Raw genomic sequence first — 72,089 nt, forward strand, 5'->3', positions numbered from 1 at the left:
GTGCAAAAAATCCTAATGCGTAGCGCGCCTGAGCCCTACGCGTAGCGCGCCTTTCCACCTGCTTTTGGGGCACTTCCCGGCATCCAAATTGAGCTCAGGTTGGCTTGTTGGAAAGCCCTGGATGTCTACTTTCCAACCCAAGTGGAATTTTCCAATTTGATGTCCATTTGCTCCTCCAAAAGTGCATTCTCCCAAGGCTGCTACCTGTGTGTCCAAAAAGGGGCAGTGAGGTCAGTTTTTGCATGTTTTTTGACCTTTTGGGGACCCCTTGATGAAATGCCTTGGCAGTGGCTGAGCAGGTGTATTTCATCATGACAAATCCAAAAATGCAAACCTTTCATGATTTGGACCTCCCAATTTTAAGGGTAGCGCGCGGTGCGCTACGCGTTGAGCCCAAAAACCTGTTTTTTACATAAAAATTTCAAAATTGACAAAATTTTCCCCAAATTTCTTGAAATTTGGGCTGGGTGCCCCCAATCAAGTACTATGCTCAGTCAAAGAGGCTTCGACCAAAATTTGGAGTGGATCGCGCCTTTTCCGCCGTTTTAGTGCCTTGCTCAATCGCCTCTTAAGGATCTTAATTTTCGCTTTGCAAACATGCATGCGGGCCCAGTAATGATTCTTCATGTGACGAAGCAAATCTTTGTCTCTATTGGTTCTCGCCAACAACCCCTCCAAGTGTCGGTTGACCTTCTCAAGCACAAATTGCCGCGCAACAGGTGTCAAATCACCCGGTCTTCTACGGGCCAACCTACGGTCTTCACGAATTCGTTGCAGCTCTATAAGTGTATGCTCGTCCTCTAACTGTTTATTGCGCTGCTCTAGATACCTGATATATGAAGCTGTCTCATCATGACTAGTAACAAAACCTGATGGCTCACCTGAAGGCCTCTCCTCATGCTTGGGCTTCTTTCCCTTATCCTGTACCTGCGGTGCTGCTGTCGAAAGCGAGGCCCCTTCCACACGAGGTGGAGATAACACTCGTTGTGTTGATGAAGTCAACGAGACCCCTTCCACCCCGAGTGGAGATAGTACTCGTCGTGTAGATGCAAATAAGGCCCTGTGTCCTCGCTGATATGTCACACATGCTGGGGCGCTGACATGCTCTATCTCAGGAATATCAAAATGATGTGAAGGCCCTCCCTCGTCATGAACAATCTCAGGAGGTGGCTGTGGCGCTGTGAAAAGGTCACCAGAAATAAAATCCTCCCAAGTAATGCCCTACTGTGCCAACTGATGCATCACTATGATTTTGATCAATGCATAATGATAGATGCTTTTATGCTGATGTGTTGGACTCTTCCTTTGTACTAAAGGCACCATCCTCTCTATGTTGTGACACATGAAAAATGGAATGTTCATCATACGTACCCTTGTAAAATGCATCAAAAAACGGACATGGTACGCGTAGAGACGTGAGAATCTGCCCTCGCAACTGAAATATCGAATGATGAGTTTCATCAATGGTGCATACTCATCCCTTAGGAATCTGAAAGGAAAAACTGCAGTCAAGTGTCTTACACATCCGGGCTTAATATATGGCTCATAGTGAAATCTGTCTAACTGCTGGCGTTTACTCCATTCCTCCCCTACATTTGGTATCCTAGTGGCCTGAGCAATAGTCTCGGGTGACAAGGTGAAATTCACTCCGGCAAGGTTTACATGACCATCCTGCAAATGTAGAACAAATAAACGGACTAGTTCCCGATGATGTTGGATTTGTGAGATCCGCTCACAGTATTCAAAACATGATAGATACCGAAAACAGTCCATTGCAAGTGGACGAGCTTGCAATTGAGCCAAAGAAGTAGGCTCCTCCCTGACATGCCGACCACCTTTGCCACCTTTGTGATACCTCCTTGGCACACTTACCTCCGGTGTAGAATCACTATCATAATCCTGCTCATAAGCTGACTCGGTCTCTAACATGTTATATATGCTGATATACAACTGTGTGCAAAATTTGACTGTAGACTTTTTCTTTTTCTCAAAATGTTGTGATTTGATGCTTGAGAAGAGGCGTTTTAGTGATCTCTGGCCAAGTTCTGGGCATAAACTTCAATGCGTAGCGCGCTTCACCCAATGCGCCGCGCGCTCCTGATGCGTAGCACCCTTGCAAAATTACACTGAAAATTGCGGCCTGATGCGTAGCGCGCCACCGATGCGTAGCGCGCCCAACCTGATGCGTAGCGCGCCCTGGAAACGGCCCGATTTGCCCACAAATTCACAAAATCGCCTTTGAACGATGCTCTTCACTCTTGGAATGTGGAATGGGTTGCAAATGAGGAAAAATATCTTCATATAGACTCCTTGTTGATTTTTGCTTGATCCAAAACCCCTTTTCTTATGTTTGGTTGTTGACACTTTTTGAAAATTAATAGGCTTTGACCTTTTTGGTTTCCCCTTTAAAATTGGTTGAAGTAATGATTTTCTCTGATAATTTTTGCAGGGATAGCTCTGATATACTCTGGCAAAGGAGACCAAGGCTGCACTTGAACGTTTGAAGAACTAAAAATTTTGACAATTTTTTACAAAAATGAGATGGCGACTTATCTTCAAAACAGAGTTTTGAAGAGAAGTCCTAATTCAGCTGTACAATGATGAAAATTATTGAAGTGAAGATCTATCAAAGACATCCCTCTGGCCTGCTGGTCTTCTAAGACTTTTCAAGACAAAATTGACTCAACCCTAGACCTAAGACCTAAAAATTTAAAACATGATTGTAAATGACCTTTGAAGACTTATTTTAATAAACAGGCTTGAATCAGCAGGGCCAAGCATGAGGGGAATGAATGACACAACCCACTCCATCAGAATTATGGCATGCCTAACGAAATGCAATTGATCAAAACTGATGGGACACCTAATCATGAAATGCAAAAGAGCTTTGATCTCTGATGGAGGGATAACTAGACCGACTCTAACAAGATCGTGGTTGGAGTTAGATCGTGGTTGTTGATTCATTGATGAGAGATTATAAGAGTAAATTGATGGGGCCTTTCGAGATCATTCAATCAAGCAGATTTGCAGTGATAGCAAAGGTGTGGTGATAGCATTGGAGACACTAGCAGTGATTGAGATTGCTTTGTTGGATAAGGATTCTTCACAATGATTTCTAGATTCTCAGTGATAGAAGGAGATTGATTTATCTACAGAGGTTGAGTTTCTCCAGCCATTGTGAATTGATTTAGAGAGGACGAGTTGTCGGGGCAAGTGTGAATTTGTCAGTGTTCGATTTGCATAAGAAACACCGAGTTTGCCAGTTATGTTCGAAATTCCAATGGAGGCTAAGTTATTTTCCCAAAGTGTGAGTTGCCAGAGAGGCAAACTTATTTTCCAGAGAGCACCAATTTGATCGATTCAAGGTCACTAAGAGAGGACGAATTACTTTGAAGGGGACGAATTACTTCCAAGAGGTCGAGTCAAATTGCAGAAGTGAAGAAATTAACTTGTCAGAGAATTTCTGTTTTACGACAAACAATTTATGTAAATTTCAATTCAGAGTTGCTGAAGAATAATAAAACCCGCATCTACAGAGCTAGTTTTCCCCACACTCGGGTTTTTCTAGGGACTATTTTTTTCCAAAAATATCGGTATCAAATTTTTATTTGTTTTATTTTCTTAGTTCATGTAATTAATTTTTTGTGAAATCGAAGCTGTGTTTTTATTCAGTATTTTCCCTAAGTAATTTACAGAAGACAAATAATCTGAGAAAGATAGAAGAATACTAACCAATAAATACAATAGAATTTTCATTGGCAACTGATGGGTATCATATGACATGCACACAGGTAGTTCCATAATTGAGCATCACACTTGGTAAGTATACATTTATTGATGATTTTTATGTGATAGAATCGGCAGATACTAATATGGAGCAAGCAGTGCAATAGTTATACACGCTAGGAAGGTTCATGATGGAAATGGAATTCCAAGACCCAAAGGGCAACAAGGTAGTACTAATATGCATGACCAATGGTGGTCCCCAAGTTGTAACAACCCAGTAATGGAGGTCGTACCCAAGCAAGGCCAAGTCACTTGCATGACAGCGTGAAGAAGTGCAAGTAACAATTTGCAATCTAATGAGGTTAGATATGAAAAGAATATTGAGCATGACATGTTTTTGAGAGATTGGATAGCCCACCTCTTAGTAGAGTACTCCAAGAATAAGTTTGCTTGTGAATTTATTGGACATGCTCACTCATGATGTCAGGTACAAGGTGAAAAACGAGATCATCTTCTATGGAGATAAGATATACTTTGTCTCTGAATCTACACTCAGTAAAAGGCTCATTAAAATGTCGCATGGAAAACTAGCTGAAGACATGTTGGAGTTCCACCTTTAGATCAGAAATCTCATATATATGGAACGGGACCCCAAAGGAAATTTGATCGCAGTGGCGAACTCTCTTGAAGTTAAGGGCAGCCTTATAAACAGAGGAAAGGCAAGAAGGCATATTGATTGTAAGACGCACCATCAAAAGCATGAAAACAGGGATGTGGCAATGGAAATAAACAAGGAAAATGCATAGTTCTATTTGCACAAGTTCTCTACTTCACATAAAATCCATTGATTACAGGATTAGTCAGCAGAGGCCGTTGATTTTTCTGGAGAACCTCATGTCCCTGAATTCAATGCCAAAATATGTTATAAAGGTGATGTTGCAATTTGTTGTGTTGCAAATTATATTGGGACAACCAAAGCTATGTAAGAAGAAAAAATATTCTCTAAGAGGGTGAAACCATGTGAAAACAATGTCTTGAAAATTGAGAACAAGTCAACTATAAATAAAGTGACGATAATAGAAAAATAGGGGCAATTTGTGGAGGTTGTTATGAGCTTATTATCATTTTTTTGTTTGGAAGGTGCCAATATATCACGAGAAGTAAAATTTATTTTTGTAGTAACCCACAACTGTGTTTTTTTCACCTATGATCCAATAAGAGGAAGCAACAACTATTACAAGATGATATCGCCCACCAGCACTATGGTCATCAAATTGCATGACCAAAAAGGGGGATTTGGTATGCTCGATATGATAGATGTGTGAAACTAGACATATCATTGCTTGAGGGCAAGCAATATCAAGATGGGGGGACTTTAACGTCCCCGATGGATTGATTGCCCCAAAGGACAAAGTACCCTATCAATCCCTATAGGATGTAGTATTTGATAAAAGGGAAAACCCCAAATTACCCAATGTTTGGGCAACATGTCTTAGGGCAACTTGAGAAAAAAGCTCTGAGTTTGGGGTTGCCACGAACCCCTCTCAATTAATTATGAAGGATAAACACCCTCAATTAAATCTATAAATAAAAGAGTTAGAATCATTTGGATCATCACGAATTGGATTGATTTGTCTCTGTTTTTATTTGACCCTGAGGCTCTAAGGGTTTTAAGACACCTTTTTGTGAAAAATTCATCTATCACAACAACTGGAAATTATTTTCCTAATTGTTAATTTATTTAACAATTTATTTGCAGTTTGTTGCAACAAATACCAAATAATTCATACTATGATTTTCACAAACAAATACTGCAGAAGAAAAAAAACATTGGCATCTGAGAAAATCTAGCGCACACATAAATTTTACAAAGTTATTTTTGGGCAACTGTCCCTAGAAAAACACAAGTTGGGAAATCGGTCAAGTAGTTGAGGGTTTTATTATTATGCAGCAGTGAAATTCTGAGTACAATCTATGTATGACCAACTGGCAATCCAAACAGCGAGAAAATTTGGCCAAAATTATCTAAGGGAATTACCCTTTCTTCCATAAGCAACCCTGGCACAACTTTCCTACAGAAACTTGTCCTCCTAGAGCCCTTAAATTGGCCTCTGCGCAGTTCTTGCATAGGCCCTGTGACATCTAGCTCAGAACTACCTCTGATGAATTTGTTCTCCCTGTTTATCTTGAGGAAATCACTTCTCTAACACTCTAGAACCTCTGCCCAGCCTCTGAAACTGAAAATGATTTTTCCTCTAGCTAAATCGAGTTGCTCTTCTAAAGAAATTGTGCAGTCCTTTGCATTGTCCCACTGGGAACAACTCAGCCTGTTGCTGCAACCTCTTCGGATCTGGAAAACTTCTCACTGTCTCTACCCCTCACTATTTCTACTTCGATCTCTGGCTCTCCAGCAACCACTGTTGAAGTGTGTTCTCCAAGTGCCCATTGACTTCTTATAATCCTTTGTTGGGATTCCAATGGTCAAGATTAAATCTGAATCAAGGGCTAGGATCATTTTGAAGTCGATCTGTGTGAATTTTTAGACTATTTTCACCTTGACTTAATTATTTCTGATTAATTAACCATTTTTCCTAAGTTTAGACTTGGAAAACATTAAAAAAATTAGGTTAATAATCTAATTAAGTCATCTCTAGGTGGAAATTTCTAGAAACGGTTTCTGGGTTTTGGAGATCTCATGCATTCTAGCCTTTCCACCAAATTTCGTGGCTAGAACACATCCAATGCTACGAAAACTAGCACTCCCTCATAGTGGGGATTGTGTTCTAGTGTTGCACACCCTGTTACAACACTCTGTCTCTATATCATCCTCTGTCACGTAGCTAATGTCTGGCTACTACTGCCCACCAACCATTGCGCAACTCTGAAGTTGTATCTATGTTGTTGTTGGCACTACCATACTCCTGTCATCCCTGCATCTACACTGCAACTCCCTCTCATTTATTGCTATTGCAACTGAGAAGCATCCAAAATATTTAATCATTTCTATTCAGTATAATGCATTTGTCTCCCGAGTCCTGACTGCTACTAGCTACTGAACTGTCTATTGAAGTATTTGTGTTCCTACTAACTCTATGCTAATCCACCTGCTTTGTTGTCAACACTACTCTACGCTCCTTAGCATCTGAATGCTACTAGTCTATAACTATCACTCTGGTACTGACTGCATCAACTGCCACGAACCCATCCTGCTAGTGAATATCGTGGGCCCCCATAGCCAAGTAACGATCAATGAGGTGGACTCCTCAAGGACCCTGCCCACTCTCACCCCAACACCAAATCACCCCACCTCACTCCTAGAGGTATATCTGCGAACATAGCAAACTCTTCCTCTAGCCTAGAGGAAAGCTTGTTTATTTCCACGAATGTTGCCTATTGGTCCTGCTTCTGCTTGTCCTTTTTCCTAAGAGGACATTGAGTATTGTAGTGGTCAAACTCACCACACTTGAAGCACTTGACCTTTGACAGGTCCTTTTTCTTCTTTTGTTCCCCTGCCCCTGCCTGGGACCCTAAGATACGAGGGCCACATTTTCCTCCTCCTTCACACCCTTCAATCCATTATTACTATTGCCACTAATGGAGCTCTTTAGAAGAACTCACCTCAACTCCTCATGTTGCAAGTCAGGCCATATCTTGTCCCATTCTGATAGCTTGTCTCTACCCGAGATACTTTGGATAAAGACTTGCAAATCCTTCGAAACACTGTTAAGTGTCAACCGCAATAGTTTTTGGTTGAGGCATTGCCCCAACAACTGCAAGCTAATCCCAGACCTCTTGAATCCTGGTGAGGAAGGGATATATGCCTTCCCCTTTATGCATACTGATGCATCTCAGCGTTTCTTCCATAAACATCTTATGTTGCTCGGAAGAACCCTAATATAGTTGGGCGAGAGCATCCCACATATGTTTGGCAATATCCTTGCCATATATATGCAACACTATATGGTCTCAAACTCCATCCAGGATCAATCACTTTGCCTTCGCCATTTCCCTCTAGTATTCCTTCAGTTGTTCCGCATCCTGGGGAATTGTCACAATGTTGTCTATGTAGAGCTTCAGGCCATATTCTGTTGAAGAATCTAGGGCAATTAGGTATAGTAGGATTCTTCTTGACTTGATAACAATTTGTGGAGTCTTTTTACTTTTTCTTGTTAGCTTAATCTTCTTCTTATTATTATTAAACCATGTGTGTGTACTCCATCAAACTGCTACCAAAACATAAGAACAAGAACACAAGATGTTTCCTCTTTGTCGGGGCCAAAACCTCTCTTCTCTTGAGAGGAAACCCTTTAGTAAATTTCTCTTATTAAAGCTTCGTATTGATCAATGCCAAACCCTAGACCCTTGACTAGAATATCTTCCAAGCACAAGTCAAGTCCTCCCTCTTTCTTGCACTTTATTGCCCTAGCACTTTGTCCTCCTTCCAGCACTTCGTTCTTCTTTCAACTGTTGATAGACCTTGTTGCACTTGCTCTAGAAGAGACACTTTTGATAAGTCCCTTTTCTTGTGATGATCCCTTGCTTCTACTTGACCAAATGAGCTCCTTCTTCAAGGTATGGGTGCAAACTTAATATGAATGTCCTGCAGCCCTAGATTCCTGCATGTGTGGTGATTTACTTGATATGGTAAGCTCTTTTCCTCCTTCGCTTGAGTGTCCTTCTCCTTTGCTTGATTGGGAGGCCTTATAGGCCTAGTTTACTAGCCCAATTAGAGAGATATGCCAACTGTGGGTTTCTGTTGTTATGACCGCAGGCAGCGTTAATTTTCCCAGCGCGTGTGATTGTAGGTTGCCCTAGAAACAGTTCTTTAAGGTTTGGTGTTCTTCCTTCCTTTGTTGGTGCAATAGAGGCTCCCTTTCTCATCTCTTTTTCACCCTTTACATGCTCATTTACTTCGTTGATTTCAGAGGTAAGTGCGTTATAGTGGAGTGGACAACCTCTATATATAGAGGATTGTCCCTCCCTTTAGGCCGACTAGAAGGCCGACTTGAGGACTGTTTGGAGGCCGACTTGCTGTCTTACTTTGGATGGCTTCTTTGGTGGTGTCACATGCTTGAAGGAGCCTCTTTGATGGTGCCTTTGCATAGGAGGGGACTTGACTTTTCTTGGAGGTATTCCCTTGACCCTTAATACATGGTGTAACATGCCCTTAAGGCCTTCAATATTTCTTTTTGACTATTTGACTCACCTATAGCACTTAACATGTGCTAGACCTATTTCAATGAGCAAGAAACTCATTGACATATATTATAAAAATAATATTTCTTTTCTTGAATAAGTACAAATATCAAAAGTACATTTATGAAGACCGAACCTAGTTACATTTCCTTCAACACTCCCTCTTAACTAGGGTGGTATTCATACAACATTACAAGGTGTTTGGCTATGTTTCAATCTTGAAGAATTCACATGGAGAAACCAGATTTGCAATCCATCTGTTCTATCATCATATCAATCAACATTGTCATAAAGCAAGGTCTTGACTAACAGCTCCATCTCTTCATGAGATCATGAGCTACAATGTTGGCGAGACCAATGATTTATAGACACCTTCATCATTGTCTCTCAAGATACATACCCACACAGTGTTCTCTAAGTATGACCTTCTAAGAATATTCTTATCTTGGGTTTCCAGCCCTCAAAGAATATTTGTCCTCTTGCCTACTCTTGTCTTAGATGCCCTACACATCCTCAAAGAGTATCAGATGCCAGATGATTACCTAATCCTCCCATTCTTTCTTCCAAGTGAAGACAAGAATGTTGTGTCTCTCTTGTGTCTACATTTCCATTCATGGCCTTCATCTAGACTTATGGTTGTTAGTCCTAGTCTAATGCATGACCCATGAAATGGAAAAACACAATTGTCACTCCTTTGTAATCAGGGGTGATCCAAAAAATCCCTCTTGATCAAGGACCGGTCAGAGCTCCCTCTTAACTAAGGACTCCTTCATTTATCAGCAACTTCTTCTTTGTGGGTCCTTCAGCTGCTTGATCTCCTTCCTTTCTTTGATGTCATGAAGTCTTTGTTCGAACTTCTTCTAGGTAGGGCACCATCCATTGATCACTTTCCTTCCTAGTTTGTCATGTCATTGCTTCCTTCGTGAAAAGTGGCTTTCTTGTCATACATTAGGTTTTCTTGTCATCTTGCTACTCCTCTGTCATTTGTCCATGCTTCGAAATACTCTTCTCATGGATGCTTTGTTGTACTTGTAGCCCATCATGACCTCATCCTAATATTGCTTTAACACTTCTTTTTCTTTTGTTGGATGGTTTCTTCATCACGACATCTTTGTAGAGTAGAATCAGTTATTTGCATCTTTCATATCTCCAAGGCCTTCATAGGTGTCACGGGTCCTTCCTTCCTTTGTCAGAATTGTCCTGCCTTCTTTCGAGAGATATCTTCAAACTATTTTGTCAGATAGTGATTCTCAATGATCATGGTGTTCTTCACATGCATGATCTCTTTCTTCATTTTCTTCTCTTTGGATAAATTGGTTAACCAACTTATGCTCCTTGAGAGAACTTCTTCATTGATTGCTTCTTGGACTAGTCAGCATTTCTTCTTGCTTCTTAGTCAGCAATCTTATACTCCTTATGTGAGCATATCCTTTTGTTGACCTTTATTGCAATGTAATACATGCCTTCGAGCATGTCCTTGGTGAAAGAGATTCTTTCATATTTGATCATGTTATAGAACTATCCCATGACTTAATAATATACAAATGATAACATGACTAAACTTTGATGCATACATACCTCACCTTGATTCTCCTTGATCATCTTAGCTTCATTTGATTGTCCTTGGTGTGGCCCTTCTTGCTTCATCTTAACTTGCCTGCATATCATCCTTTTCTTGAATCCTATGAATGGGATTCCCAATGCGACATTTTCTTTGGTTCATGAACCTTCTTTTGAAGATTCCATCATTAGATCTTAAAGACCCTTGCCTTGCAAATGTTTCTTTTCTTTTTGACGATGGAGGTATTCTAAGATTCTTAATCATGATCAATTTCCTTTCATCGTGGATGAGGTCCTATACCAGGTATGCTCCTTCTACATGAATATCTTGAGCTATATCTACCATGTTCCTTAGCAGGGATAGTAATATTCCCTTTGACATGTTCTAGGAGTTCATTCTCCTTAAGAAGTAAATCAGTCCTCTTCCTCTAGGCAAGAAAGTTGTTGGTACCTACCAATTTGTTGTTTTCCTTGCAAAAAGATATTGATGTATATTCAGAAGGGGACATATACTTACTTGATAGATTTTGAGATGTAGTGGATTTGCTTTCTCCTTGAAGACTTGATGGCTTTCCTTCCTAGGATCTTGATGTTCTTCAAGTTGCCTTTCTCCAAGTGGACTTGCTTGATGAAGAGATTTGCTTGGTGACTTGTAGGTGATGTAAGTCCCTCTTTGATTTGCTCTTCTTTGTAGGTGCCTTTGTGTAAGGCTCTTCTTCTTGCTATGGTAGGCCTTCTTTTCCTTGAGTAGATTTGGCTTGATGCTTCAACCTTGTAGATGCCTTTCCTTGATGAGTGTTCTTGAGTTTCCCTTTCCTTGATGTGTCACCTTAGCTCTGAAACCATGTTGAAGAATCTAGGGCAATTAGGTATAGTAGGATTCTTCTTGACTTGATAACAATTTGTGGAGTCCTTTTACTTTTTATTGTTAGCTTAATCTTCTTCTTCTTATTATTAATGCATGTGTGTGTACTTCATTAAACTGCTACCAAAACATAAGAACAAGAACACAAGATGTTGGCTCTCTGCCAGGGCCAAAACCTCTCTTCTCTTGAGAGGTAAACCCTTTAATAAGTTTCTCTTATTGAAGCTTCTTATTGATCAATGCCAAACCCTAGACCCTTGACTAGAATATCCTCCAGGCACAAGTCAAGTCCTTCCTTTTTCCTGCACTTTATTTCCCCGACACTTTGTCCTTCTCCTTCTGGAACTTCGTCTTCCTTCTTCCATCACTTCGTTCTTCTTTCAACTGTTGATAGACCCTGTTGCACTTGCTCTAGAAGAGACACCTTTTGATAAGTCCCTTTTCTTGTGATGGTCCCTTCCTTCTACTTGGCCAAATGAGCTCCTTCTTCAAGGTGTGGGTGCAAACTTGATATGACCATCCTACAGCCCTAGATTCCCGAACGTTTGGTGATTTACTTGATATGGTAAGCTTTTTTCCTCCTTCGCTTGAGTGTCCTTCTCCTTCGCTTGATTTGGAGGCCTTATAGGCCTAATTTACTAGCCCAATTAGAAAGATATGCCAATTGTAGGTTTATGTTGTTATGACCGCAAGCAGCCTTCATTTTCCTCACACGTGTGACTGTAGATTGCCCTAGAAACAGTCCTTTAAGGTTCAATGTTCTTCCTTCCTTCGTTGGTGCACTAGAGGCTCCCTTTCTCGTCTCTTTTTCACCCTTTACTTGCTCATTTACTTCGCTGATTTCAGAGGTAAGTAAGTGTGTTATAGTGGAGTGGACAACCTCTATATATAGAGGATTGTCCCTCCCTTTAGGCCAACTAGAAGGCCAACTTGGGGAGTGTTTGGAGGTCAACTTGTGGTCTTACTTTGGATGGATTCTTTGGTGGTGTCAGATGTTTGAAAAAGCCTCTTTGATGGTGCCTTTGCATAGGAGGGGCTTGACTTTGCTTGGAAGCATTCCCTTAACCCTTAATACATGGTGTAACATGCCCTTAAGGCCTTCAATATTTCTTTTTGGCTATTTGACTCACCTATAGCACTTAACATATGTTAGACCTATTTCAATGAGCAAGAAACTCATTAGCATATATTATAAAAATAATATTTCTTTTCTTGAATAAATACAAATATCAAAAGTACATTTATGAAGACCGAACCTAGTTACATTTCCTTCAACATATTCATCTAACAACAAGGACATCCTGGCCTTCCAAATGACATAGTTAGAGGAACGCTCCAACCTATCATGGTCTCTAAGCCCAGTTGTGACCACCTTTGAATCTGTCGAAAACTCTCTCTTTCATTTTGCTTGGTTGTTGGGTTTTCTATACACACTCCCTTATGGAGTGAGAAAATCTGCACTCAACTACTGCCAATTTGTTGTTGGACAAATTTAACTTCTGAGACTCGAAGTTCCCTGAGAGAAATTTCCCCTTTGTGTGTGCTTTTCTCTTCCACCCGACGTTGATTCTCCTATTGAAAATTGTTGCAAAACCCTCTTAGTCCAACCAACACTCTGCTCAGCGAAAATTTGAGTTGTTGATGTTCCCTGTGACTACTGGAATTACTATTCTAGGCAACTCTACTTTTCTGCAACCCTACAACTGAAAATTGAACTTTTGTCCCAAAAATTCGCCTGCGTATCAAGATATTGCGCAGCGTCTAAGAATTTTGGCATGCTTCTCCCTCTAAACAGTGAAATTCTCTTCTCTGCTTATGAGCTTCGCGTTGATCACTCACACTTTAATACCATGTGAAAATTTCATATATCACAGCGACTGGAAATTATTTTCCTAATTGCTAATCGATTTAACAATCTATTTGTAGTTTGCTATGGCAAATACCAAATAATTCACACTGTGATATTCACAAACAAACACTGCGGAAGAAAAATAGTGTTGGAATCTAAAAAAGTCTAGCACACACACATACAAACTTTACACAGTTGTTTTTGGACAATTGTCCCCAGAAAAACACAACTTGGGAAAATCGGTACAACAATTAAAGGTTTTATTATTATGCAGCAGTGAAATTCTGAGTACAATCTATGGACGCCTAATTGGCAATACAAACAACAAGAAAATTTGGCCAAAATTATCTAAGGGAATTACCCTTCTTCCACAAGCAACACTGGTACAAATTTCCTTCAAAAACTCATCCTCCTAGAACCCTTACATTGGCCTCTGCGCAGTGCTTGCACAGGGCCCATGACGTCGTGCCTGGAACTACCTCTGATGAAGTCGTTCTCCTTGTCTATGCTGAGAAAATCGCTTCTCCAACACTCTGGAACCTCTGCCTAGCCTCTGGAACTGAAAAACGACTTTTCCTCTAGCTAAATCGAGTTGCTCTTCTAAAGCAAGTGTGCAGTCCTCTTCGTTGTCCCACTAGGAATAACTCAGCCTCTTGTTGCAGCCTCTTTGGTTCTAGAAAACTTCTTTTGGATCACTATCTTTGCCCCTCACTGTCTCTGCTTCAATCTCTGGATCTCCCGCAACTATTGTTGCTCTCTAGAAATCAATCTACCAAGGAAATCAAACTATTGTAGTGTGTTCTCCAAGTGCCCATCGACTTCTTATAATCCTCTATTGGGACTCCAATGTCCAACATTAAATCTTAATCAAGGGCTAGGATCATCTTGAAGTCAATATGTGTGAATTTTTAAACTATTATCACCTTGATTTAATAAAATCTGATTAATTAACCAGTTTTCCTTATTTTCACTTAGTAAACATTAAAAAATAGGTTAAAAATCTAATTAAGTCATCTCTTGATCGGATTTCCAAAAATGATTTTTGGGTTTTGGAGATCTCATGCATTCTATCCTCTCCACCACACATTTGATCCTACAAAAACTAGCACTTTTCTCTTCCTTGACTAGTTTAGATGGAGGTGATCCCACCCTACCTAGTCACACTAGCATATTCTCTCGCGAGTAGCTCAGTTTTGTTCTGGAATTGCAAGAAAATGGATTTTTGAAGCAGCTCTAGTTTGGTTGGCACGTAAAGACATTCGTCGATATAAGTACTATGTGAACAGCAAGTAAAAAATTGCTAATTGAGAGACTCCTCTAGGATCATTGTACCAGTGCAAAGTCCCTACGACCTAACCTAAGTAGCAAGTGATTCTTTGAATTGTTTAGGTTATTGCAAGTTATGATTGCAATGGGTAACAGACTTACCTTAGGTGCACAAAGACAATTTGGAGTTACAGAGGTAACTTTCACCTGCGACAAAGATTCAGAAGTGGCAATTTGGCACAACGATTATTCCTTGAGGGTAATCTGGGTGTGCTTACGACCGCATTACCTTGACACAGATCTGCAGTACCCTTAGTCCGCTGAAGTGAGGTATCTCCCGCGGAAGCCACACATAGAGGAACGGGGGCTCATTACCAATTCCCAATCAACACCGTTTAAAGCAGGAAAGCTAAAATATAGAAATACGACGCAATTTTGGGTATTGAGACCACTATGAACAAATCAGGGTAGTGAGGGGCTTTCCATGGACAACAAAATTGAGTCCTAAGCATTGTCGTAGCATCAAATTAACTACAAGGAATATATTGGATGTACTATTGAAGGTTGAAAGTTCGAATCCCTAAGGTTGTAAGTCGGGTCCCTAGAGTAGTGATTTACTACCACAACTCAGTATAGGCACTTCTGAATCAACAACGTTAACTCTAGGACCAGAGGACTGGTAGTATCCTGAACTGTCCACTGTTTCCCTTAGGGAGCCAGTGCAGCTGTTACAACAAGAAACTATGTCAATTGCAAGTGGAAATCCCGAACAAGGGAAAGCTGCACAGATAAGCGATAGTTTAGATAATGAAGCTATTAGATTAGTGACCACATATTTGAATAGATTAGTATAGATTAAAATTGGTGGTTGGCCTATTGAATATTGAAAATACAATCTGCACTATACTGGTGGATTATTGTTTCTCTGGGTCGTCGCAAACTCATGGCTGACCCTTAGCTGAGTCTGAGTTACAGTCCAAGTTTTCAAAAATTAATTTCAAGTCCAAATCCAAATCCAAGTTTTCAGACATTGATTTCAATATAGATAGTTACTTGAATAAACATGAAAACAATCCCACAATATCACATTATATGTATATAAAATGCCAAAAAAGGCATGATTCAACATGTACTTCAAAATTCAGCATAGTCTGCAAAATCCACATTTGTTCACATCTATGAGTAGATAATATTAGATTAACTCTTACCATCTTTATAAACCTTAACGAGTATCTGTTTTAACATATAATATCGTAATGTATTTCCAATAAGGATCTAACAGGAGTCATAGATTCATGACCTTCAAAACAACACTTTCTTCCATCTGCTGTTCAGGAAATTGTAATAGCTTCCCTTTGGTTACTTATATAAAATATGAAGGACAGAGCATGTTTGGGCAGGGTTCACATCAGTTCTCAATTTTGCTCAATTTAAATCAAATTACTGCAAGAACCTTCTATGATAGGGCATCATATATAAATGGGAATTCATGCCTTTAGCACCTTCAATCAGAATCTCATCTAGGCTAATTTTTAATAAGAAAACTGCAATGGTTGCCAACATAAAAATTCAAGTTGCACTAAACCTAGATGAAAAGAGATTGGTGCTCCGAATTAGCCAACTGGCATAGTTGATTGTAAGAAGACATATCTGCAGAAAGAAAATTCAAATTAGTTTTATAATGGGTGCAAAAATTAGCTTATATTCTGCAAACAAATAAACTGCATTGAACCACAACCAATCAACTTAAAACAAACATGATCAACGTTTCATCCAAAAATCGAAAAATAACTTGTTGCAGAGAAGCAAAAAACAGTTCCAAATAGGAAAAACAAAATAATAATAAAAATTATAACGTGCAAATTGGCAGAAAAATACATCCTTTTTAAAAGTGGCAAATGTTGATATAGAGTTACATAAAATATGTTCCAAGCAGGGAAAAATGAGCATTCAAAAATAATCCAATAAAAAGCAGCTTCCATATTTTTGAAGGGAAAACTAAAAATGGAAAATAAGGAAAAGACTGAATCTCACCAGCAAATTAACAACAATAAAATCCAGTAGAGTTTCATAGTGCAGCTTGCTAAATTTCCTACTAGAAATACACTTGTCAACTTTACCAAATCATATCACTTCACCTACTTTGGCAACCATATTTTAAAAGCATCTAACCGAAGTAGTTACAAAAAATATGCTAGAATATCATCTGCACTGTTGCATTAAATGTTCAAATCCACCATCAGAAACCGAAGACTAGATTCCATTTTCTTTATTAAGGTCTTCAAGCTAGGTATGTCTGTTCGATTTTGGAATCCAAGTAACTGCAATTTAGTTTGAATAACTACAAAGGAGATTAAAGGACCAAGGTTGTAATTATCATATCTTCAATCTCGATAGATCCATGAAACAGAGACGTAATGGCACTCACACAAGTCCCCTGTTCCACAGGAGATATCATAAGATTCAATGTAATGTATGTGAAATCAAGAATATAAAAGCTGATGAATAATGACAATAGAGATAAAAGAGCAACATAATCAAACAAAGAGCCAGCAAAATGGTGAATAAAGTAAAGGAGTAAAGGACCCATCGGAGCAGAAAAATCAGCAGCAACTAAAACAACAACAACAGATATACATGACGAAGTTTCTCATTGCTAAGATTTCAATGTGTCTCTACCTGACACGTGAAGAAAGGTTCCCAGAATATTAAATTCAAGATTATAAACTTTTCATGTTTAATATTTTCTCTAAATCCCTTGAGTTTGTTACACAAAAATCCAATTAAGGACATAAAAAGGGCATTTCCAAATTCCAGTAAAGAATTTTAAAATTCTATTGGTTAAAAAACTTTATTACAAAACCTGTCATTAAGCCAACTAATCAGTCTAACTCATTAAAAAACACCCCGAAAAATGCAATAAGTTGTTGACATAATATAAAAGCTGATGAACAATGACAACAGAAATAAATGAACGACATAATTAAACAAGGAGCCAGCAAAATGGTGAACAAACTAGAGGAGTACTGGACCCATCGGAGCAGAAAAATAAGCAACAACTAAAACAATAACAAAATCAGTATGCAAGATGAAGTTTCTCATTGCTAAGATTTCAATGTGTTTCTACCTGACACATGAAGAAAGGTCCCCTTACTATTAAATTCCTGTGAAGCAGGGGTACGCAGACCTAGGGGTGGGGTTCGTGTACCTGTACCTGATTCGCGCACCCAAGCACCGGAAACGGGTTTGGGTTCTTCTCAAACACACCCTTCTGAACCCAGATCGGGTGTGGAAAACCCGATACTCTGAAATTTAAAAATGGGTTCTTTCTTTGTCACAGGTACTTGGTACCCCATAAAAGGGTGCATGGATCCCCAGAAACGGGTACGCGGGTATGCCTACTTAATCAGTCACAGAGTTCCTTTCTTTTGTTGGATTTTTAATAAAATATTAAAAATTGCTGACAATGGCTTTGTGGTCCCATGCTCCCACTAAACCCTAGCATTTGCTCTATATACTAAGCAAAAAGGAAGCTTGGAGTTGGGATGGAAATATGCTAAGTTTATTGGTTTGGGTGGTCAAGAAAACACCGAATGGTCTATATTGGTCTGCTGGTATCCAACTACATTTTTCAAGAGGATGGGGAAGATGTTCTGGTTTGTTCTAAAAATGCTGGCACACATGATTTCACCGCTAAACGAGGTTTTAAGGCAGTTATGGAATGTCAATTTTCAGGGGAAAATAAGTGGTGGTGGGCTTCATTATGGAAGTTGCAAGCTACTTTGAAATTGCAATGTGAATGTTCAATATTTTATTTTTCTGGTTGTAAATTGGAAGATTTCAAAATTGAAAATTTATGATTTGAATTTCACATATATTATAATTTATATCATATAATATAATATATATATATAAACTATAATATAATATATAACCCTCGACGAACCCACACACCTTGTTTCAAAAAATGGCATACCTGTCCCATCCCCGTACCCGTACCCAAACCCACGTTTCCCTCCAACTTAGTTAAATTCAAGATTATCAACTTTTCATTTTTAATATTTTCTCTAAATTCCTCACGAATACAATAAAAGGAAAAACTGGACCTAGGTTTATTATACACAAATCCAATTATAGACACAAAAAGGGCACTTTCAGTAAATAATTTAGAATTCTATTGGTTAAAAAACCTTATTACAAAATCTGGCCTTGAGCCAACTAATCAGTCTAACTTATAACAAAAATCAAAAAAATGGAAGGCATTGTTGACTCCACCGACATATTATGGCTAAGGTTATACCATATACACTATAATCTTCACATTATATATATCCTGAGTTGTCATGTAGAGCTCTTGAAACCTGTAAAAAAGATTCCAATCTCGTGCATCTAGAATTTCCACTTATGTTAATAGAAACTAAGAGGGTGAAAAGACAGACCTTGTGCCGTACATGTGAGAGATAATGGAGGAACACACTCCAAGTATAACCCTTGCATAGCACACTAACTCCGTCTCTGGACCATGCTCTCCACTAACTACCTCTCTGGACCATGCACTCCAATATTAAGCTTAACCATAAACCAAGCACTACATTAGCAACATAGCCATAAACCATTCACAAATTGACCTCTTTCCATGCTAATTTAGAGTAAGGCATGCAAACTTATGCATGTAAGCCCAAGGAATAAGAACTCTCTCTCCATGCATACAAATAACTTTTTCATAATTTTCAATATCAAAAATGATAATGAAAGGTCAATTGGAAGAGTCTTGGAGAACACTGAAAATCCATGAAATGGCGCCAACTCAACCTCTACATGAAAATTTACTAAACTTGAACTTTAAGAGAAACTAAGGATCCTAGAATAACAATTCACTCCACCTAGGTGATATCATGAAGGCCTACATCACCAATGGATATTATGATCTGTCTATACATAGCTATAACATGATCAAACATGATGCAACTACTATCCATTGAAAACCACTAAGAACCAAACCACACATCCTCTTTCCAAACCAAAGCCTAACAACAAATCCAATATTGCACCATGGAACCATGACACTACACCACCTACTAAAAATAGATAGACCAAAAATAGCAACGACACCTAAAATGAGCAGTCTCAAAGGCACCTAACAACAAATCCAATACTGCAAACACCTAAAAGGAGCAATCTCAAAGGCGCTTGATAACAAAACCAACACTGCAGACTGGAACCATGACACTATCACATCACCTAATAAAAAAAGATAGACCAAAAATAGCAACAACACATAAAAGTAGGAATCTCGAAATGCCAAGACAATACCCATGGCAACACTTACTATAAATAGCATGTCTAAAAATCAGTGTTGCACACATCGCGATCGGGATTTAATCGGCGCCGGGAAAAAAGCGGAAAAAATCGTTAAAATCGGGAAAAAATCGGAAAAAAGCGGGAAAAAATCGTTTGGCACAAAAATATTCATTTTTTTTCAATTTTTTTAATATCTAAACCATCTACAACATAAAATAAATACATTGACACATAAATATGATAAAAAAACTAATATATAAGATGTTTAATATCATTTCTAGCGCTAAAATCACACATAACATTGAATCATGTCCTGAATAGTAAGTCCTGAGTCCCAAGTCCAACTCAGCCTCAAAATATCAACAAAAAATATGATAATGTATCTCATCATGTCATAATGTCATATACAATAAAATGAAAGTCTAATCCTATTGATTTCCTCTGCCCCTCTTGCGAGAAAATGGCACAACTTTCTCTTTCCCTCTAGATGTAGAAGCTGGTGCCTGTGGTGGTGGAAATGGCAGTGGAGTCTGACGTGCTCTAGAAGCTGAAGAACTAGTAGTAGCAGCTACAGGAGGCCGAGGTGGACGGAGACCACGTCCTCTGGTAGTGGTAGCCCGGGTAGCCCGGGTAGGCGGTGTCACCTCCTCCTCCTGCTCCTCCAACTCCTCCTCCTCCTGCTCCTGCTCCTCCTCCTCCTCCTCCTCCTCCTCCTCCCCCTCATCCTGCACTAACCAATCCTCAGTGGGATCCATGAGAGGCCTCTCGGTCTCAACCCTCCATTCAGCAGTGGTGTCAATCCCATCCAATGAGATGGCTTCCGTATCAGGTGTCTTCTCTAGTTGTTTCACCCACAATCGAAGATTGTAGTAGACATAGACCATGTCATTAAGTCTATGGGACTCCAACCTGTACAAAGTTCATGAAATAATAAATTAATAATTAATAATTAATATTATAAAAAAAAATATTGTTTAAAACTTTAATGAATTCAAAAATTTATTTGGAAATTTGCAATATTTTAAATGTTTAAGTGTTAACCTATTGCGCTTCTTGTTGTGTATTTTTTCAAATACACTCCAATTGCGCTCACATCCCGAGGAGCTGCATGTTTGGCTGAGGATGCGTACGGCAAGATTTTGCAAAAGGGGTACTCTGCCACCATACATCTTCCACCATGCGTCTACAACAAAATTACAAATAAAATTTTAAATAAACATAAGAAAAAAATGGAATTTGAAGAAACAATGAAATTTGAAACAAAGTTACAAAGTACAAACTAAAAAATACCTGGCATTTTAACCGTCCTATCAATGACAGCCATCTCAAAGCCAAATGTGCCACCTGACAACTTATATTGCTCAATTTGTCTAGAGATCTCCATACGTTCTTCTGAAGATCTCACCATCTTCTGGACACAGGTTAATAATCCTTCCACGACCTCAACATCAAAATTAAACCCACATGCATAAGAAAATGCAGGGTTCAGGAAAAGCCCCGCAGCATGAATTGGACGATGGAGTGTGTTGTTCCATCGCTCATCAATGACCTTCCATAGAAGGAGTTGTCTCTAGAACCCATCATCTCCCTTGTCATCATAGTAGGACCGAATGGCTTCTTTGGCCCTGTCCATGGCTTCATACAAATAGCCCATTGCGGGCTTCTCACCATCAACCAACCGAAGAACCTTTACCAAAGGTTCTGTAACAGCGCACACCTCCTGCACTCCCACCCAGAAGTCTTCCTGGTATGAAACTAGTCTGCAGACGGCCTCTGCTTCTGGTTTGCAGCTCATTGACGAAGCACGCCAATCCTCTGAAAGAAACATTCTCTTCAAATCCCACATAGAATTCACGAGGGATTGAAGAGATATGAAACTCGTCGCAAACCGTGTAATGGCGGGGCGCACCAACTCTTTGTTGTTGGTGAATCTTCTCATCAAGCTAAGCACAGATGTGTGATTGTAAATAAATTTTGTGATGCTTTTTGATGAGTCAACAACCTCTTTGACAAAGGGAATTTTCCCAATGTCCTCTAACATCAAATCAATACAATGGGCAGCACAAGGTGTCCAAAATAAAGCAGGATGCCTGTCCATAAGCATTCTACCAGCAGCAACATAATTTGCAGCATTGTCCGTTATGACTTGGACAACATTTTCTGCACCCACCTCCAAAATAAACACATCCAGCAAATCACATAAAGTTCTTGCATCTTTGATTTGATGAGTTGCATCAACAGATTTGATAAACATAGTCCCCTTGGGACAACTAACCAAGAAGTTTATAAGGGTTCTCCCCTTTTGGTCAGTCCAACCATCTGACATAACAGTGCATCCTGTTTGTGCCCATGATGCCCTAAAATCCTCCAATCTTTGGGTGCAGTCACGCTTTTCATCTTGAAGAAGCCGGCCTCTGAAATCATGAAGAGAAGGGAGTTTGTACCCCGGGCCAACACTGGCAATAGCATCAACAGTAGGTTGGAAAAATGGATTATTCCTTATAATGCTGAAAGGAATATCACTCCAGAGGAGAAATTTTGTCATCAACTTGTCAGCTTTTTCTTTTTCAGTTCTTTTTAGCATTGAACCAATAGTTGGTTGTGAACCAGGTGTGGTTCGAGGAACAAAATATGATGATGCAGCTACCGGATTGACTGACGCTGCAGTAGAACCTGTGCCACTTGGCCCACTTCCGTCAGCTGACCTTTTTAGTTGCCTTTTGAGTTCTTCTTTGGCGTCTCTAGTGTGCTCTAATTCTCCCAATGCTCTCATGGCTTTTTGGATAATTTCAGCATTTGTCTTTAGACAGGGCCCCACATCACGTCCAGGGATTTGTGCAAGGTGGAACTTCAACCTGTACACCCCCCCGAATATTTCCTTTCCACACAACTTGCAATACAAGTTTTGTCTATCATTCGGAGTTTTAGGGTCACCATATTCCCAGAAAGGATCCAATTTCCTTGGCATGTTTGTTTTTGAATTTTGAATTTGCAAACCTATGGAAAAATAAGGATTAGGAAATAGGAATTTAGGATTACATAAATGATAATACAAATTACAATTTAGCATTTGCAAAATTACAAGCTAATTATTTCCAAAATCCCAATTTCTAAACCCAAGTTACCCAACCAAATGCCAAAAAACAATGAAAATTCAAAAAAAATAAACAATGTTTAAAAAAAATGAGAAAATAAAAATAACAAATTGGTTCTCATAGTCATAACAAATTACCCATCCCAAATCAATGAAAATTTTCAAAAAATTCTTTAAAAACAATGAAAACCAAAGTTTTTATAGAAGCAAAACCAAAAAAAATTAATCTACATACCTCTTTTATGGACAAATTGGTGATCTAGGCTTGGATTCCTCTTAAAAACGCTTCGATTCGCTCCCAAATCCGACGGAAACCCTTCAGCTCCTCTCCCTCACCTCTTCTCCTCCTCCTCCGCGCGCAAACAGCAAAATGACATAATAAAAATCGATTTTGCATATAAAAAGAGCGCTGCCCCCGTGCCCTGCGATTTTTACCCAAAAAATCACGATTTTTTCGAAAAAATCGCGATATTTTCAAAAACTCGTGATTTTTTCGATAAAAATCGTTATAAAAAAAATGGCGATTTTTATGCATAAAAATCGCGATTTGAATCGGGTAAATGAAAAAATCGCGCTTTTTCGATAAAATCGCGATTTTAACAACACTGCTAAAAATAGACATGGCTAAAATTAGCACTATTGACCCTGCCGCCTACACCTACCTACAAGTCAGTGAGAAAAGCCTTCAACCCCACAAGGTGTGGTTGGTGGCAGGGAACTCAGAGAAGGGGTTGTCATACTAATCCCAACTCTCTCCGTTTAAGCTATCTCCTAGGTTAGCTAAGGAGGGTGGTCCCTAATGAAAAGTTAAGTTAAAAGATGTGAATTTCTAGGAGAGCGTTATAGCGAAAAAGGATTACTTTTAAGGATTTATGGGCAAATATGAAGTGAGCAACTTGAAATAACAATGCCAATCATTAATATGATTAAAAACCATAAAATCAGTGCCTTATAAAGAATTTGCTCAACAATTTAAAGATATATTTGCTCAAAGTAAAATGCAATGCTCTCAAAAGAAAAAACAAAGTAACCATGAAATGTAAATAAGAATTGCTAGCACAAGATATGTAAAACACAAAATTCTTTTGAGATAATCAACTTTATAAATCAAAACATGTGAAATATATCTTGCCAAAACCCAAAAATTAGTAATTAACTTGGAAATGTAAAAGAAGGGAAGTGTTAAACCAAGACATCAATAAGCAATTAGACTTGAAACATGAAAAGAAAACACTTGTTTGAAATGATTACAATACTTGCTTTTGGAATAGACTTTGCATATGAAAACTCAAACCATCAAGAGACAAGTAAAGTAAATGTAATGGAAAGTGCTCTTGGTTAATTTATTAATTAGCTCTACAACAAGATTACAATTTAACTCTTCAATCCTCAGACCTCACCCTCACCCAATGATATGGATCTCACAGTGAGGAGTCAATAGAAGAGTAGAGGATCCCTAAAATGTCTACTTCAACCAACTTATGTTGGAGGCAAGATTTTAATGAGGCTTGGGGCCTTCCTACACTAAAATGCCTATATGAAATGTAAATTGTGTTAATTCCCCAAATTAAAATAATGATACATGCAAATGCTTCAAAGAGATTGATTTGCAATGCTTGAAAATGAAATAGTGTTCAACATAAGTTGCAATTAAAACTTCAATTGGAGGAATAAAAATAGCTTACAAGTGTTGCATGTGTTTCATCAATGAACTAAAATGATACAAGCTAAGTCACCTGACACGGGGATTCGAGATTCGTGGTGTCGGATTCGGACACATTGACCCCCCGGAACAGGACACATAGGATTCGTTATATATTATTTTATTAATATATATATATATATATATATATATATATATATATATATATATTTAAACTTAGATATTTCTTACACAAATTTTAATTAATGATACAAATTTATTGATTTCAAAAATAGATCTTCATCTATAGCTATTAGCATGCATAGTACATACAAAATTCAAATACATGTCAATCTATTATCTATTTCTTATGCTTGGCCCTCTTGCCACCACGAGAAATGTCTAATTTTTTAGTCTTGTTGGAAAATCAGGATCTTTGTCATTAATATCATCCTCTAAGCATTAATATCCAGAGGTATCTTTGTCATTACCTCTGTATCTATATAGGGATCTTTGTCATTAATATCACCCTTTAAGCATTAACATAAGATAGAACAAGCATAACATGTAAAGTCAAGATTTTGTTTGAGTGATGTGTACATTTTTAGGAGGGTCATGATACAGGAGTTCGACAACCAATGTCACTAACATCAAGGTACATAGAGGGATTGGTGCTCTTTATTAAATACGAGTTCCATACCCTAATACATAACAAAATTCAATGGAAACATTGCAATCCCCCAATCCTGAAAAATTGATCAGTCTGCTGGATTTTGAATGAAATCTAAAATTCTACTTTCTCCATATGAAATCCAATGAGATCGAAACCACTCTCAAACATCCTGAGTCATTTCATGGTAATGTTAAAAATTTAAGTAAAAGGATGAAAATGAAGATTAAGGAGAATGTCACTTTTACTTTAAGAATTTAACATTACCATGAATAGCATATCAATACTAGGGCCTAGACTTGATCATTAAGTTGCCAAAACGCTTGCCAAATGAAAATATGCGTCGTTGTAATGACCAAATGCGGCCTTTCCATACCTGTGCAAGTCACTTTTGCCGCCTAACGAGTCCTGGAAAACAGGACACGCTGCCAAAATCGTGACACGCAGTCGGATTCGACGTGTCAAAATAGGACACGATGTGTCATGGTTTTTGGACACGAATCTCGAGAGAATCGTGTCGGACACGATGGATTCGGGATTCGTGGGGCCTATAGGATGAATCCGGTTATCTAGGATACAAGTGATTTGTTTGAAAATAAAATTTGTTTCAAATAGACAATGACAATAAATTGCTCCAATATTCAAGATAACAATGTACCATAAAATTGAAGCATGTATTCAAGTGCTCATGAAACAATTTACCAAGGTAAATGGAAACGAATCAAAGTTTGTTAAGAACATAAAATGCTTCCATGTAAAGGATGAATTGCCCGAAGTGTAAGCTTGTAGCTCCAAGCAACAATGACGCAAAGCTCAAATGAAATTGTAACAAACTTTAACTTAATGAAATGTGATAGTGAGGTGTTAATTCCCAATTAAAGCATGCATGTAAGTGAATAAATATGAAAGCTTAAACCATGCAAATGTCAATCCACCCAAGAGAAGCCTCCCTCTAAATGGGGAGATAGGATACCATGGAAGAAATCCCAAGCTCTCACAAGCAAGTTAGATCTTTTATTAATATTACAATGAGAAGAAAGCCCTTCAAAGTTCTCAACTATACTTCAAGGAGAGTCCTCACAATAATTGCTTGAAACTTGGACACTAGACCTCTTTTCTTGAGAAAGTAGTGACAAGATCTCACAAAACCTATGCAAGGGAAACATGGTGTGAGTTTACTCCAAATGCCCACGGCTTAAAGAGGAAAATGGGCAGCCCTCTAGTGAACTCAACTTGGCCAAAATAAGCCTCAAAAAGGGCTCACGACATCCTTGGAAATCGAACCCCCAACACTTGCCAAAGGTCCTGCAAACACTTGTTAGATGTTGCGGGAAGTTGATCTTCAAAATCTACCACACAAAAGTTAGCAAAAAATCCAAAGAATGGTTGCAAAATAAGTAAAATATTAATGGAAAAATCAGCAAAATAAAATGTATATGTACAATTATACTTTACAAAAAGCTAAGCTAAAGAGTAAGAGTAAACTCTCGTCTTTGCTTAGTCATCTTCAAGCTCTTAGATAGCAAATGAAAGAAATGAAGTACAATGTTTTTTTAAAAGAGATTTATATTTAGAAGTTCTAGGCTTGTGTACAAGCTATGTGCCGAAATCCCTGCAAGACCACTTTGTAAGATAAGACTATGAAAGTTCAAAGAACAAATGAGAACTCCTTTAAGAATGTATCAGGAGTGGGTTGGTCTCTCCAAAGAGTTCCCCTCACGCTTGATTCTGTAATCCCAACAAGATGTTCCCTCTACAAAACTTCAATCAAGAATTAGTTCCATATAGATTTAGCAATAAACAATGATAAGAAACTCTAGAGATTTATTTAAAACCAACTAGAGCATTCTATACCTAGAGCATACTTCTAAATCAAATGTCAATGCAAGATAGCTCTACATTAACAAATCTACAAGAGCATATGGAAGCAAATTAGATCAAAGCATGAATAAAAAGAATTATACCAATGCTCAACAATTCATCACACTCGAAAAGGAATAACACCTCATGAATGAAACCCCAAAGTCTTTATTGATATTTCTGAAAGCATACAAGGCAACAGCGCTTCCGCAAGCACAATAGCTAGTAACAATATTATCAATGTGAGAGCCCATGGCTCTATTATACAGAGAGTTGGGAGCAAATCCCAATGAAGAATGACAATAACAAATGGCATTGGAGTCAATCCCAATGTAGAAGTGATTAAACAAGTGGCATGAGGTGCAATCCCAAAGATAAATTCGAATTTGTTGAATGGAGCTCCAATGCCAAGTGTAAAAATCGAGTTCTGGCAAGTGGACATCATTTTCTTCTTCCCTTATGTGCCAAATTCGAATTTTATGGTGGAATGACAAGTGTATATGGGTGGTAACACATGTGGCGACAATTTCCCACGAAAATCTCCACCAAATATTCTCCCAAATGTGCATTAACTTCACAAATTCGAATTTCCAAACAGCTTTTTAGTTTTTCATTTAATGCCAGAAATTCGATTTTATATGAGCACATCCTTTCCTTGATTTTAGGAGTCCACATCACCTTGGGATTTCACTTTAACTCCCCCATAATTTTCCACCTCATTTCCACAACATTTAGCATGTGTGGATATTTAATTTTTTCCATTTATTTAATTTCCGACTTAATTAATTGTCAGATTTCCCACTAAACTTAGGAAAAGTGGGGTTTGAGGGTCCAAAACACATTATTAACCCCTCAAAGTGTGTTATAGTAGAAAGTTGAGGGTGAAAGGTGTAATTTTAATTACTCACACCCCATACAACTTCTCTAGACTACACTTATTACAATTTAAATACAATTTTATTTGCAATTTTTTACCTACGGGAAATCTGAAAAATTAAAAAATGACTACCTAGACCTAACCAAATTCCACGAAATTTTTTGTGTGATCTAGTATGGTAATATACATAGACTCTAGACACTAAGATGTGTCAAGGGTTCAACCTTCAAACCATCACACTGGCTTTGGGGTAAAACGTGAGTGAAAAAACCTAGAAAATTATCCGCCTCTGAAAAAAGAAGAGATAATTAACCAAATAAAAAAAAACACTCCAAGGCGTACTCGTTTGCTGATCGAGTCCCAATATCCTAAGTCTGTTACAGACTCAAAACTCATTAATACTAGTATCAGTTATTACAATTCCCCGTAGGGTGTGGAATCTGGGTACAAGAAAGATGATGAGAAGATAGAAGTAGAGTTAAAAAACTCTGTTGACTGATGATATCTAATGGTACAAGTGTCTTTTGGATCATCCATGGGCATGGAGTCTTCATATAATCATCAAGTGCCACTCCAGTGGTCAACAAGCACCAACTTGCATGTCACTAAAAATAGTCTCAATAGACTTGCCTACCTCTTAAGTAGAATGGATATGTGATCTGTTTCTGTTACCCCTCACTTCTCGATGTTACTAGAGGAGATTTATCATCAATGGTCCACATCACAAGCAATGGTTCTTGTTACCTGCCAAAAGTGGGTAACCCAAAGGAGAATATTTTTCTCCTCATTTGATGATTGGTCAACCAACAACCGTATGACAGTCTTCAAATAGCTTTATATCAAAGCTCCACCTATCGCTCTAGTCAATGCTTTCTCCCATCTAGCATTCTTTTTGAAAGAAGGCAGATCATCTATCAACATGTACTTTAACCATCTTAACAATCATGTGCTTTCATTTCATCTTAAGGGCATGTTAATATGTGTAATATCCCAAACGGGATATTTTGCGCAAATCTAACTTTGCAAAAATTTAACCCAACCAAAATTACTACATAAAAATTACCATTCACTTAACAGAAGATTTCCATGTAAAATATAACAAATAAAATGCATGCAATTCAATAACACAATGAGCAAAAATAATCTCATCTTTCATTATAAGAAATAACTAAAAGAGTGTACATCATGATATAATTGAAATAGCTTAGATAGATAATCTGGTCTCCAAAACTGATATGCTCCAATGCTGAAACCAGCCCTCCAAACCTGAACTGAAATGCAACTGCTAAGCTCTCCTATGAATTCTGGATGAATTCACCAAGGGGAGATGGGTACTCGCCCAATCTCACTGAATCACCCAAGGGTTTCCATCCTGGGCTACCAATGAAGTAGAGAATCGAGTTCGCCAACCTCTCATACAAGAAGAAATATCAAGTCCAAGGTGTCCTTCCAATGGCCTCCTCCTCCTTTTTATAAATCTGATGGACCCCTCTAGAACCTCCTATTTTATTATTATTTTAATCATTGAGCTAATTTCCCTCTTTTGTTTCAATTAAAATATTCTTTTTAATGTGGGAAATGGTAAATTGGCCATCATGCCTCCTTAGGCCACTGAAAATCCCTGCTAACTATCCCATCTTGGAGATCTTCTCATTCTGATTCCAACGAGCTATTACAGTAAGGTGTTCTGTCAAGTATTCTTCTCGGAAAGCCACCATAAGCATAATTAAATGAGTTATGCACAAAAATAACCTCATTTTACGCGAATTATCAAAATGCAATGGAACGAGGAGCGAGTTGTGTGGACTCAATACTGATGATGTGTTGGAAATTGGCAGCTTGGGGTGAATTTATAAAAACAAATTTTCTAAAAATAGAAAGTATCACATGACTTTCTAAAAATAGTAAATCACCTTGCATCAATTGGTAATCAAGCATTGTTGATGGAAAATCCCTTTTGATCATCAATCAATCCTAATAGTTCAATTTCAACTTAATCATCAATATTATCATTAATATTAATATTGAGAATGAGTTGTCGAAGATTGCTCCACAATAGACATGCTTGAATGTCGACGTTTCAAGTCTATAACAAGACCCATCGTCGGGACAAAGGTCTACTGTGGAGCAAACTCCGATAACTCATTCTCAAAATCTACCCCACATAAATCTGCAAACATTATTATTATTATTATTAAAAAGAAATTCAAGTCTCTCAATCATGAGACTCAATCATGTCATATGTAACTCCCCTCAATCAATGCATATGTTACTCTCTCTTAATGGATTCATTCATCTCTCTCTTTAATGCTCTTACGCACGTCTTACACTCTCTTACACACTTTAATGACTAGTCATAAAAAGATTCATCTTACACCTCTTTAATGCCTAAGTTACACTCCTCTCCTTTATGGCATAAGTTACACTACTATTTTAGCATAGATAACTCCTCAAGGCATGTGTATTGCTCCCCATTTATGTCAATAATTCATTGCCCCTCCTATATATATGTGTGTCTTATATCATCTCACCTCATGTACTTGTGCATTGTGAATTTGAACTTGAGAGAGACTTGAAGAGCCAAAGTTATTCAGTGTTTGCATCAGCTACTACTATCAAATATATTTTTCATATTTTGGTGAGCTTCTTCATTCTCTCATTATACTTTGTATCTCTGTTGAACAATTGATTTCTAATAGAAGAAGAATTTGGTTGGGTTTTCCCTTTGTGGTTTTTTCCCTGATCATTGACCTAACTTCTCTGTGTCTCATTGAGTTTTTGGTTCTTTCATTGTTCATATGGTTTATATGGTTTATGTTCTATCTACAATTACTTAACTTAGTTTGCAACATAAAGAAGTTCTGGATTTAAGTGATTGTAACAGCATAAAACATCAAAATTTAAACATGGTATCAGAGCTTTGGTGAAGACAAACTCAAGAAGACAAGTTTCATTTGCAGCTCTCTTTCTACTGGAATATCTTTTGTTGTCCGCTCTATTTGCAACTCTCTTGTTGCTAGAATAGCTCTCGTTGTCTGCTCCATTTGAAGTTATTTTCCTGTTGAAATATCTCTTGTTGTCCGCTCCATTTGCAACCCTGTTTCTGTTGAAATATCTCTTGTTGTCAGCTCCATTTGCAGTTATTATTTGCTGAAATATCTCTTGTTTCTTCTATTTGCTACTCATTTTCTGCTGAAATATTTCCTCTTTTTTTGCTGAAATTTACATTTGAAATTTTACTACTGAATTTTATAGTTGAAATTCTACTGCTGAAATTTTACTGCTGAAATTTACCGCTGAAATTTTACTGTTGAATTTTATAGCTGAAATTCTACTACTAAAATTTACAGCTGAAAATTCACTGTTAAATTTTATAGCTGAAATTTTACTGTTGAATTTTATAGCTGAAATTCTACTACTAAAATTTACAGCTGAAATTTTACTGTTAAATTTTATAGCTGAAATTCTACTACTGAAATTTAGTGCTGAAATTTTGTTGTTTAAATTTTACTGCGGAAATTTTGTTGCTGAAATTTCACTGCTACCATTCTTCCAAGATTTCAAGGAACCCAAGACATGATAGTAATTTTGCAGATAGTAATTAAGTCTTGCAGGTGTTTAATAGTTGTGGTTTTGGTACTTGTTAATGCATGCAAAAGTAAAGAGTAGTTTTATTTCTATTTATGCATGTGCAAGAAAGTATAATGCATAGAAGATTATGAAAGAATAACTGATAGAAATTAAATGTTGAAGATAGGGGGATTTTGACTCTCTCACATTATATGAAAATGGTCATAATCTTATGGATTTTGGTAATTTTGATATTAAAGTTTACTAACAATAATTGTTGTAGGTAAGAACCATGACTTTTGGAAAAGATGGAATGATAGTTTTCTAAATTAACCTCTTTTGCAGCGATCAAATATGGATTATAACTAATATCATTGCAAACAATGAAGTCAATATGTATAATTATTATTACATGTCTTCACTCTGGGATCAAGATTTGAATAAAATCAATGGAAGACCTATCCATGCATTGATTCATGATAAGTAATTATCAATATAAACTGTGGCACCAAAAGTTCACTCATTCATTATAAAGCATTACCTCTTGTGAAAAAATATGTTTTCCAAAATACCTGAGATTAGAGTGGATCATAATGGAGTTTGCCAAGTGGTGATCAAGAAGATGCCTTTCTTCTGCCAATAATGACATATGACTTATGGATAGTGGTAACCTATAGTGTTGATTTTGGGTAGCACCAGATGTGCTCTAGCCCTGAAATTTGGTGGAGGGGCTAGAACACATGAGATATCCAGAACCCATAAATTGTTTGGAGAAATTCCACCCAAATGAAGAGTTATTAAAATAATTAGTATTTTTAATGGGTTACTAGGTCTAAACTTAAGAAAATACAAATGGGTGAGAAGGTTCTAAGTGACGAGGATCAAGCCTGTTTTAATCTTGGTCGTTGATTAGAGATTAGATCACGGTCATTGATTCATCAACAGGAAAAGTATAAGAGGAGGCTTGAGGGTTAGTTGGAGAGGCACCGAATTGATCAAAGAGTTTGATTTTTCTAGGGCGAGGTTTGCTGAGAAAATCGAGCAACTGATCTGAGTTGCAGTGAGGCGCAATTCGGCAGAGGGACTTCAGTCCAAGGCCGAAGAATACACAACAGAGAGATAGAGCGGCACCAAGAGAGATAGCACAGCTCCCGAGAGGGTGACGCAGAGGCCAGAGGGGTTGACGCAGGTGACGCAGAAGCTGGAAGGGCTAACGTAGGCCGTTAGAGGCAGCACTGGGGTTTTTCTGTGGGGCAGAGAGAAAGCAGTCCAGCATATCGACTTTCTTAGCAAGGGAGGCTCACTGAGAGGGTGACGCAACTCCTAGAGGAGGTGACGCAGTTCCAACGCAGAGCTTGGAGCAGCCATCGCTGCCCAGCACTGGGGACAACAGGGTCATCTGTGGGGTTTGATCATCCAGTTGTTGGATTTCCCGAAATATCTGTCTCCAGATAGAGGTACTTCTGCCAAGGTTATTCTCTGTTGGGTGAGCCGCATTTGGCACCCTAGTTGTATTCAAAAATCTGCTTAATAATACAAACCATCTATATGCTGCACCAGTTTCCCTGAATTGGATTTTTTCGGGGACGATTGTCCAAAAATAACGGTGTCCCTTGTGTGATTGTCTCAGTTTATTTCAATTCATGATTTGTATGTATGTGTAGGCTACAATAGTGTTTTTCATCGATGTTTATGTAATTAAATGACTTGTTAAACGCAAAGAACAAGTAGGAGATGATAAACCAGTGATTGCAGTAGGGATTTTTGATGTGTATATTCAGAAATTCTCACGTATAGAGGCTGGATCGAAAGGGAGCTAAGAACTTCCTTTAATCCCAAAGTATTTTCAAGTCGTATGTTGTTTCTTTGTGTCATTGTTCTTGTTTAGATTTATCTTTATAGATCATTGGTTATTTTCTTGCATGAGTATTTGAATGATTCTTTCACTAACTTCTTGATGAGAATGCGATCAAGAAAAATAGATCTTGAAGATCATCAAGGTGCAAAATAGTGCAGGAAGAGTAAACTCCAAGAGGAAGTTGGTGCAAGGATAATGAAAGAGCCACTCTCACATCTAGAAAAGAAAGAAATACCTGCCTCATCACCAAGTATACTTTCATTATGTTTATTTACTTTGCTACTATTGCTCTTGCTCTTGTTCTGGGATCAACAAGTACATTTGATGAATGTGAGAACCAAGTCCTTTGTATCAAGATTGAGGAAGGTGTCGAGCCATCCCATGACTTGAGTGGACATGAAGTGGACAAGATCTCAAGACTTCTGCAAAGATGTTGGAATAAAAAAAATACCACCATACTATATAACCCAGAACAAAATGAGCACTTAAGGATCTTTGATTGCCCTATCTACTTTCATGTGCCAAAGGAAAAGAGTACCAAGTTGAAGCTTCAGGTAAGAAAGGTATGATTGTTGGTTATTGTGAAAATTCTAAAGCTTATAGAATATATGTACCTGGACAAAGAAATATAGAGTTTAGCAAAGATATAACATTTGATGAAGATGCAGCTCTTTGAAAAGCCATAGACACTTGTCCTCCTACTAATGTTGAAAAACAGAATGATGTCTTGGATGCACAAGAAGATCCCAAACCTGAGCTTGATCTTGCTTGTGAACCCATGGATCCCATGGACTTCTTGGATCATTCTCCATGTGCTAGAATAAGATGATTATGGTTTCGTGACACTTTACAGGACGTTGATAGACATGCTGCTCCCAGAGGAACCTTCAGAGAAAGCATGAAACCATGCCGATTCCAAGGATATGTTGTAGCCATGAGCAACATTATTCAAGTTGAACCATGCACTTTTGAAGAAGCTGCGAAGGCTCAAGTGTGGAATGATGTAATGGCTGAAGAATATAAGCCCATCATTCATAATGATGTATGGGAAGTGGTTCCAAGACCCCAAGATAAATCTGTTGTGTCTCCTAAAAGTTTGTATAAAATTAAACATGGTGTTCATCACAGTATTGAAAAATATAAAGCTAGATTTGTGGCTAGAAGGTTTTCTCAGAAAGAGGGAATAGACTATAATGAAATCTTTGCACCCGTTGTCCATTATACAACCATCCGATCTATTGTGGCTCTCGCTGCTAACCGAGGATGGTTTCTTCACCAAATGAATGAGAAAGTCGCTTTCTTGCATGACTTCCTCAAGGAAGAAGTATTTGTGGAGCATCCAGAAGGCTTTGAAGTACATGGCCAGAAAACTCATGTGTTCAGACTGATGAAAGCCCTCTATGGTTTGAGGCAAGCTCCAAGAGCTTGGTATCCCTGCATTGGTAGCTTCTTGATGAGGCTAGTTTTTACTAGAAGTAATGTTGATCCAAATCTTTACTTGAAGACAGTCCAAGGTATGCCTTTCGATTTTGGTATTATATGTTTATGATTTATTTCTGACCGATGGTGAACCTCTTATCCTCCAGTGTAAGAGGGAGTTAGCTTCTTAATTTGAAATAAAAGATCTTCATTTGATGCACTACTTTCTGGGTCTTGAAATGTGGCAGGGACATGGGGAAATTTTCCTTTCTCAAGGAAAACATGTTTTCAAGCTACTGGAATGATTTGGTATGACATAATGCAAGTTTATGAATTCTGCAATGGAAATGAATTTCAAAAAGCTATGTGGTGAAGATGTCGGTCCTGATTTGGCAAATCATTTTGAGTATCTTCAACTAATTGGGGCACTGATGTTCTTAGTGAACACTAGATCATACATATGTTTCCCGGTCAATACTTTGAGCGAATATACGATTAAGCCAACATATGCACACTAGATTGTTACAAAAAATGTGTTGATATACCTGCATGGGACCATCAATCTTGGATTGAGATATACTGCTAAAAATGTAAGACTTCATGGATATACTGATGTTGATTGGGCTGATAACTCTACTGATAGAAAGAGCACTTCTAGGTGTTGCTTTAGTTTGGGATTTTCCATGATCTCTTGGATGAGCAGAAAGTAGAAAGTTTGTTGCACTGAGTATAGTTGAAGTTGAGTACATTGTTGCTAGCATGGCTAGCTGTGAGGCAGTATGGATGAGGAAGCTCTTTGGAGAGATATTTGAGCAAGTTGCAGACACAACAGTTATATATTGTGACAATAAGAGTGGGATTTGTCTTGCAAAAAATCCTATGTTCCATGACAAGTCCAAGCACATTGAAATCAAATATCACTATATTCAGGATATGGTGCAGAGAGGAGCAGTGAGGATCCATCATATTGTGACTGATGATTAGATCGCTGACATTCTTCCCAAATGTAGGACCCTCACTGTTATCCAAATCTTGAAAGGTCTCTACTATCAATCTGAAAACTCTCCTCATTATGTCATCATTGTAAGGAGGTATAGGTGCAATGAACATCATGACACTGCTGAGACAGGAGGCAACTGGAAGTGTGACCACTCCACAAGGGTATTCCAAGAACTTGGTTTGTACAAGGCCAAGCAGACCAAGTTTTAGGGCCCAAATTAAATTTTTACCATCTCACTAATGTACCTTGGAGAGGAGTGAAGCAAGTTGTTCTAGTTTGAAAAGGGCTTTCACCGTGACCTTCATGTGTTTCAAATTTGTCCGAACTTTAAAGATTTTGTGTCCCAACCATGCTCTTTTTGTGGTTGTTCTCGCTGTAGCATAAAAAGTATCCACTTGGAAAGGGATCGGTTAATGGTCACTGCCAATTTATTAAGGGAGTTTATGAATGGTTCATCCAAGTTTTAGCTTGAGGAACAATGACAAGTACATCAAATTGTTTTATGCATAACTCGACTGAGAGACTTCCCCAAACACAGCTTTTAGCAACAAGGCCATACAAGTTCAACAAGACCAACAAGACAGTATATCACAGAACTCACTTAATAGGTGTTGACTTCTAAGGACTCAACCTTAGACTCAACAAACAACTCAACAATAGCAAAACATAATATATTCAAGTTTTGACTATGTGAAAATTCCTAAACCCAAAATCCGTACTGCAACAAATTGATGTTACTTCTCCTACTTGTTAATCCATACAAGTTATTTACTGTGTTCTACAATAAATATCGAAGTAAATACTACTGCAGTGTTTACTTAATTAAAAATAATATGTCGAAACAACAAACTAAACAGGAAAAGATACAACACAAGTGACACATTTATTTTTGAACAAATGTCCCCGAAAAAACCCAATGCGGAAAAACTGATGCAACAGCTCTTAAGGTTTTATTATTATGCAGTAGTAATTTCTGAATACAACTTCTGGATGTCTTCCCGGCAATCCAGTTACAGAGAATATCACTGACAGAGAGATCTATGAGATTACCTCACACTATCACTGGATATCCTAGTTGATCCAGCCCCTGAATGACTGCCCATGGTTGCCTTTGCGCAGTCTCTACGTTAGCCCAGCGTCAAATCCTCTGGGGACAGTGTCACTCCTCCAGCTAATCGATTCGTTGCCCAATAACTTCAATTTCTGCCTCCCAGTCTCACACCTCAACTTGCAGCTCAGAAATCGATTACTCCTTCCTCAAATCTATACACTCGAGGTGTGAATACCCCCATCATCCAGTCCCTTTGACCATGGCACTTGGCCATGAATCCTTGTACCCTTCACACCATCATTATTATTCACTAACACCTATCAATTGAAGGGTGGACTAATGAAATGTCACTTCACCTTGGAGGTTGGAAACACCTAATAAGGTTGTCCTTTAGCCACTCCTACCTAGGGAGAAAACAACATTGCGAGTTCAAGGCCTTAATTTTGGAAGGGGACCCTTATATGAAGAGTTAAATAGCCCATGACACTCAAGCTTGGTTTACTTAGATCCAATAATGACTTTTGCCCCTAAAGACTGGTTGCTTTCACTAGAATACGTGTTGTGATTGTCAGGTGGTTCAACAACCCATGTCTTGGGCACCTTTCCACAAGTACCCATGCCATTAGAGAGGCATATTGGCACTATCAAGTGAAGCATTGAGACTCTTGGGCCTCTTAGCAATAGCAGCATACCACACATGTACCAGGGAACCCCCCTGCACCCATGACATTGTGCCACTTTGCACTGGATTTGATGATTCTTCAAGATGACACATCAGAACCCAACATGCCCCCAAGCCCGCCTTAGCACCAATTGATGGATGGCAGCTAATTCAAGGCCTAGATGAGGATTGTCTAACCTTCAGAGACATGGTTGGAAATCCCTCAACGTTGGAGTAGAGATAGACACTTTGAGCAGTTGGAGACCAATAGAGACCACTTTGTCGTGCCCCAATTGGATTTTAGGACCACATGGAGCCATTGAGGTGAATTTGAGGGCCAACCCTCAAATCATGATTTTTACATGCTTCTACATCACATTTGACACCTCGCAACACTTGGACATGTCATTTGGAGGCTATTTTATGCATGGCATCAACTATACAAAGCTAGCGGCTCAAACATGTGGGCTAATTAGGGCATATTCCATGAAATCTAGTGGGTTGGCTTGTAACCCAAGGTTATGTTCTCACAAACTTGTTGAAATGGTAACTAGGTTCGGTCTTCTTATAATCATGATTTGTAAGAGTAAAAAAGAATCTATTTGTGTCGAAAGAAAAATTATTTTCATTTCCTAATATGTTCTTCATGCTTTCTTTTGGTCAAAAGAAAACGTAAAAGAGCATGTTCTTTGTGACCCTTGTAAGGGAAGTAAATTTGATTTTTTGCAAGTGTCATTTGTCCCTCTAATTTTCCAAGTTGGCCCTCCAAGCGATAAGTCATCTTAGCTCCTTTTTGGCACCCATTCAGCCTCTTTGATGACAATGTAATAGAGACATTCGTTCTCCCTCATGTGCACTTTATCACACATCCAACAAGTTATCCATCTCTGCAATCTACGAAGAATACAAGAAGGATGAAGGTTGAAGTACAAAAGGATAGGATGTGGTTTGTATGCCCTCACTCAAGTAAGAATAGAAGGTTGAAGGAGAAGTATGAATCTTTGTAATGTTTTTTTTTGAGGAATGTGAACTATTTGAAGCAATATATCTCTGTGGAATGTGAACTATCTAAGACTATATACTTCTGAGGAATGCAAATCTTCTCAGTAACCCTTTCTCTATGGGAAATCTAAGAACAAAAACATGGCATCTTGTGAACAGACTTATCGATAGAGTTGTGGCAAAGTTTGGACTATTAATGGAGGGTTGACTTGGCACTTGGACTACTTGTTAGATACGACTTGGATTTCTCTTGTTGACAAAGATTCTATAAGGATTGTTGGGTTTTCACCTTGTGGGTTTTGCCCTGGCCACTGGCCTAATTTTCAATGCCTTTAATTTCTTTGTACTTGTATGGATATATTGATAATGGCTTGATGAATAATAAAAAAGAGCTAAGAAAGAACAATAAATATCTTCACAAGTAATTATCAAAGTCAGGAATTCAACCTTGCAATCAAATTTCAACACTTTGTAAGATAATTAGATGTCATCCTCCTCATATAAATCTATCTTGCACGAGGACCATGCCCACCAAAATTCATGGTGTTTCCTTTGTCCCGATGATCCAAGTACTTTGGAACTTGTCAAAAACGTCCCCAATTGTCCAAGGACGCCATTGGGGCGACGTGGGGACTTCCAAGCCATCCCCAAAAAAAAGGGAAACTTTTAGGGGCGTCCTTTCACCAATTTCACAATCACACCTAGTTTTTTGTTCCAATTTCCGAAGGGCTTGAAAGTACTTTCGGCTTTCCAACGTCCAACAGGCCGTAAAAGGGTCAACCTTGCTCTCAATCCACTACTAGTGAGACATCTGTAGAGGTGGATGGCGAAGGTATTTTTCACATCCACACCTCGACAACTAATAAATGCATGCTAATTGCAATGAGGATAAGAAGTCGAGGTAGAAGAGGCAGTCATGGAGGAGGAAGAAATGGCAACACTCAGATGATATGCAGTGAGGTTCACCATTAAAGCCTAGAAAATGTATGGACTGATAAACAAAATATTAACAAGAAGTTGATGAAGGGAATTTGAACTCTCTGTGCAAATTATTGTTAGCACGCATAGGCATTTTAAAAATGCAGTGGATGCACTAAACAATGATGTGTTTTGGGTGTTTTGGATGCTAAAGACACGTGACCAAAACACGTGTGTTTGAAGGTGCAATAGAGATGACCAAAACGGGTGTGTTAAAAGGTTTTGTACAAGTGACCAAAACATGTGTTTAAAAGTGTAGACAGATGACAATTATGTCGCATACAAACTAGAAGATGTGATATAATATTTCCTGTAATGCTTAAGATGTAGAGCCAAGTAAACTTTTAGGCGGCCACATAAAGTAATTAGAATTTCATCTTTTAAAAATAGCAATTAGAATTTGATTTTAAATGATACGGTATTATTTGTTACTGTGTTGCACGGGTACCCGCACCCGGGGGTGGGGTTCTCGAACCCGTCCCAGGTTCCCGCACCCAAGTACCGGATTCGGGTACGGGTTCTTCCCAGACGAACCCTGAAGAACCGGGTTCTTCAAAAAAAAAAATTGGGTTCTTTTCCTTTAACGGGTTCTTGGGTTCTTCGGGTTCTTCGGGTTGGGTTCTTCGGGTTCTTCGGGTTGGGTTCTTTGGGTTCTTCAGGTTCTTCGGGTTCTTTAGGTTGGGTTCTTTGGGTTCTTCGGGTTCTTCAGGTTGGGTTCTTTGGGTTCTTCGGGTTGGGTTCTTTGGGTTCTTCGGGTTCTTCAGGTTGGGTTCTTTGGGTTCTTTGGGTTCTTCGGGTTCTTCATGTTGGGTTCTTTGGGTTCTTTGGGTTCTTCATAAAGAAAACTATATTAAAAAATTAATTTTCAAATAATTTTTTTTATTGAAATTTAAAAAATAACTTATAACAAAGGTAAAAAACTTAAAAAACCGTAAATCTTTAAGACCTTAACTCTTTACACAAGCAAATATTTGATAGACTGATACCGTGATACGTGATTATTCTTGGCGGCAAAGCACCGCGACATACCAGAAGAACAAACACCGTGATCACTGATTACTAATTTCATTTAACTTTTAAGTTTTTTCCATTTGGTTGAGGCTTGAGCAGTCCCCGTTTACCATTTCCGGCGGCAGTGGGCAGCTTCAGCAGCAGTGGGCAGTGGGTAGCTTCAGCAGCAGTGGACAGAGCAGCTTCAACGGCAGTGGTATTTACGAGTTTTCGTTTTCAATTTTATTATTCCATGAAAAAGTTTCACAAGACCCGCGTGTGAAAAATATAGGTGCATTACAATTTATATTACACATTTGAACAGTGAACACCCACAGGGGCTCAACTACATTAAGCTGCATTACACTTTCATTGTAAGTGGATCGCAATTGCCCACTAGCAGTCACTACTGCAATATCCCTAATGCCATAGGTGTGCGTGATTACTTAAAACCAAAAATCCAGGCCTGTAGTCCCGTGTTCTCTGTTCCAACGATGAGCTTTGTGGAACGGAATGTAGCCACCATCTAATTTGTAAGGCTCCTTGGAGCATATTAGCAAGTTTAATTGTAATGTTTTCCATCGACATGTAACATTGAGCTGGCAAAACATATAATAAATAATTCCCTTCTCTATACAGATGGACATTCAATTGTAACAACTCAATTTAAAAGCTAAATATGTCACTTATGTCGAGAACATAGAATATATGGCATCGAAACCAGAACTGGAAAGTAGACCTCTTACTCTGTAATTTGAGCCTGCAGATTCTTGTAAATCAATTTGGAATGAAACATTCATTCCTGAGCCAAATAACCATCAAATTATAAACTGTAAATGCACACATACAAGTTCAGACATTTTCGGTCAAATAGAAAGTAGGATTGAGACTAGCCATAAGCTGTAATCAGCGGATGCTGTTAAATGGCGAAGGGCTATTTTGGACAATGGCTAAATTAAGTATCAAAATCTGCCAATTTCTCACAGCATTCTCAAAGTTTTCTTGTTTAAAGTTGAAAAAATATACAAATTCAAATTTCATATATATTATTAATTATAAATTTATAATTTATAAAATATAATTATTAAAATATAATATTATTATACTCCCCGACGAACCCACGCACCCTGTTTCCAAAAATGTCGTCCCCGTCCCCGCACCCACGTTTCCTGGCAACATAGATTTGTTAATAGTGTTGACATAAGTAATATAAAAATAAAAATAATTCAATATAAAGTTTAAACTAGTGTTATATTCCACTACCTTTATATGAGAAAATAGTTTAATATAAAATAATTTTAAATTCAGTTACCTTTATATTGTTGTGTTAGAAAAATAAATGAATATAAAATGGTTTTAGAAATTCAACTACCTCTACAACATTAATGTTATGTAACAAAATGAATATTGACCACCAACTATAAGAGTAATAAAAATATTGCATGACATTTGATGCTAATTATCCTATAGACCAGGTTATGAGCTTTATAATCTGGTTTACATGGCATTTAAATTTCAAATTTATCTTGCCTATCACGTTGAAATTTGATAACGATCATCATAGAATGATTATTTAGACAATAGTAGATTGTAAGTTGTAGCAAACTAATAGTAGCTTTAAGTTCTTGACAATGGGCAATGATGACGAGATTTGTTTTTGTGATGCATAATGATGATTAGACAGTATTAGTATTAGTCTTTTATTTTGTAATTTGAATTTTAAAATTAGTAATAGTTCTAATTTTTATATTTTAATTTACCTTTCATGCTTACCCTAAATTACTAAATTTTATTTTCATTTTTATTTTTTAATAAATATAAAAATTAGTCGTCGCACTTGTCGTCCCCAGCCTGCCATCCCCTGAAAATTTGGGGGTGCACTCTAGCTCTCCGAAAACTCATCCCCTCGTACCCTTTGTCCCCTGGTCCCCACAGCCAGTGAAATATAGATATAAATAGAGAAGAGGATCATTCATTCTATTGATCATCACTTGTGGATAATTTTGATTCAACCCTCTTGTGAGATTTCGACGTCTTGTGTCTTGGAAGTGTACTTTGTCATTGATAAATTTTTTATTGTGTCTAATGTATGGAATGTAATGTTTATCTAGGGATTTTCTATTGCACCATTGATTATTGAAGATTAATTGTATAGAAGCTAGATATCGTCATTGTAAGCATTATTCATATATGGAATGTAAATGGTAATCCCCTTGGTGAACTCTTGTTACATCTCTCCCAAGTGTCTTTGATCCCTCACAAAGATAATAGCTAGGGTTTTGTGCTAGGGCAACAAAACATCGTTACTCCTTTGCAAGAACTAGCTAATCTATAACATCCATAGACTCCATCCACCAAAGGACTAGGCATTTTCCTTCCCTAATTGGTGATCAAACCTTTCTTATCCATAAATTGAATTTCTCTCTCTTTCTCTCTCTAAATTTGAACCTCTTAAGGATAAGCAACCTAATTAAGGCTTGGATCGAAATTGTCTAGGAGAGGAAATTTTTTAGTGTGGAAGGATTCAACATCAAGGGTACATTTGGTTGCCTCAAATTCAACCTCCTTGGTGGCTAATTCATTAATTTTTCATCTTGGTTTCTCATGCCCTAGGGAAAACTCTAGTTTGGTTAAGCTTCAACTTGAGGATTTCTTGAAGGTCTCATATGTCATTGGCTTGCTAATATTCATTATTAGAAACCTTTTCCTTGGTGCCTTGACCTTAGGATATTCCATTTTGCATGCTATTAACCAAACCCTAAGTCTAGTGTGTCGTAACTTGGTCTCTCTAAAGGGATGTGAATTGTCTGCTATCATTGGTTATAACTATACCTAATCAAAACCATCCTTTAGGAGCATATTATGTCACCTTAGACCTCTAAAAGCCTATAGTATCTCTCATAGGTGACCTATTTACCGGGAAGCCTCCCATTGGTGAAAGTCCATAAGCAACAGGCGTAGTGGTTGTGGTGACAATGGGCCACGCCTCATTGTTGTCACCTAATCTAGTGCTTGCTTTGAAGAGCAACCCTCTACAAGACCTACTAGATTTTGACGCAACAGGGATCAACCAATAAACATTTCTTATGCAGCTAAAGTTTGACTCTCATATCGAACCCTTGATTTGTTAGATTTGTTTTGTGCAACCTCCTCTTCTTTCTTATATTGTTTCTATCTTTGACTAGCACATGCTCATAGGTTTCGACTCTTATAGTCTTACGATCATCTCATGGTACAATTCCACAAAGATGCTTTCTCACATGGGTATCAAAAGTTGTGTAACTTTTATGGCAATTGGTGCATATAAATTTTGCAATTTCATCCCCTTTCACTACCTAGAGCTTTGACACATACTTCCACAAGGTTATTGAGCTCTCTTTATCTCCTAATCTAGGAAGCCTAAATGCTCATTGATGACTTATCTACCTAGGCATTCCTCGTCCAAAGTGCCCTTTCTACAACAAGCTCAACTCTCTTCAACATGTCTTTTTGTTTTGACCTTGCACCAAATCAACAAGCAGTGAATTTTGACCTCTTGCAATCCAGTCCTCTCTTTAGAGTTAAAGCATTCATACAATAAACACCAATGGGAAGAATATTTGCATGGCAACCTATCAAGATAAAAAAATACTTATCATATTTGTAAAAGTGGGAGGAATATTATTTTTTCACATACTCTTGCAAGTACCTTTTAAGGATTGACAAAGTAGAGATTTGTGTTAACTTGTCTCTACAATGAATTTTAAGTATTGGGGAGGAGAGCCACTTGCACAATGACCAAAGAGCCACAACAAAGTCTCTAGCTCCTTCAACATGATCCTAATAGTGACACATAAGTGGAGTCCATCATCAACACAAGAAAGTATGGACCATAAGGGAGCATCATGAACATTAACAACTATCTACACAATATCCCTCCTAAGCCACCAAACAATAAGTTTTCCACGTTGGCACTTGCTACCTTTCAAGCTAAGAAGCCCCCAAAGGAGTAGTAAAATGAAAATGATGTATGGGAAATCCCTATCCCTAAGTTGGAGCCATAAACCTACGGCTAATAACTACATAATAATGAGAAGGATGTTGCCCTAACTTTCAAACTGACTCTCACAACTCTAAGATCCAACATATTTATGATTTGATTATAATTTGAAATATGCTTATAGCGGGATGACAAGCTAAATAATTTTGGACAGTTGTGTCTCTTTTTTAATCACAAGTGGCACTTGATTTTAGAACCCTCATGCCACTTTTTGTTGGTTAATGTGACTTTTCATTTTCCTAGCTAGTGCCAATGGAGGCTTGCTTTTGAGGCCCATTTGTTAATTTTAGGTATGTTCTATGCTTAGAGCAATTTATTTCAATTTTCACAATTAGCTCAATATCTTTTCCAGATTAGCAATCACATCATCATTAAAGTAAATTGCGGATAGAACATAAACATAAATCGCAGAAGACAAGCCAAGACGAGGACACAAGATGTGGTGCTAGCCAGGGACAAACCCCAATGTGGGGAAACCCTTGATCAATTCTTCTTATATGTTCTTCAATAGTTCAGCGGAGAGAGAGAGATAATACGTTTACAAAAGAAGTCAACACTTTCACTTATCTAGATAAGAGCATAGATCATCTCTAAGAAGATGATACATGAGATCAGTTGAAGACACGCTGCTTCAACTAATTCTCCAAGGTGACTCCTTTAGTGCTGCATTTCGTCATCATGTTGCACCTCACTGCGCTACACCATGCTGCACCCATCATCACTAAGCTGCATCTCATCATGCTTCATTAATCATGATTGTACCCATCATTGTATTGCATTATGTGCCATTGCTACACCATGTTGTCATACTAACCTATGTGTTGGCTGCATCTTGCTTGCTTGTTGTCCCAAGCTTGCTTATTGTCCCTAGCATGCTTGTTGTCCTTAACATGCTTGTTGTTGCATGCTAGCTGTCCCTTGCATGCTAGCTATAACATTGCATGCTTGGTGTATTTGCTGCTAAGTACCATACAATTGTCCCAATGTTAGTTAGTTGTCCCTTGCATGCTGCTCTCCTTCGAAAACAGATGCTCTAGCTATTCCGGCAGTTCCGGTAGTTTCCGGCAGTTCCGACAATTCTGATTGTTCTCGGCAGTTCCGGCAGTTCCAATCGTTCCCGACAGTTCTGGCTTCTGCCCTCTACGTCAGCTTTCCCGCCTGTTCTGGCAGTTCCGACAGTTTCAACAATTCCGACTGTTCCTGACAGTTCCGACTTTTCCCGGCAATTCCAGCTGTTCCGGCAATTCCCAGCAGTTCCGGCAATTTCGACTATTCCCAGCAGTTCCCGTCAGTTCTGGCAGTTCCAACAATTCAAGCTATTCCCGGCAATTCCGGCAGTTCCTAGCAATTCCGGCTTTTCCTAGCAGTTCCGACAGTTCCAGCAATTTCAGCAATTCCGGTTGTTCTGACTGTTTCGGCTGTTCCCGGCAATTCCAGCTATTCCCAACAGTTTTGGCTTCTGCCTTCTGAATTAGGGCAGTGTTATCCCTTAGGATGTCTCCTCCTACTAAAACCCAAAGACAAGTAGAGAGGAAGAGATCCCAAGTGTGTTGAAATGACTTGAAGGTCACCTCTATTTATACTAAAACGTTGAGCACAAGTGGGGTTTATTTGGTTGTTGGCCGACCTTGACGAATTGTCCCATAAGACAAATAAATTCATATCTCCATGAATACTTATCGGAATCGGATGATCTTTAGATCAATCCTACACCTCTCAATGAGAGGGATCCAAGAAAAATATCAGCTTCCATTAATAAGATGACCCACATGGAGTTTGGCCCTAGTTGCCAATTTTAACACCATTTTTTGGTATCTAAATGATTTTAAAGGTGATCGTGTTGAAGAATCTAGGGCAATTTGTTATGATAGGATTCTTCTAGCAATGATAACAATTTGTGAAGCACTTTTACTTTTCTTGTTAGCTTGATCTTCTTCTTATTATTAGTGTATGTTCTTTTACTTCATCAAACTGCTATCAAAATACAAAAGACAAGAACACAAGATGTTGGCTCTCTGCCAGGGCAAAACCTCTCTCTCTTAGAGAGGAAAACCCTTTCTCAAATTTCTCTTATTGAAGCTTCTATTGATAAATGCCAAACCCTAGACCCTTGACAAGAATATCCTCCAAGCACAAGTCAAGTCTTTGTCCTTCTTCTTCCGGCACTTCGTCCTCCTTCCTCCAGCACTTTGTCCTTCTTCCAGCAACTGATAGTAGTCCTTGTTATGCTTCTTCTACAAGAGATATTCCTCTTTGATCCTTAGTAGATTCCTTCACATATGAAGAGTACTTTATCCCTTCTCCAACCGAGCTCTTTCTTGAGATATAGTTGCAAGTATGATATGACAGCAGTGTGGCCCTATTTCTTCACAAGTGTGAGGGGATTCCTTCTAGAACCTTATGTGGGAGTCCTCTTTCCTTCTTCGCTTGAGTGAGTTTCTTCTTCGCTTGAGTGAGAGGCCTTATAGACCTACTTTTCTAGCCCAAACAATGAGATATGTATGACTGTGGTGGTGGGTTGTTATGGCAGCAGAGAGACTCTCTTTTTCTTTGCATGTGTGACTGTAGTTGACCTTAGAATAGTCTTCTAAGGCTCGGTATCTTTTCTTCCTTCTTCATTGCACTAGAGGCTCCTTTTCTTTGTCCCTTTCTCACTCTTAACTTGTCCCTTCTTTTTGTTGATTTCAGAGGTGATCTCCGTTGTCATTGGAGGAGTGGACAGCGTCTTATATATAGAGGTATGTCACTTCTTTAGGCCGACTTGTAGACATGAGGTCAACTTGTCATTTATACTTCGAATTGCTTCTTTTAGTGATGTCGTTGCATGGAGGAGACTTGTGACTTTGCTTGGAGGTATTTCTTGGACTCTAATAAAAATATATACATGGTGTAACATACCCTCAAGGGTCAACATTTCTTTTGATTCTTTGACTTCCCTATAGCACTTTGACATATGCTAGACCTATACAATGAGCAAGAAACTCATTGATATAAATAACCAAAATAATATTTCTTTTCTTTTATAAATACAAAGATCAAAATTACGTTTATGAAGACCGAACCTAATTACACTTTCTTCAACAGATCGAGTGCTCTGTTAAAACACTCATTGATGTAAAATCACTGGTTCAATTTCCCACCACGATCGAGGTGATATATTGGACATGATGAAGATGTAGTCCTACCAAGCTTACAAAAAATAATATGCGATGTACTTCCTGCTAATGGAAGTTATTGAAAACATTCAAAATGGATAAAACCCCGAAAATCATAAATTTAAAAAAGAAGAAAATAATTAAAATTAAGGAAGAAATAACAATTAGAAAAAAGTTCGAGGGCAACTCAATTGATAATCCGAAATATGTGAAATCATTGAAACTCGAGAGACCCAGGTTCAAATCCCCCTTGTTGCGACCCGGGCCACGAGAAGAGGGCATATCGTAGCCCCCAGAGGTTTACTGATAGTTATGTGTCATAGTTATGTGTCAAGCGGATTGTTGAGTTCCTCTCGACCACTATATATATATATATATATATATATATATATATATATATATATATATATATATATTAAAAACTGCCTCGCTACTATCAGGAAGATCAGGAAGATGGTTCCCTTCCTGGTACTAAACAGCCCAAGGAAAACTCTAACATTGAGCAGACACGTGCACTTTTGCAAGGAACCAACCTTGCAAATTGAGAAGAATGAACTCCAACGGCAATAAGGGTAAGTTTCCCTGAAAAGGGAGGGGTCAAAAAAAGGGCATGAACATGTTTCCCTGATACTATATCTTCTAACTTCCTTAAATAAATAATACCTGGCGGATATTTACGATGTTTTTCGTCATCCAGTATTTCACTTTAACAATTATCATTACTTTCGATAGATTTTCCTTGATAGTGCGAAATTTATTTATTTAATAGCCTAATAATTTTTTGGAAGATTTTGATTATCACAGAGAGGACGGTTTCATGCCTGGCATTATATTGGTCGTCAACCGTTGTTTCTTAGATGATAATTATCCAAATTGTTACAACATGCCGAATACAAGGAGCAGTTAAATTTATAACTATAAAACCTACATAAATAAACAAAAAAGTAGAAAACCCTCCTGATGCTGCAATTAGGGGAATTGGCCTACCAAATTTGTCGCCAAAATTGGTGCAGATTTCAGCCCGGATAGTGCGGTCGTTCTCTGCAACGCCAATAACTTCCACAAACTGCGACAACGAAATGGTGGGAGGAGCCTGTTTTACAGAGATTTGCTGGCCGTCGGAAGTTTCTCCTTGAAGAATCCCGCCATCGCCTCGGATAACTTTGAGCACGCAACGTACTCTCCTCCCTACGTACCTCCTGATTATCTCTCCATTCACCAGTACAGCAGGGTTTGATGTATCCATCGTCAAGTAAAACCTTGCTAAATTTTCGTTTGAAGAACGACAATCAAAAACCGTTTTAAAACCCTGCTAAATTTTCGTTTGAAGAACGAAAATCATAAACCCTTTTGTAACCAGAGAATGACCATTGCCTGACAATGGCTGCCGGAGCTCGATCGGACGATTAATGGCGGAACACGAGGTTTTTGCATTCGCATAGAGAGATACTATTAAGTGTACTTGTACATGAATATTTTGGATAAACGGGACATGTGAGATCTATGAGGTTTTGGCGGGAAAGTCATTCAGCGTTAGGTTGGGTTTAATAAAAAACTTTAACGAAGGCGAAAAAAAATCGGGATAAAAAAAAAAAAAAAAAAAAAATTAATATTTTTGGATGATTTATATTAGGAAATGAAATGATATTGGAAGGTTTAAGAGATTAAAAATAGTTTATGAGATTATTAGTTTTTTGTTTTTCGCTTTTTGTAATTTAATCTTTTTTTGATTTAAATTTATGATGAGTTGGCTCAACCTTCCAACAATCCTCTCACTAAAAAGACAATGCCAAAAAACTGATGCTAATATGTTCTTATAACCTTCTCCATATCTTTCAATGCATCACATTTCAAAATGAAATGTTTTTCCATTCCACAGCCCCACACCTGCAAAATGTACACACCTGTTCTTTCCAAGCTTCTTTGGGCCTTTTCCACCTCCTGTTTCACACCAAAGTTGATGTGAGTTGGTCCTTAATTGAGGAATAAGAACCTTTGCCCTCCATGAAAAGCTAGCTCCAATGAACTCTTTTTGTTGTAGATCACACAAAGTTGATGTGAGGTGGTCCTTAATTGAGCAATAAAAATCTTTGCCCTCCACGAAATGCTAGCTCCAATGAACTTTTCTTGTTGTAGATCACACGTAGGGTTGAATTCCTCAATGTAATATTTCTTCTTTCTACCCAACTCTTTTCCCCATACCTTTTTACGAAATTTTTCCATAACAAAATCCTTTAGCTCCTTGCTATTTGTGGGACAGGCATTGAGGTAGATATTCCATTTTTGGATCCACTTGTATTTTTGTTTCATCCATGTTTTCTTTCTTTCACTCATGCCTTCATTGAAGATAACATTAAGTCATCTACCTACTCTCATTTGCTCAAATTTTTTAGATATCTTATGAGCCGCACCATAGAAATTGCTTCAATGGGAGTTGCAACGGTTTCACTCAACATTATCTCATAAGGTACTAAACTTTTATTTTGAACTTGCTCATGATCAAGCGTTTTTGGATTTTCTCAATTTGTTTCCATTTTGAGACGAGAGTGTTGCTAGCCCACAATTCACACTCATATAGCATCATTGGACAAACTAGGAATCCAAAAAGCACTTTAATCATTTTCCAATCCCATAACTTTGCCTCTCTAAATCTATCAATGTTTTGAGCTAATAAGTATGGTTCATTTTTAGGATAACTACAGGAAATTTGATAAAGTGTTGACTGATAAATAGGTAAGAAATGTGGGGTTAGAAATGCAGAAGAGATGTTAGGTTAATTGAATGTTAGGTCAAAGATAACAAATTGATAAAAAGATTATCAAAATTCAAACGTTCACATTAATTAACTTGTGCAGATCCATCTTTGGATCTATTAAGAAAAGGACTTTGGATCTATCAAGAAAGGGATCAAATCTCTCGAGGTGAAACCTTTCTTCAAGTTTTGTATTCAAAAAAGAGGTTTGCACATTGAAGAATTTGATCCATTTCGATACTTCATAGATCCGAAGTTAAATGGATAACATTTCGTTGAGTTTTGTACTCAAAAAAGAGGTTTGCATTTTGAGGATCTTGATCCCTCTAGAAGTTTAATAAATCTAGAGCTAACATAGATCTAAGTTGGTTTAATATTTTAACCTCTTATTATTATTGGAGTTGTAATTTAATATAAGGGATTTAAAAACTTCATACAGATATAGGTTATAGTGTTTTTTACGTGAAACATGGGTTGGTTGAATTCTTTGTAGATCACACCATTGACCCTAAAATTATAATTTAATAGAAGGATTTTAAAAACTCAATGCACATATAGATTATATTATTCTTTACCTAAAACAAAATTCTTCATGGATCATAGTTGTGACCCTGGATTTATAATTTAATATATGGGTTTTAAAAACTCAATACACATATAGGTTATAGTGCTTTTTACCTGAAACATGCAGTTGGTTAAATTCTTAGTGTATCACAACCCTAACCATAAAATTAACATTAATATAAGGGTTTGAAAAAAAAAACCAATACATGCATAGTTTATAGGAAGTACAAGTTCTAAAACATGTCCCTAATATACGAGTTATGTTACCAAATTTGTCCCACCACTAATTGCCTCCAAACTTGTCATAATACTTGGTTTACTTTATTTAACTAAAGAAACGATATTTAAAATGAAATTTGATTCTTTGAATAAAAGTAAATTTCAAAAAAGAGGTTTGCACAGTGATCGATAGATTCAGAGTCAAGATGGATCAATGTTGGTTTAATATTTTAACCTATTATTATTATTATTATTATTGGAATTATAATTTAATATAAGGGTTTTAAAAACTTAATACACATATAGGTTATCGTGTTTTTTACCTAAAACATGTGGTTGGTTGAATTCTTTGTGGATCACAACCCTAACCCTAAAATTAAATTAAGGGTTTTAAAAACTTAATGCACATATCTATTATAGTGTTTTTTATGTGAACCATTCTTAAAAACTTAATGCACATATTGATTATAGTGTTTTTTACCTTAATCATTTTTTAAAACTTAATGCACATATCGATTATAGTGTTTTTTACGCGAATCATACAGATGGTTGAATTCTTAATGGATCACAGCCTTGGCCCTAAAATTATAATTTAATATATGGGTTTTAAAAACTCAAAACACATAGGTTATACTGTTTTTTACAAACATGTTTCGTTGAATTCTTTGAGTATCATAGCCTTAACCCTAAAATTATAAATTAAGATATGGGTTTTATAAACTCAATACACACATAGTTTATAGTGTTTTTTACCTGAGATATGCAATTGAAGTACAAGTACTTAAACATGAATTTGTCCCATATTTAAAATGAAATTCATTTCTTTGAATACAAGTAAAATTCATTGAATTTTTATGCCGTTAAATATGTTATATTACATAAGCATATGGTGATAAAAACTATGGGTTCTCAAAACTTGGAGTTTGATAGATAAAGAAGAATACCATGGGAGGAACCATGGGTTTGTTAAAACCATGGGAAAAGCCAAGGGTCGTGAAAAGTTGGATTTTAATAGTTTAACTTATTTGACTGTATGATTATATAGTTAAAATTGTAATTATTAAATAAGCTACATTAAAAAAGAATATCACGAGTTTAATTTATTTAACTTTATAATGATATAATTCAAATTAAAATTATTGATTTTTTTTAATTATGCAAAGGTTTGTGCCTATTATTTAAATTGTGGGTTAATAAAACCATTTGTGGGTTGTCAACCCTTGGAATCCTATGGTTAAAAAAGAATACCATGGGAAAAAACATGAGTTGTCAAAATCATGGGAAAATTCATGGGTTGTGAAAAATTGGATTTCTATAGTTCAATTTATTTAACTTTATGATTATATAGTTAAAATTATCTTTATTAAATAGGCTACATTAATAAGAATACCATGCCAAAAAAACACAAACCATAACTTGATTTAATTACTTTTATAATTATATAGTTAAAATTATCATTATTAATTTTAAATTTTTTTGTTAACTTTGGTAATTTAAATTATGCAACGATTTGCACTTTTTAATTTTTAGGTTTTATTTTAATTATTTTTATTTTGATGTAATTTGACCAAGAAAAAATGTTTACATAACATAGAGGCCAATATCTCTTGGAGAGCCAAAATTATTATTGCTGAGTTAAGGACTAGTTCTCATCAACTTCGTTATGAAACAGGGCGCATTTCATTTTAGAATGTGAGGCTTTCAAAGACAACAAGGAAAGTTATGCAGATATGTTGGCACCTAGCTCTTGGGATAATCTATTTAGCCAGGGGTTTTTCGAGAAGTTGGGAGCATTTATTTTGAAGCTTCACATAAAAAGGGTCGAATACATCAAGCAGATGAAGAAGCAATTTGTCCCATAGGCTATCTTTAGCCTCGTGGGCATTAAAATAATTTCTTTCTTCTAACACAAGAGGACTAAAAAGACATCCCTTCCACTCCACTCTTCCATACATGCTAGAGAGAGTCTCTAGACACAATGAAAATATATTAAAAATACTAACACTAGCCTAGATCCATCTTAACTCTGGATCTACCAACGCAAATATCCATCTCTGCCCTTGGTATCCAGATTTAAGATAGATCCAGGTTGGTTTAATCCCCTTTAAATAGGTTGTATTCCACATGAATACCATAGGTCAATACCATGAGTTCTTAATACCATGAGTCATTTTTATTTTTATTATTATTTTATCTTTTAGGGTTATTTTATTTAGTTCTTTTTACTTTTATTTCATTTTCTTTATTTCATTTTGACCCAATTAAAATGTTTACATTACATTACATTAATAATTTTTTTAGTTTATTTTATTTTGGTCGAATTGAAATGTTTACATTACATTAATATTTTAATTTTTATGTAATCTAACTTAGTTAAGATGTTAAACATTGCATTACAAGAGCTCTATCATACTAAGTCGGAGAGTCGTGCAATTATAATTATTAATTTTATTTTTTTAATTATTTGTTATTTGTTATTTGTTATTTTTATTGTTACCAAATCAAAATGTTTACATAACATAACATAACTTTACTCAAGAATGTCCTTTTGCCTTAATCAAATCGAATAAATTCGAAATTCCACGTCAACAGACAACTTGGAGGAGTTAACTGAGTTGACATGGCTCTTGCAGGGTGTGCTCAAGCTTGAGCAAGTATATGTATTTCATATCTATTCTTTGATTAATGCAATACAGATAGTAAGGGGTTTTGAGCAGTTGCTTTCCCCTAGATAAATCTTTGTGCATGTGTGGCATTTCCTTTTGCATGTCTATGATTCTTATTATAGAGGGTGAATTAACTTTCGCAGATCAGTAGAGTAGCTTCATGTCTTGTGATTTAGCAAATTTCATGAGCAGTATTGAATCTACACATTAATTTCTATATGGTATCAGAGATGGATTCACTCTAGAGCAGAGCTTTCGAAGTTGTCATTACAAGAGGAGCAGATTTGCAGGGTCGATTCTTCAAAGCTAGAAGTATGGCTTTCTATGGACTAACATTCGAGTATGCCCTTCAGGGAAGCTCAAATTTTGTTGCATGGAAGGACCGCATGGAGGCAGTGTTGGATGGCAATGGGTTGCTAGAATACATCAAGTTAGATGTTGCCAAACCTCAAGCAGTTGATGCCCAGAATCTTGCTCAGTGGAAGCAAGATGTGGCAAAGGCAAGGAGAATCATATTGGAGGGAGTACGAGGCCATATTGTCTCGAAAATCCATGGGAAAGAGACTTTGTATGCAATGTGACAAGCATCGACATATCTGTTCTAGAATAGTAGTGATCACAAGAAGTTGGTGCTTAAAGACAAACTTCGAAATATCAAGATGCAAAAGAAAGAGACCATTATGCAGTACCTGAGCAGCTTCACACAATGTCGTGATGAACTTGGTCAAGCTGGTGTTACTGTAGCACAGGATGATTTGGTAAGCCTAACTCTTATAGGCCTTCCTAAGAGTTAGCACAACTACCAAGATTCAGTGAATGGGAGGAAGAAAGTACCAAATTGGGACCACTTATGGTCTTACTTGGTGTGGGATGAAAGAAGGCAGAATACCAGAGATGGGACCTCATACAAATAAGAGGAAGAGGACTTTGCATTAGTCATCATAGGAATGAAGGCCAAGGGGAAGAAGTCTCAAGATGAGGTTAATTCCAACTAAGACAGCAAGAAGAAAGACTTGTCCAAAGTCAAGTGTTTCAACTATCATGAATTTAGGCATTATGATCCGGATTTAAATAGGAACGCAATAAATTATAAAGATAACCATAAACACAAAGATGCAGCAGAAATAATACTTCATTTCATTAATGGTAAAACACTGAAATATGCTTACAAACAGGAATCTAAATAAACCAGCTAAGGCGATGGTAGCTTATCTCTAAGAAGAGACGTGGTGGCTACATGCCTCCGAACTCTCTTACAATGAGGCTCGAGGGCCTTTTTATTATTGAACAATAAGAGCAAACCCTAAACAACCAAAATCCTAACCCAAGGATATGTAACACCAAGAGGTTATAGGGCCCGTTGGGTTGAGTTGGACAACCAACTTTTCGGGGTCGCGACTTGGTCATATTATCTTCGTTTGACACGCATGATATCTCGTTGGAAAGATCTCTCCGAGGACTACGACGAAAAAGACGATTTTACACACACACACACACACAAAATTTGTTAATGGTAGATTTCCAAAAAAAACGTCATTTAGGGCCTCAAAATGGCTCTGGAAGTTTAGGACCCGAAAAAACTACTAAAAATAGTCAATCATGCTACAATTAAGGAAACTGAAAAATGGAAAGAAGCAATGGTGGGGGTCCAAGTGGAATTGGTGGGTGGCCACCAATATCCACCTGGATCATTCCTCCCCCCTTAGGAAGCAATGGTCCCCATTGCATTGATTTCCTCCATGAGATGAGGGAACTTCTGCTGAACTTGGTCCCTGGTGAGCCACTTGCCCTGGTGAAGGAGTTGGCCTACTTTGACAACTCGATACAGTTGGATATTCCAGTGGCAAGTGTGCTTGATCTATGTGTCCATGATCCGATCAGTTACAGCTTGTTCCATGCAATCTGGATTTAACTCCATGGGTGTGAGTTGTTCTGCAATGTCGGATGTGTCTAGTAATGGTGGAAAGTATGGCCGAAGGCGATCCACATTGAACAATGGGTGCATACCAAGGAATGGGGGAATGTTGAGCTCAAATGCATTGTCTCCCACAGCCTTGGTAATGGTGTGAGGACCATATTGGAGTGGTTTGAGTTTCCGATAGTCTTTGGTAAGGCATTCCTTTTGCAAATGCAACTAGACTTTGTTGCCCACCTAAAACTTGTGTGGCACCCGATGTTGATCATGTCGTTGCTTGTACTTGGCATTTGATTTCTCCAGAATGTCATGGACTTGCAGGCGAATATGTTGGATGTGCTCAATGAAGTTGTTTGCCTTATCTGTTTCGGACTGGACATGAGCTGAATCCGCGTGAGTAGCTGCAAATGGCATGGCCACATCAATGGGACATAGTGGCTGGAATCCCAAGCCCACCTGAAAAGGGTTGTGGCCAGTCGAGCTGTGGAGAGCCCGGCTGTAGCTGTGCTGATCATAGGGGAGGCTCTCGTCCCATGTGCGTGGATGCTTTGAGTTGTACATGCACAGAATGTGTACGATCATCCTGTTGACAACCTCTGTCTAGCCATCCATTTAAGGATGGAAGGCTATGGACTTAGTGAGTTTGGTGTCCAGTATCGACCAGAGACTAGACCAAAATGTACTGAGAAACCTGCTGTCCCAATCTGAGATGATAGACTGTGGGATCCCAAAGTGTACCCACACTCGTTCAAAGAAGAGTTTAGCAGTGGCTTCTGCTGTGATATTCTTCTTGCAGGTCGCCATAATGGCCATCTTCGAGAACCTGTTGACGACCACAGAAACACAGTCATTTCCATGCTTAGTGGAAGGAAGGCCTGATATGTAATCCATGGAGATGGAATTCCAAGGTCGACTAGGGGTAGGCAGCGGGGTATAGAGGCCTTGCTTCTTGATGGTCGGTTTGGCAATGGCGCAGGCAGTGCATGATCTAATGTACTTCCTGACATCCTGTCGAAGATTCGACCAATAGAAATACTTCTGCAGTACTGCCACCATTTTCTCGACCGCGAAATGCCCAGCAACCCAACTATAGTGTGCTTCCCAAATCATCTTGTCACGCTCTCTTGAAGGAACACAAAGGTGACCCGGGTGGCATAATAGGACATCTTGGAGGTGAAAATATGGAACATGTTGACCCTCCAAGAGTGTCTGGTATGTGTGGCTGAATTATGGGTCTCTTTTGTAGAGAAGTGGCCAATCAGAAGTATCGTGCCCACAAGAGTTGAGCACGGTGTACGCCATGATCGATGGTCGACTGAGGCAATATGCAACATTATTGGTGTTGCCCTTCTTATACTTGATATTGAAATGGAATTGTTGCAGGTATGTGGACCACTTCTGATGGCGATCATTCTACAATTTCCCTAGGGTCTGTATGAACTGCAGGGGTCGGTGGTCTGTGTGGATGACCGTTTCCTTCCCCAAAATGTAATGCTTCCATTGTCGGCAGGCCTGCACAATGGAATACATCTCTTTGTCATAAGTGGGATACTTCTGGACTGTGTCTGAAAGTGTCTCACTATGATATGCCACTGGATGTCCGCGTTGAGTAAGGACTACTCCAATAGCATAGTCAGAGGCATCTGTCTCGACCTTAAATGGTTGTTGCAAGTATGGTAATGCGAGCACTGGTGCCATGCAGAGGCGATATTTCAACTCTGTGAATGCCTTCTGTTGAGATTCAGACCAAAAGAATTTTGCTTTCGTTCCTCCCTTGGTGACTTGACTCAAGGGCCAATTGATATGAGAAAATCCCAACACGAACCTGTGGTAGAAGTTGGCAAGACCTAGAAAGTTGTGAAGCTCCGTCAGAGTGGTTGGAGATGGCCAATCCCGAATGACTTGGATCTTGGATGGATCCACATGCACCCCCTGTTCATCAATAATGTATCCCAAATACTGAACCTAGGTCATGCCAAAAGTGCATTTCTCCAAATTAGCACATAACTTGTGTTGCCGCAGTGTTTGGAGAACCTGGCGGATGTGGTGGAGGTGCTCTCCCCAACTCTGGCTGAAGATTAGGATGTCATCAAAGTATACCATTACAAATGAGTTGGTGAATGGCCGCAAGATGTCATCCATTAGCCTCATGAAGGTTGCAGGAGCATTCGTCAATCCGAAAGGCATAACCAACCATTTGAAAAGGCCCTCCTTGGCTTTGAAGGCAATCTTCCACACATCGGAGGGTTCGATTGGTACCTGGTGATATCCTGACTTCAAATCGATCTTGCTGAAATATTTTTCCCCCTTCAGTTGGTCTAGGAGGTCATAAATCTGTGGGATCGGGTACCTATATGGACAATGATCTTGTTCAACGCCCGATAGTCAATACAGAGTCTCCAAGTCCCATCCTTCTTTTGTACCAACATGATCGGGCTCCCACAGGGCAATGAACTCGGACGGATGTGACCTTTTTGCAACAGCTCCTGAATCTGCCTCTTGATTTCATTATTCTCCATAATGGAGCACCGATAGATTGGTCCATTGGGTAGCGGCGCACCTGGGGTCAGATCGATGGAGTGCTTGACCTGACAGTGCAGAGGAACCTCTACGGGGAGGTGAAGATGTCCTCGTACTCCTCCATGACCTTGTCCATCTGTAGTTGTCGTGCAGAGGGGCCCTGTCTGGAGGTCGTGGCCACCATCTTCTTCTTCCCTTGAGGGCGTATCATCAGGAAAACAAATTTCCTGGTTTTGGAAATGAGCTTACTGCATTGTTTTGCAGTAACCAAAGAGATAGCGGTAGGTGGTGCTACCTATGGTATCCTTTACAACTTATTTCCCAAAGTAACAATAACAACACGGGGCCTTGATTCATACACAGCATGTCACTTCTACAAGTATGGTTGTCCTAATAATGCATCACAAACTTCAAGGGGAGCAATGTCACACAACACCTCATCCGTGAAGGGCTTGATGTTGTATGGAAGGCAACATTGCTGGCTCACGTGAAGATCCTGTCCTTGGTGAAGCCACTTGATGGTGTACGGTTGTGGATGTGTTGTGGTCGGTAAGCCCAGTCGCTTCACGACCTCTGCCGAAATGAGGTTCTTTTGGCTCCCGCTGTCAACAATGAAATGTAGAGGGGAGCCCTTTACCCACATCTGGGAGTGGAAGAGACGCTCCTCCTCCTCTAGATCTTCGGGTTCCTCCTTCTGGATCTTCATGGTGGCAATTGTAGAAATTTTGAATAATTTAACACATATTCAATGGAGATTATCCTGATCATGTACTAATGCGGAAAACATACACAATACATAAGCTCCTCTACGTTGATCAAGAATATAGCAGCATCAATAACAATAAAACATCAAGAGCATTCACACATTAACAAAGTATGTATCACGGGGAAAGCATCTCGCTAAAAACCCCATACTATCTGTATATTAATGATTGAGTCATGTAACATTACACAGCATAATACTTCTCACAAGTATCTCCACCTCTGTTACACACAATACAGCTCAGATCTGATCTCCAAATCTCTTCCACTGCTTGCCTGCCTCCACTGCTCAATACCTGCTCAAGAACTGATGAGAATTGCTTCCCAAACTCGATTTTCACCTGCAAAATAGTCACTCACTCTTTGTGGACGTGAGAAAAGGCTAAAATACGGGCCAAATACGTGAGCAAACTCATTGGCATACTCAATCCTTTGATTGTGCAAGATCTGGTGCACAACTATAGTCACAACTGATAGCAATCTGATTCTCTACCACCTGTCCCTGTTGAACTGAACATGCACTAACATGCAACTGAGTTAACTGATGTATTCTTTAGTTGTATTATGAGTTAATAATTAGTTTAACAACTCATCATTAGTCTATATGCAGTTAGACTAACTACAACCAGTTTAACTAAGTTAAACTGAACACAACTCCATCAACTGTACCTCCAGTCCACTAAACTCAACTCACTTGAGTTCTAACTGAAGTCATGCATGCAACAACTCAACTGACTCATAAGAAAAACGAATTTCCTTCTGACAGCTGCATGTGCCACTTCCGTAGCTCAAACTGAAGTGCTCCAAGAGAATAAGATTAAGTTTATAGTCCAAATATTATTGTGAGATAATAATATTTGACTTTTCTATTTTTGACAGCCAGTCTAAAAATAGACTTGATCACTCACACTTTCATCAAAAATAGAAGTCCATCTATTTTCCCAACTTGATCAATCATCCATAAACATAGACATGATCCATATGTCTAAAAATAGACATAGTCTAAAAATAGACTTGCGCCAAAAATAGCCTGCGGGCCCACTTAGTGAAGGCGACTCTTTTCACTAAGCTCCATCATCTTGTTGCAATCTCAACACTCCCTCTCGACAAGATATGGATTATCAGCAACCCCTATCCTGCCTCGGTGGTACTCGAATTTGCTCCTCGTGAGAGCCTTCGTCAGAATATCAGCATCCTGATCCTCTGTTGGAATGTACGAAAGTAACATGATCCTCCGCTGCACACAATCTCTGATATGATGGTACCTGATGTCAATATGTTTAGATCTATCATGAAATACAGGATTAGCCGAGAGTTTAATGCAACTCTGGTTATCACAGTAAATCACAGTAGGATCCAAATGAGAACCGAACAAACCAACCAGGATCTTCCTCATCCATATAGCCTCGCATGCAGCCAAACTTGCTGCCATATACTCGGCCTCCGCTGAACTGAGTGCCACGGATCTCTGCTTCCTGCTGTACCAAGAAACTGCTGTCGATCCGATACTGAAGACCCCTCCTGATGTGCTCTTTCTGTCTGTTGGGCTCCCTACCCAATCTGCATCCGTGAAGCCACATAGCTTCACCTCATCCTCCTGTCTGTACCACAAACCATATCCCGATGTGCCTCTCAAGTAGCGCAATACATGCTTGCCCGCCTTCCAGAAGAGCTTGGTAGGCTTAACCATAGCTTGTGAAAGCTGGTTAACTGCATAGCATATATCAGGTCGTGTATTGACCAAATACATCAGCGACCCCACCAACTGTCGATAAACAGTGGCATCCACTTCTTCTCCAGAAGTGGCATCCTCCTTCCTCCAACCTCGAGGAAGAGGAGTATCAACAGGCTTGCAGCCATGCATGTTGAACTTCTCCAGTATCTCCTGAGCATACTTGCCCTGAGAAACAAACAGTCCACCACTGCGCTGCCATATTTCCAATCCTAGGAAATAGTGAAGGAGGCCCAAATCCTTCATCTCAAACTCTGTAGCAAGATCCTTCTTGCATGACAGTATCAACAGCTCATCACCCGTTAGAATCAAATCATCAACATACAGTACAATGATAAGCAACTTACCCTCCACCACAATCTGGTATAGGTTCGGATCCGCCTCGCTCTTGGAGAATCCAAGTCCTGTGAAATAGCTGTCTATCCGTGTGTACCAAGCACGTGGTGCTTGCTTCAACCCATACAGCGCTCTCTTGAGCCTGCACACATGCGACTCGCTGCTGAAGACTTCAAAGCCTTCGGGTTGCTCAATGTACACCTCCTCCTCAATGACTCCGTTGAGGAACGCAGTCTTCACATCCATCTGATGAATGTGCCATCCCATCTGCGCTGAGAGAGCAAGAATCGTCCGTATGGAAGAATACCTTGCGACAGGTGCAAAGGTCTCCTCATAATCGATCCCCTCAATCTGTGAAAAGCCTCGGGCAACAAATCTTGCCTTGTACTTCTCCACACTCCCGTCAGCTGCCTGCTTAACTTTGTAGATCCATCTCGAACCTACCACTGATTTCCCTTCTGGTCTAGGAACAATCTCCCATGCACTGTTTCTGACAATAGAATCATACTCTTCCACCATGGCATCTACCCATGCGGGATCCTCCACAGCTTCCTCGAAAGAGGATGGCTCAGTCACAACACACTTGCTCATAAGAGCCATGTATCCAGTGTACCGATCAGGTGACTGTCTCTGCCTGCGTTGGGCTGTAGGTGGTCCTACAACTTTCTCTGCATCTTGAGCCAGTCGCTCAGCTTCTGTCAAGCGCTTTCGCCCTCTGATGGTTGGCGCTGCATGAGTGGTCTCTTCCACTCCATGAACCTCGTCCTGTGGCTGATCCACGTCCTGAAGCTCATCCTTAGGAACTAATAGCTCCTCATCTGCATGCAAGTGTAGCTCCCTCTCAAGCGAACACTTCATGGCTTTCTCCTCCTGAAATTTTATATCCCGTCGCACAACAGTTTTACCACTATCTGGCAAATACACACGATAGTTGTGGGGCGTATCAGTGTACCCCACAAATATCCCAACCTCTGCAGTCGGTTCCAACTTCTTTCTGGCATCCTTCGTCACATGCATGTAAACGTTAGCACCAAAAATCCTCAAATGAGAAAGATCAGGCTTCTTACCAGAATAAGCCTCCTCGGGTGTACTCATGCCAAGTATCCTATGAGGACAACGGTTCTGCACATAAACTGCTGTATTGCATGCTTCCGCCCACAAGTGAAGGGGTAGGCCCTGATCATGCAACATTGCCCGTGCAGCACCCACAATCGTTCTGTTCTTCCGCTCAGCTACCCCGTTCTGCTGTGGGTTATGGGGAGCTATGAGCTCTCTACGAATCCCTTCTGCCTTGCAGAAATCCTTGAACTCGTCCGAGATGTATTCACCACCATTATCGCTCCTAAGAGCCTTCACCTTCTTCCCCGACTCCTTCTCGACCAGTGCTTTGAATTCACAGAACTTTGAATATGTCTCGCTCTTCTTCTGCATGAAGAAGATCCAGCACTTACGAGAGAAATCATCAACAAAAATCACATAATACCTGTGTTTTGCTGTCGAAGCAACTGAGAAAGGTCCACACACGTCTGTGTGAATTCTCTCAAGGATCGTCGTGGCACGACTATCCTTCTCGTGAAAGGTGGCTTTCACAAACTTCCCCAAAGTACACCCCTTGCATTGATCTGACTGCGCAAGTGTGCCTTTAGGAAGCCCTGTAGTGATCTGCTGCAGTATCTTCAAGGCTCCATGGTGAAGGTGACCCAATCTCCTGTGCCACAACTCGCCATCATCCCGGCTCACCAATCCTTCTGCCTTGCCTGCCATTGCTGCGCATCCATCTACATGCAACTGATAAAGGTTCCTCACTCGAACCCCTATCTTCCGGGTCTCACCAGTTGTCTTGCTGCGCAGGAAGGCCTTTCCCTCGCTGAAAACAACATCATACCCCTTGTCTTCTAACATCGCCACTGAGATGAGATTCTTCTTCAATCCTGGAACATGCATGACTTCCTTCAATACAAAGGGTTTACCAGACTCCCTCTCAAAGGAAATGGTACCGATACCGGTCGCACTGTATCTACCATCATCGCCCATCTCGATGTGCACTCCAAGATCTTTGTCCTCCAGATCAGAGAACAAATCTCTATCTCCCGTCATGTGAAAAGACGCACCACTGTCCAGGAACCACACTGATCCCATCACACTTGAAACCAAGCATGCGATCAATGAAAAATCAAGCTCAAACTGAGAAGCTAAAGCCTCTCCCCCTGCAGATCCAGCAGCTTGCTTGTTCTTCTTCTTCTGCGGACAATTTGTGGCATAGTGTCCATGCTGGTGACAGTGAAAACACTTCACCTTGGACATATCCTGCTTCTTGCCTTTCGCACCAGACTGAGAAGCTTTCTTGCTCTTCCCTTTCTTTGCTTTGGCAGCCAAAGCACAATTCTCTTCATCAGCTCCCTTTGACGAAGATCCGTCCCTGGTACTCCGCCTGATCTCCTCCTGCACAAGATCTGACCATAGTCTTTCCCATCCTGGCAACTTCTCCCGACCATTGACAGAGTCCTGATAGGAATGCCAACTCTTCGGAAGACCAAGGAGAGCCAAGCTCACCAAGTCCTCATCATCGACAGTAACCCCCACACTTCCCAGCGCATCTCGACACTGAGTGAACTTCGTGAGATACTTGGGAATACTGTCTCCCTTCTCGCATTTGATGTTTCTGAGTTTATCTTTGAGCGCCAGCTTCCTCTGATCGCTCTTGCTTTGGAATAATTCTGTTAATGATTTCCACATCAAATATGGAGTAGCCTTTCCATGGAGGCTGGACACAATGTGATCCTTCACGCCCTCCAACAGAATTCTTCGACATTTTGCGATCTTCTTTTGCCAAGCATCAGCTTGAGTAGCATCAGTAGGCTTTGGGATATCCGTATCTATGAATTCCTTCAGCCCGTTATCATCCAATACTGCCTCCATCCTGTCCTTCCATGCAATATAGTTTGAGCTGCCCTCAAGAGCATACTCCAATCGCAATCCGTTGAAAGACATTGCTGCGTTGTCACCAAGAAAACACTGCTGCAAATTTGAATTCCACCAGCAACCAACTCAACTGCTTCCGATCAACCCTTGCTTGATATCCTGTAAAAATCTCTTCTACAAATCAAGCTGCTCCGATACCATGTAGAAACTTTTTCTACAAATCATCTAGCTCTGATACCATGTAGAAATTTTGAATAATTTAACACATATTCAATGGAGATTATCCTGATCATGTACTAATGCGGAAAACATACACAATACATAAGCTCCTCTACGTTGATCAAGAATATAGCAGCATCAATAACAATAAAACATCAAGACCATTCACACATTAACAAAGTATGTATCACGGGGAAAGCATCTCGCTAAAAACCCCACACTATCTGTATATTAATGATTGAGTCATGTAACATTACACAGCATAATACTTCTCACAAGTATCTCCACCTCTGTTACACGCAATACAGCTCAGATCTGATCTCCAAATCTCTTCCACTGCTTGTCTGCCTCCACTGCTCAATACCTGCTCAAGAACTGATGAGAATTGCTTCCCAAACTCGATTTTCACCTGCAAAATAGTCACTCACTCTTTGTGGACGTGAGCAAAGGCTAAAATACGGGCCAAATACGTGAGCAAACTCATTGGCATACTCAATCCTTTGATTGTGCAAGATCTGGTGCACAACTATAGTCACAACTGATAGCAATCTGATTCTCTACCACCTGTCCCTGTTGAACTGAACATGCACTAACATGCAACTGAGTTAACTGATGTATTCTTTAGTTGTATTATGAGTTAATAATTAGTTTAACAACTCATCATTAGTCTATCTGCAGTGAGACTAACTACAACCAGTTTAACTAAGTTAAACTGAACACAACTCCATCAACTGTACCTCCAGTCCACTAAACTCAACTCACTTGAGTTCTAACTGAAGTCATGCATGCAACAACTCAACTGACTCATAAGAAAAACGAATTTCCTTCTGACAGCTGCATGTGCCACTTCCGTAGCTCAAACTGAAGTGCTCCAAGAGAATAAGATTAAGTTTATAGTCCAAATATTATTGTGAGATAATAATATTTGACTTTTCTATTTTTGACAGCCAGTCTAAAAATAGACTTGATCACTCACACTTTCATCAAAAATAGAAGTCCATCTATTTTCCCAACTTGATCAATCATCCATAAACATAGACATGATCCATATGTCTAAAAATAGACATAGTCTAAAAATAGACTTGCGCCAAAAATAGCCTGCGGGCCCACTTAGTGAAGGCGACTCTTTTCACTAAGCTCCATCATCTTGTTGCAATCTCAACAGCAATGGTGGCATTGGGCTCCGCATTGATAATTTGCTTCCCTTTGTGATTCCCCTTGTCAGGTTCTGACTCAGAGTCGGAACATGCATTTGATTATGAAACCTTTAGCTCAGCCACTAATGACTGCTTGGCCCAACACTCACTTGTGTTGTGAGTGGATCTCTTATGGAACTCGCACCACTTTCCCGTGTCCTTTTTCGGCTTTGCGGCACTATTCTTTGCTTGCAGCGTTGGCAGGTTGTCTTGGGTTGCCCCACCTTGGCTTTGTCCTTTGTTCTGCGGTTTGGGGGCACCTTTCCCTTGCTTCGGATTCGCAGGTCCAAAATCCCGCTTCTTTTGTTTAAACTTTTGCTTGGCTTTGACAGCGTATCAGTATGTCGTGCCGAGCAAGGAGATGTTTAGGAATTCTATTTCTTCCTGGATGTACTTGTGCAGGCAACCGCGGTTTTTGAGTACCAAATATTGCTCCGTATCCTTGATACCCAACTTTATGCGAAGGGTATGGAAAATATTAGTAAACTCTGGCACGTCTTGGTCCCTCCCCTACCGCAACGTGGTCCACTTTATGTATTGATCCTCATAGCTTCCTATAGGGTAGCACTGCTCCTTGATGGCATCCAGGACTGAATTCCAAGTGGGTGCGACTGAAAATAGTGAGCATGTACTTTCATCCTTCTGCTCGCAATAGGTTTCCCACCAATCCTTGACGTGGGGGGCTGCTTTGAGAAGAGCGAAAATAATCTTTTCCCGAGTGGAAAAATCATGAACAGAAAAATAACCCTCTAGCAGATTTAACCATTTATCAACGACATCTGCAGTTATCTAACCCTTGAATATGGGGATTTCAAAATTAACTTGTACCTTAAACGGTGTGGCGTTTCCAAAGTAGCTGTTGGAAGCCGATGCGTCGCCCCTGGATTTGGGAAAAGTTGTCCATCATCGCGTTCCTTTGTCGCTCGAGGGATTATTCGAGCAATATTTTGATAGGATCTCCTGCCCCCTCATCTTTCTTTTCATCTGCCATGAGAGGCTGTCAGGATTTGTGAGGCTAGTCTTGCAAAGGTTCGACCAATTCAAGCCCTAACTCCTTATATCCCGACCTTATTGGGGACATGCAAAGAAAAACAGAGAAAAAAAAGCAGACCACTCTAATACCACTGATCCGGATTTAAACAGGAACGCAACAAATTACAGAGATAACCATAAACACAAAGATGCAGCGGAAATAATACTTCATTTCATTAATGGTAAAATATTGAAATATGCTTATAAACATGAATGGAAATAAACCAGCTAGGGTGATGGTAGCTTATCGCTAAGAAGAGATGTGGCGGCTACATGCCTCCGAACTCTCTTACAATTAGGCCCAAGGGCTTGTAACACCAAGAGTTTATGGGCCCCGTTGGGGTGAGTTGGATAACCAACTTCCCAGGGTCGCGACTTGGTCATATTATCTCTGTTTGATGTGCATGATAGCCCATTGGAAATATCTCTTCGAGGACTACGACGAAAATGATGATTTTACACAAAGAATTGTTGGTTGCAGATTTCCAAAAAAACGTTGTTTAGGGCCTCAAAACGGATCCAGAAGTTTAGGACCCGAAAAACTGCTAAAAATAGTAAATTGTGCTACAATTAAGGAAACTGAAAAATTGAAAGAAGCAATGGTGGGGTTGAAGTAGAATTGGTGGGTGGCCACCAATATCCACCTGGATCACATTATGCCACAAAATGTCCACACAAGAAGGCAAGCAAGAAGGAGCTTACAGTAGCAACAATACGTGAATCTTTGGCTTCAAAAATGGAGTTTGATGTCACTTGCATCGCATGCATGGCGAGCACAGTGATGGGGAGTGTGTGGGACTTGGACAATGGTGCCTCGTTCCACATGATGGGGAATAGAAAAATTTTCAGTGACTCGGAGGAGAAAGATCTCCAGATGAACATTGAGTTTGGAGACGACGGAAGGTACAGTGCGACCAAGATTGGTATTGTCACCTTTCAGAGGGAGTTGAGCTCCCCTCTCAAACTCAAGGATGTAATTTTTGTTTCAAGTCTAAAGAAGAATCTTATCTCCATTGCAGTTTTGGAAGGCCATGGTTATGATGTGATCTTCAGGAAAGGAAAGGCATTCCTAAGACACATAACCATGGGACAGGTGAAGTAGATTGGCGTTCAAGTCAAGAACCTATATTCACTTGAGGTAGAAGATGAATGCAAAGCTTTGAGGAGTAAGACAAAGACTATAGATTTGGTGGTCGAGAGGGAGCATGTTAGACCTCTTAACATGCAACCTCAAAAGATGCCTTAAGAAGTTGTGGTGCAACCACAAATGGAGAAGTAGAGAGGATGTAGAGTGGAGACATCCACTCAAGTAGAGAACTCCATTGGGGGGAGAGTTCAAGCCAAGTGGCCAGAGGGAGCACATGTAGCTATACCTCCAAGAGCAAGGTGGAGCGATGTAGATCCTTATTCCAAGAGATGCATAAATTTAGGTAGGGTCCGTTAGGTGTTATCCTCATGGATCATTTCCTTGCTATGAGGTCCCATAATATTCAGTAGCAGGAGGATTAGTGTCATTCATATACTGAGGAGTGTAGAGGAGTGTTGACAGTGGAACAGGAGGCTCAATAGCAGAGTTACAGTGGATCAGGAGGCTCAATAGCAGAGTTAGCAACAACACAATTTTCCCAGTAGACAATTGCAGACACATTTGATTCAGTTTTTTGTTTGTCTGTTTTTTTTGTTTTGCTTATGTGCTGGAGATGTTGCAGTAGCAGCAACAAAAGTGAGATGTGTTGCATGCAAAACATTCCACATGTGCAGGATAGGGGTAGTTGATAATCCCTTTCTTGCTGAGAGGGAGTGTTGAATAATGTAGAAATAAAGTCTCAATTTGATTTTGCCTTAATCAAATTGAGGAAATTCGAAATTCCACATTATCAGACAACTTGGAGGAGTTAACAAAGGTGACATGGCTCTTGTCACTCAGTTAAGAACACTTAATTCGAGTTAAGGAGTTGAAGTTCAGTTTGCATGTATTGATTCCTATTTTATAGGAGTTTAGCTCAGTTAATTCGAGTTAAGGGCATGACGTTTAGTTGTATGTAGTGACTCCTAAATTATAAGAGCCTAGGTTGGGTTAATTTCAACTGTAATCAGTTAAACTAGTTCTAATTGTTAATAAAACTAGTTGGTGGTCAGTTAAGTAGTGGGAAATCAGTCTAACTCATAGATCGTCTATTTGACTGATCAATCAACTAATAATTAGCTCATGCATGCAGATAATTCGAGTTACCCAGTTGATATGGAGATTTCAAGGTAGTGTGCTATTAGTTGTAGCGTATTCCAATGTGTACAGGTGGTGCATGCAGTCAGAGGAAGGACCTAAAGGAATTGTGCAATCTGAATGATGGAATTCAATATAGAGCACAAATTTTGAAGTTGTCATTGCAGGAGGATCATATTTCCAGGATCAATTCTTCAGAGCTAGAAGGACGCCTTTCTATGGACTATGACTCAAGTATGCCCTTCAGGGAAGCTCAAATTTTTTTGCATGGAAGGATCACATCGAGGTAGTATTGGATGACAATGGGTTGCTCGAATACATTGAGATATATGTTGCAAAACCTCTAGCATCTGATGCCTAAAATCTTTCTCAATGGAAGAAAGATGTGGCCAAGGTGAGGATAATCATAATGGAGGGAGTACAAAATTATATTGTCTCAAATCTCCATCGGAAAGAGACTTTTTATGCAATGTGGCAAGCATTGACAGATCTGTTCCATAATAGTAGTGATCACAGGAAGTTGGTGCTTAAGGACAAACTTTGAAATGTCAAGATGTAGAAGAATAAGGTCACTCCATAGTACCTGAGTAGGTTCACACAATGTCGTGATGAACTTGGTGAATGGGAGGGAGAAACTACCGAATTGGGACGCTTATGGTCCAGCTTTGTGTGGGAGGAAATAAGGTGAAATAACAGAGATGAGACCTCATCCAAAGAAGAGGAAGAGGAATTTGCATTAGTTAGCAAAGGAATGAAGGCCAAGGGGAAGAATGCCAAGGTGAGTCTAATTCCAGCCAAGAGGGTAAGAAGAAAGACTTGTCCAAAATCAAGTGTTTCAATTGTCATGAATTCGGGCATTATGCCACGAAGTGTCCACACAAGAAGGCAAGCAAGCAAGAGGATGTAGTAGCATCAATAGGTTTACATATATTTTCCAATCCTTTTTATTCACTGTCAACTAATAAAAAAACAATCATTTTTTAAATTTTATTTGTAATAGTAAGTCCATTATTTTTCTTATTATAAACTAAATAACTAATTTTATTTTATGTTTTTGGCCTATTAGGCATAATTAAATCCTAACAAAGTAAATCTTTATTATTATTATTATGCATAGTGAAACTTTTCTACGTTTTGGTAAATTTTAAACATATATTTTCCAATTAATTATGCCTAAAATCCATTATGGATTTGTTGGAATCACAAGTTTGAGTTGTATAGTCCATATAATCCAAGTGCCCTGGGGTTTTCTAGGGCATTGAATCGATTTATGCATTCAAAAACGCATTTTAAATAGTTAAAAATCACAACCTCTCCAAAAATTGTATCATTGAACTCTAGCCAAAAAGCAAAATGAATAGTTAGACCACACCTTATTATCCCTACTGCCAAGGAGGTATTATGTAATGGGTATTAGGCTGACTTTGTATTAATTTAGTCAAAGGTGTCAACTATTTTTCATTTTTTTTTTGTAAGTTTGAGATTGGTGAGGCTACATTGTGGTCATGTCCAAGATTAGCACCTGAATAGGGCAGGAAATTGAATTGGTGACTTAACATCTAGGTGTGCCTTAACAGCGCACCCAATCATCGTCTATCCAAGACCTCGTGGACCAAATATTTTTCAATTTACCAAAGTGTAAATTTAACATTTTAATTTTCTATTTTTTGTTAATTTTTTTATTCATATTATCTCATGTGATTGGCTATTCATTTGCAGATGTTATTGACCAATGCCTTGATTAGCCAACCCTGTGAGGAGTGTGAGGGTCGCAAGAGTATGGGGATTGCTATGTGGCCTTGTCATTTGAAGGATTAGCTCCTAAACAAAAAATTATAAACGTCGGAAATTTAATGATAAAAGGTACAATGTAATACCTAGCTAGTTACAAGTCACACATTACCCATTATTTTCAATCAATGGGTAATTAGTCATTGGGACTCTAATTAGTTGGTGTGATCATCACTATATGTTCATCACTCGGTTACCATGTCAGAAAGGCCAACCCCGTCGGTTGGTGTCAAAATACAAATTTCCTGAAGTTGAAGGGAAGGTTTTAGACATTAACATGTTTTTGGACTTCAGAAGAAGGCAACAACGTGAAATAGTCGCATGGTAGAAAAAGAAACAACATGCAAGAAACTCTAAAGAAGAGTGCAAATTTCACTTTTTATAATAGTTGTAACAGTGTCAGAGTTGCTTGCGTGCTTTTGGGGTTTCAACAAGCGAACAAGTGTAGCAAGTGGGTCAGATGAGAATTCTTATGTTTCATTTAAATTATTTCAGACGGATCGATTATTATCCATGTCGCAGGTAGTTGATGCATTGGCTAACATGATTTTTTCTTAAATTATATTGATGAGTGACCTTACATTTTCTAACAAAAAATAATAATCATACCAATAAATACTAACTCACTAAGTTATAACAAATTTTACTCTAGTAAAAAATAATGATAATAATATGCAATAAAAAAATATTTATTATAGATAAAAACACACATCAGTAACTTTTTGTACAAGTACATGTAATAAAATTCAGCTATCCCCACCCCTCTAAAAAAACAATTAAGTTAAAGAGTATTCAATAAAACTAAGAATAGAGTTTGCATCGGTACGTGTGTGCGATTCACATAATAAAAAACATTTCACAAAACCAAATTGCACTTATGTGTCGGTGGGAAATTTATATTAAATGTTTATTTTTTCAAATTTCATTTCAATCACAAGCAACTTATTAAGTGTCGCCTCGTCTATACTTCTATATAAATATTTTTCCCTACCATCTATTTGTATGCCAAGTTTGTCGCCTTGAAATTTGTTGTGGTTATGCACATTTACTTCATATACATGTATATTAAATAAATAATAGATATACATATATATCTTTTACTTCTATATCATCCTCTCCTAATAATACAACTAATAAAATAACCATATATTTAGTTACTAAAAGCTAGTTTACGAGGTATTTAAAACACTATAATAATTTATATAGACTAAAAATAATATAAATTTAGCATGAGATTCTTAGGTTAAACATTTTAATGAAATCGCTATTTAACTTAACGATGAGAAGGGGCCATGGTGGATGAATTCATATTTCAACAAATGAAATTAGAAACAAAGTTGTTCATACCTAAAAAAAATGCATAATTACAAATAACAAAATACATCAATTCACCTTAACGTTAACTTGAATTTAGTATTTTTACTTGAATTTAGCTATACTTAAACTAAGTGGCAGGGACTAGCTACTACGTAGCACTTGTTATTATTGTCATTGTTATACCATGATGCATAACTCCACTCAATGATTCATACCGATATGTAATTGAATTTATACAACTAAGTGACTCTTCATTCCATTATCCTAGAGTTTGTTCATATTTAAATTCTCCT

The 72,089-nt window shown here is 38.6% G+C and overlaps 2 protein-coding genes across 4 annotated transcripts; both read right to left on the reverse strand.

The window, feature by feature from the left end:
• Positions 1-15,654: 15,654 nt before the first annotated feature.
• Positions 15,655-49,139, reverse strand: LOC149242108 (replication protein A 14 kDa subunit B-like). 3 transcript variants are annotated; one of them, XM_089367635.1, is made up of 3 exons: positions 48,617-49,139; positions 41,562-41,604; positions 15,655-16,112 (listed from the first exon to the last, which is right to left on the reverse strand). In XM_089367635.1, the coding sequence occupies exons 1-3, from the start codon at positions 48,873-48,875 to the stop codon at positions 16,076-16,078; spliced, it is 339 nt and encodes a 112-aa protein (XP_089223761.1). In that variant the 5' UTR covers positions 48,876-49,139; the 3' UTR covers positions 15,655-16,075. The 3 variants fall into 3 exon arrangements, with proteins under 3 accessions (XP_089223761.1, XP_089223762.1, XP_089223763.1); XM_089367636.1 differs by lacking the exon at positions 41,562-41,604 and having other exon boundaries at positions 48,617-49,132; XM_089367637.1 differs by lacking the exons at positions 15,655-16,112; positions 41,562-41,604 and adding an exon at positions 16,571-16,899.
• LOC149242109 (uncharacterized) lies at positions 20,014-21,022 on the reverse strand. The gene is made up of 2 exons (XM_089367634.1): positions 20,805-21,022; positions 20,014-20,672 (listed from the first exon to the last, which is right to left on the reverse strand). Exons 1-2 carry the CDS (start codon positions 20,930-20,932, stop codon positions 20,192-20,194), a joined length of 609 nt encoding a protein of 202 aa, XP_089223760.1. The 5' UTR covers positions 20,933-21,022; the 3' UTR covers positions 20,014-20,191.
• Positions 49,140-72,089: the final 22,950 nt, after the last annotated feature.

Source organism: Pinus tabuliformis, chromosome 8 (genome assembly GCF_031772625.1).
Source record: "Pinus tabuliformis cultivar Carrire ecotype Pingquan chromosome 8, CPIR1, whole genome shotgun sequence".
Lineage (NCBI taxonomy): Eukaryota > Viridiplantae > Streptophyta > Pinopsida > Pinales > Pinaceae > Pinus > Pinus tabuliformis.

Excerpts from the sequence above, each read along its gene's own strand:
- LOC149242109 (XM_089367634.1), bottom strand. The coding sequence starts at position 20,932 with ATGTATGGTGGCAGAGTACCCCTTTTGCAAAATCTTGCCGTACGCATC. Across the intron at positions 20,673-20,804 it reads CACAACAAGAAGCGCAATAG|GTTGGAGTCCCATAGACTTA; the intron begins GTTAACACTTAA and ends AACTTTGTACAG.
- LOC149242108 (XM_089367635.1), bottom strand. The coding sequence starts at position 48,875 with ATGGATACATCAAACCCTGCTGTACTGGTGAATGGAGAGATAATCAGG. Across the intron at positions 41,605-48,616 it reads CAATTTTGGCGACAAATTTG|GAAACGTGGGTGCGGGGACG; the intron begins GTAGGCCAATTC and ends CTATGTTGCCAG. Across the intron at positions 16,113-41,561 it reads ACGACATTTTTGGAAACAGG|ATATGTCTTCTTACAATCAA; the intron begins GTGCGTGGGTTC and ends TTCTTTCTGCAG.